Source organism: Erinaceus europaeus, chromosome 7, assembly GCF_950295315.1.
Source record: "Erinaceus europaeus chromosome 7, mEriEur2.1, whole genome shotgun sequence".
Taxonomy (NCBI): domain Eukaryota; kingdom Metazoa; phylum Chordata; class Mammalia; order Eulipotyphla; family Erinaceidae; genus Erinaceus; species Erinaceus europaeus.
This window is the reverse complement of record NC_080168.1, coordinates 108,672,992-108,735,997: the sequence shown is the minus strand read 5'-3', so window position 1 is coordinate 108,735,997 and position 63,006 is coordinate 108,672,992. Positions and strand designations below refer to the sequence as shown.

The 63,006-nt window shown below is 39.0% G+C and overlaps 4 protein-coding genes and 1 pseudogene across 4 annotated transcripts; 3 read left to right on the top strand and 2 right to left on the bottom strand.

The window, feature by feature from the left end:
* The first annotated feature begins 8,819 nt into the window (after window positions 1-8,819).
* LOC103109212 (olfactory receptor 6C4-like) lies at window positions 8,820-9,752 on the top strand. Its single transcript, XM_007518257.1, has one exon. It carries the CDS (start codon window positions 8,820-8,822, stop codon window positions 9,750-9,752), a length of 933 nt encoding a protein of 310 aa, XP_007518319.1.
* Window positions 9,753-23,997: 14,245 nt separating this feature from the next.
* On the bottom strand, window positions 23,998-24,125 carry LOC132539641 (U6 spliceosomal RNA; annotated as a pseudogene).
* A 251-nt stretch (window positions 24,126-24,376) lies between these two features.
* LOC103109081 (olfactory receptor 6C4) lies at window positions 24,377-25,306 on the top strand. The gene has a single exon (XM_007518087.1). The coding sequence runs from the start codon at window positions 24,377-24,379 to the stop codon at window positions 25,304-25,306; it is 930 nt and encodes a 309-aa protein (XP_007518149.1).
* Window positions 25,307-40,141: 14,835 nt separating this feature from the next.
* LOC103109080 (olfactory receptor 6C2-like) lies at window positions 40,142-41,407 on the bottom strand. Its single transcript, XM_007518086.2, has one exon. The coding sequence runs from the start codon at window positions 41,405-41,407 to the stop codon at window positions 40,460-40,462; it is 948 nt and encodes a 315-aa protein (XP_007518148.2). The 3' UTR covers window positions 40,142-40,459.
* Window positions 41,408-61,279: 19,872 nt separating this feature from the next.
* Window positions 61,280-62,209, top strand: LOC103109211 (olfactory receptor 2AP1). The gene has a single exon (XM_007518256.1). It carries the CDS (start codon window positions 61,280-61,282, stop codon window positions 62,207-62,209), a length of 930 nt encoding a protein of 309 aa, XP_007518318.1.
* Window positions 62,210-63,006: the final 797 nt, after the last annotated feature.

The window sequence follows — 63,006 nt, the reverse complement described above, 5'->3', positions numbered from 1 at the left end:
TCTCCCTTCCCTCTCAATTTCTGTCTCTGTCCAATAATAAATTAATTGATTAAGTTTTTAAAGTAAAGATGAATTTACAAAAATATTTGACACATTTTTACAAATAAATTTTCTGTTAATAAAGTAAAAAATAATGTCACATGACAAAAGCATAACAAATGAATGAAACACTCTACCAGAGGTCAATAATTATTCTATAATATCATTAATTAAAATAGTATAGAACTAGTATGGGAATACACCTGTAGACTAATGGCAAATCACTGAACTGACAGACTCATGCATATGTGGATCCTTGATTTATGATAAATGTATCAATAAATAGGGAAAGAACAGTTTTGTGTTAAAAAAGGGGGGAGCTGGGCGGTAGCACAGCGGGTTGAGCGCACATGGCACAAAGCAGAAGGACTGGAGTAAGGATCGCGGTTCGAGGCCCCAGCTCCCCACCTGCAGGGAAGTCCCTTTACAAGCAGTGAAGCAGGTCTGCAGGTGTCTGTCTTTCTCTCTTCCTCTCTGTCTTCCCCTCATCTCTCCATTTCTCTCTGTCCTATCCAACAACAACAACAGCTATGACAACAACAACTACAACAAGGGCAACAACAACGACAACAAAATGAGAAAAATAGCCTCCAGGAGGAACAGTGGATTTGTAGTGCTGGCACTGAGTCCCAGCGATAACCCTGGAGACAAAAAAAAAAAAAAAAAAAAAGACAATGAGAACATTTAGTGCTTATGTGGTAAAAAGGAAAAGAAGTTGGGAAATCTTTTTTAGGTATTTTCCATGCTTGGATTCCCACACCAAGGCAATGGGCCTAGATCTCTGTTGGATCCCTCCCTCCACCATCACAGGTCACTTCCATCTAGGACCTCGCCCTCATGGCAGAGTGGCAATTGTAAGGACTGCCCCACTCTCCTCCGTGGGGAGAATGGGTCAACCTACTATGCCACTTGAGAAGGGCTGGTCCTGAAATGAGTGGAGCTTAGAATTTTCCTGTCTGTGGCTATGGAATGTGAGCCTAGACTGACAGAGGTTACACAGGCTCCTGTGCTAAATATGAATAGACATGGGCCCTGGGTGGGACTGATGGGGTTTAAAGTTAATGGTATTTATATATTCTCATATTTGGGAGCTACTCTCGGCCCTAATCCAGCTTTCCAGTATTATTCTCAACTCAGAACCCATCTTCCCAGAGAATAATACTTTTAGTATACCTTTAATGCTAACTATCAGGCTCGGGCAAAAATTACTGAAGTCATGGGTCACATAAGTACTCTTCTTGGGACCACATGAAACATTCTAAAAACATACCATATGATAGGCTACAAAGACACTATTAATAAATTCAGGAAAATGGAGATCATTCTGAGCTTCTCAGATCACAGAGGAATGAAATTAATAATCAACCATAAAGGAAAATTGGAAAAACTTCAGTTATGTAACTCAACAACATGATTCTTAACAATTTATGGGTCAAGGGAAAAAAAATCAAAAAAGAAACCAAAAAATGTCTGGAGGGTGGGAGAGAGCATAATTGTTATGCAAAGAGACTCATACCCTAGGCTCTAAAATCACAGGTTCAATCCTCTGCACCACCATAAGCCAGAACTGAGCAGTGCTCTGGTAGAAAAAATAAAAAATAAAAAAATAATTTCTAGAAGCAAAATGAGAACACTGACAATCAGAATCTACAGGGTATAGCTAAAAAAATACTAAGAAGGAAATTCACTTTTTTTTGAGAGAGAGAGAGAGAGAGAGAGAGATGCAGAGAGAAAGACACAGAAAGAAACTAACACCACAGCACTGCACAGCTCTGGCTTGTTGTGGTGTGGGGGATTGAACCTGGGACTTTGGAGCCCCAGGCATGAAAGTCTCTTTGCATAACCATTATGCTATCTACCCCCGCCCAAGAGGGAAATTCAGAGCAATACAGATTTACATTAGCAAACGAAATAAAGCCTAAAAAAAAAAGTAATCTAACCTCCTCTTTGAAACTTTGAAAAAAAGAAGCCCAAAGTAAATGAAAGTACAGAAATAATAAAAATAAAACATAAATAAATGACACTGAAATAAAAAGAAAACTACAAAAGACAAATAAAAATAAGAGCTGGTTCTTCAAAAGGGTAAACAGGATTGACAAAGACTTAACCAGACACATACACACAACAAACAACAAACAAAATATAGAGAAAGAAGTACCTTTCAGAGGGACAGTGAAGGAAAAAGAATCACAACTGTACCAGAAAATTTCAACAGATCACTAGAGATTTCCATGAACAACATACACCATTAAAAATCTAGAGCAAGTGAATAAAGTTTTAGAATCATATAGCTCCTAAGGCTAAATCATATGAATTAGACAAAAGAGGGAAAAAAAAGTGACCTAAGGAAATGGATGAGTCATCATGCAGGCACTGAACCCCACCAAAACCCTGCGGGGGGGGGCGGGGGGGGGGGGGAAGACACAAAGAAATGGAAAGACAGGGGGCCGTGTGGTGGCGCATCTGGTTGAGCACTCGTATTACAATTGTGCAAGGACCCCGGTTTGAGCACCCGGTCCCCACCTGCAGGGGGAAAGCTTCATGAGTGGTGAAGCAGGGCTGCAGGTGTCTCTATGTCTCTCTCCCTCTCTATCACCCCCTCTTGATTTCTGGCTGTCTCTATCCAATAAATAAAGATAATTAAAAAAAATTTTTTAATGGAAAGCTATCCCATGCTCATGGGTTGGAAGAATTAGCACTGTCAAATGGCCATTCTACCCAGAAGCATACTTATATTTAATGTGCTCCCTATCATGATCCCACAAATTTCTTGAAGGAAACAAAACAAAAACTACAAAGGTTTAACCGGAGCCAAAAAATACCCAGGATTGGCAAAGCAATCATGAGGGGGGAAAAAATAACAAGAATAAAGGCATAATACTTTCTAATTTCAGGGCTATTATCAAAATAGCCTGATACTGGAAGAAAAAAAAAAAGTCACAGACACTACTTGGATAGCACTGAGAATCAGAAACAAGTCCCTGTTGATGTAGAGCACCAAAATAAAATACTGGGTTGGGGTGGGGGGAAAAGTAAAGGTCCTGGAAAAGGATGACAGAGGACCTAGTAGGAGTTGTACTATTATGTGGAAAACTGAGAAATGTTATGCTTTACAAACTATTGTATTTACTGTCAACTGTAAAACATTAATCCCCCAATAAAGGAAAAAAAATGTTTAAAAATATTACAATGGACAAGAACCCAAGTTCGAGCTCCCAGTCCCCACCTGAATGGGGAAAGCTTTGCAAGCAGTGAAGCAGTGCTGCATTGTCTGTCTGTCTTCCTCTCTGTCACCTCCTTCCCTCTCGATTTCTGGCTGTCTCTGTCCAATAAATAAATAAAGATTAAAAACATTTAAAATAAAATAAGAAATATGTCCCTAAACCTGTGAACAATTATTCAATAATTTTTATAAGGGAACCCAGAACATAACATGGAAAAAAGAGATTCTTTCAACATATAGTGCTGAGGAAATTGGACTGAAATATGCAGACGAATGAAACACGGTCACCATATATCACCATGCACAAAAGTCAACTCTAAATAGATCAAAGAATTAGATGTTACGTCAGAATCCATGAAATATATAGAAGAAAATATTGGCAGAATACTCCACGATGTTTACTTCAGAAATATCTCTGAAGAATTGAGTCTAACAGTAAGGAAAACAAAAATATAGATACACAACGGGACTACCTTAAATTGAAAAGCTTTTTTTTTATCTTTTTTGTTAGTTAAAATAATGATAACAGATAACCACTATAGTTCTCACAGTCTTAAAAACTGGTTTTTTTTTTTTTGCAAGTTCATGCATTTCAGTTCTCTAGAAGCCATATATGAGTGAACCCAACTACTACTACTCAGCTATTGAAAATGATGAAATTATCTCCATTCCCTTAGATGTTACTTGAAGGAAACTTATTGAGATCAACCAGAAGAAGTATTGACACCAGATGATCTCACTTATAGGTGGGACTTAAAAAACAAGAAAGGAAAGGCAAAAATACAGTGTAGAACTTGAACTAAACATGGTCTGTTACAGCAAGACCAAGGACATAGGGTAGGGAGGAAGGGGGCTCAGTGAACACTGAGGACTCTATGCATTGGTGGGAAGTTGTGCAGATGTGGTTGAACATTGGCAGGACCCACAAACCACTATATTTCCATGCAAGTATTATTTACAGATCCCCACCATGTTATCCCTTCAGGGTATTGCTAAGTCAGTTAAAACCATTGCAACAGTTGCTAAGGACGCTTCCACCTTCCCAGCATGCCTTTTGCCTCTTTCCACCCCCTTTCCTAGCCAATTCCGTCCTGACTTGCCACTTCCGGAATTCTCCTATAAAAGTCACTCCTGCTTCTGCTTTCTCTCTCTTTTTCTCTTCCGTATCCCAACCTGGCAAAGGCATGGAGAAGGGCTGGTGTGCATAAGAGGAAGTGGCCATTTTGCTAGCTCCACGTGGCCTAAACCTGCTGTGCTTGCACCCAACTCTGGGACACCCTCGTGAATAAAGTTTTTTTTTCCTGCTCCACCACGAGTTCCTGGTCTCTTCTTTCTCCCATGATGCAACCCGACAATGCATGATTGTGGAGGAGGACCCAAGTAGGTGGTAGATGAGGTGTGCATATACCTATCACAGAAGGAGAAGATTGTACCCATGTGATGGCAGTGTTGCAAATAACTTTCCAGTGGTCATGCAGTGATGCACCCAGTCAAGCACACATATTACCATATGCAAGGACCCTGGTTCCAACTTCCACTCTCCACCTTCAGGGTGGACACTTCACGAGTAATGAAGCAGGTCTGCAAATATCTTCCCTTCCCACTCTCTATCTCCCCTCCCTCTCAATTTTTCTCTGTCCTATCAAATAAAAGTAGAAAGGGAAAAAAAAGAGAAAAAATGGCCACCAGGAGTAGTGGACTCTAGTGCCAGCACCAAGACCCAGTGATAACCCTGTGGCAATAAAAATTAATAATAATAATAATTTCTCTAGTAAAATAAAATGATTAAAAATAAATTAAAAGTTCAACATCAGAAATCACTACAAAATATTGTTCATCAATCCACACTTAAGTGATAAAATGATAAACATAAGCAATTTAATCTTCTGAAAATTAATTTGTAAATGCAAATAAAATATGGTCAGGGTTGAAAGATTTCTGTGGTGATTAAATAATTTAACACATACAAAATTTTGGTCTCACTTTAAAAAATAAAAAAAACATTTTACAAGCATTAATCATTAATGTTTTTGTTAGCTTTTCTACTAATTTTCTTAGTATTAGTATTGCTGTGATTTATTTTTTAAACTTCTGAGAAACTAAATCTCTGACCAAAGTAGGTTCTTTATGTGTTTTCTCTACTTCAGTATCATCTTCGTACTTTTTTTTTCAATCCCAGATAATGAACAAGAAAAAAGTAATGAACTGACTGAAACTGCATAATATGTATTTATATTTGAGGTGGAAAGTGAATGGATGATTTAATCATAATATAAGTGATACTTTGACTCTGATGATTTTGTAAGTACTCTGTCAGACAGCTAATTTGCCTATAAATAAAACTCCCAATTGTGTTCATTTTAGAAAAGTAATTCTGACATTAATTGGATCAGCAATATATTTCAGTAGTAAATTATATTGATAATAAAGTACTCTCAGTTTCACTCTAAGATTCACAGGCTGTAGCTAATTCTCTCACTGAACAATTTAACATAATCTCCATGGACTTTCTGTTCCAGACATATGTTCACAACGTGCTCAAAAGTTGCCAACAATTAACATGCACTGGCAACTTCTGAACATGAGTCCACAGGGCACCTTTACCTTCTTCTCAAAATTGATCCCCATGTGCCTGCTCTCAAAGGAGAAACAAAAATCAGTATCACATGCCTCTCTTGCTAACATAGACTGGATTTTAACGACAGCAACATAGGTAACATAAATCAGAAAACAGGGAGTTATCAATCTGAAGAATCACCTCTTATTCTGTCTCTGCTGCTTTTTAAACTTTTTATTTGCTTTTTATCTCCTTTTTGATAGGACTCTGCCTCTCAGGAACTGAGATTTAACTCCACTTTGAATTATTTGGATTAACAAAAAGAGAAATGCTTCAGTTCTAGGGTTTTTTTTTTTAGATTTTATTTATTTATTTATTTATTTATGAGAAACATAGGAGGAGAGAGAAAGAGCCAGACATCACTCTGGTGCATGTCCTGCCAGGGATTGAACTCAAGACCTCATGTTTGAGAGTCCAGTGCTTTATCCACTGTGCCACCTCCTGGATCACTCAATTCTAGTTTTTCAGTCTTATTATGCTGGGTAATTCCATTCAAAAGCATGTAGAATGTGGTCAGAAAGTAAGTAAAAAAATAAAACTAATTTTATTTATACTTGGAGACTCACATATGACATCTCTCAAATAAACTACACATTCTGACTATGGAGAATACAAGTGCTTTGTGGTTCCAGTTTGAAAATCAATGATATTATCATTCTGTAGACATGGACCAGAAATTTATGCCATCATGAAACTTCAAAGAAAACATAAAGCTACTGGTAAAGAGCACAGGTGAGTCAGAGGGAGATATGCAAAAAAAAAAAAAAATTAACCTTGCTTGGTCCCGTAGAATATCCATTTCTGGCTGTCTGACAAGATTATCAATGACATCTAAGAATACAAATCTTCCTCAACGGGGGTTAAATTTGATAAATCAAATCTAATTTAAATATTTGATAATTCAAACTTGAAGATATTGAGATGAATGAGATAAGACAGAAAGAGCAGAACAAAAACCAAATGACCTTACTCAAAGGCAGAACCTAAGAAGCAAGGACAGTCAAAGAAAATATGACATGAAACTTGAACTGGGTGTGGTGTATTACATCAAAGCAAAGGACTCTGGGAAGGAGGTAGAGGAGTGGGATAAAGGGGCTCTAGGCTACTGGCATATGACGTTGCAAAAGGACCTAAGTTTGGGGAGATAGTGTCTTGAGGAGTTGTAACAATGTGCTAATTATATTGTAAACTATTAATCTTCCCAATAAAGTGTGCGTGGGGGTAGAAAATACTGTAAGTCAAAATGCATTCAAAAAGCTGGGGACACAGCATAATGATTATACAAAAAAAAAAAAAAAAGACTTTCAGGGGTTGGATGGTATTGCAGTCGGTTAAGCACACATGGCACAAAGCACAAGGACCAGCATAAGGATCCCCGTTAGAGCCCCCAGCTCCCCACCTGCAGGAGAGTCGCTTCACAGGCTGTGAAGCAGGTCTGTCGCTTCACAGGTGGTGAAGCAGGTCTGCAGGTGTCTGTCTTTCTCTCCCCCTCTCTATGTCTCTCCCTGGGTATCTTTCACTCTGTATCTCTCTCATGAAAATATAATAATTTAAAAGCCTAATGGTAAAAAAAAAATTCACTTAACACACCTAATTTTCCAGACATTTTAGCTTAGCCTAGCCTACCATGAATATATTCAGATAAGTTTACTAAATGATGAAAATGAAAAAAAAATCAAGTTAGGTCATAAGTCAGTGGCCCTACGTACATAATAATTTTCCATACCAGTTGTATACCTCTTTTGGAAGGTCCATAATATATCTTTTGTCATCACAATCTCCATAATCAGATAAGAAGATTTTAATGATAATATCATTAAAATTTATTATTTTCAAGACATTGCTATATCCTTCCTTATAAACCGTAAGAAGGCAGAAATAAATGAGATAAAAACAAAAGAAATAGTCCTTGGACCACAAAGGCAGGGTAGTGGGGGGTCTGGCTGAGGCACACTGGGTTGAGTGCACACATTACCATGTTCAAAGACCTGAGTTCAAGCTGCTGCTCTTCACATGTAGGGAGGAAGCTTCATGAGAGGTGAAGCAAGTCTGTAGAAGTGTCTCTCTTTCTTACTCCCTATCTCCTCCTCCCCTTTTGATTTCTCTCTTTCCTATCAAATAAAACAGAAAGAAAAAAAATGGGGTGTGAACAGGAGCAGTGAATTCACAGTGCCCAGACCAATCCCCAGCAATAACCCAGGTGGCAACAACAATAACAAAAAAGTTTTATGAAGGTAGAGCAGTGGTAATGTACAGGTTTTGCATTCCTGAGGCCCCAGACAACTCTTTTTCTTTCAAACAAACACACAACAACCAGATGTAAGCCAGATGTACACTAATGTGTAAAATATAGATAAGGAAACAGACAAACTTGCAAAAATATAGTAATTAAACTGTCTAGTAGACTCTAAGAATTATGATGGTTGTCAGAGAGTATGCCATTGTACAAGAACTTTGGGGGGGAGTGTGCTGAAATGTACACATATAAGTTGATGTGAAACGATACTGCTGAAATCTGATCATTCTATAAACTTTATTAATCCACAAATAATAAAAAAATTAATGTAAGCATTTCTACCAAAAAAAAAGATAAGCTAACTCTTAAAAAGAACTTGCAAACATAGCAATATGTATATCTATATATCTATAGCACAATATATGACATGCAAAGAGTCCGTTTTGTGTGGCATATATTTCCACAGAACCCAGGATAGGGTCAGCAACAACTAAGAACAATTTATGAGTAGATTCCCCTAGAATGAAATATTGGAGCTTCTCAAGAGTCAGATGAAGTCCAATAGGTCAAGAAGTTTGGACAGGGAATAAAGGAGGATAATGTGGCCTTAGTAAGCTCAATACCATTAACTTTATGTCTCTTGCATGAGAACTTTTAAGTTTTCATCACTGATCTTCCTTCTTCCTTTAGGTCTACACAGAACAATGAAAAACCAAACAACACTTACTGAGTTTATCCTGCTAGGTCTCACAAATCAACCTGATCTCCAGGTGATGGCATTCATCTTGCTATTCCTCGCCTATCTACTAAGTGTCCTGGGAAACCTGACTATCATCATACTCACTCTAGTAGACCCACAGCTTAAGACCCCCATGTATTTCTTCCTCAGGAATTTTGCATTCACAGAAGTTTCCTTCACATCTATTTTTATTCCCAGACTTCTGACCAGCATGACAACAGGAAATAAAATTATTAGTTTTGCTGGATGCTTCACTCAGTATTTTTTTGCTATACTCCTTGGAGGGACAGAGTTTTACCTCCTGGCTTCTATGTCCTATGACCGCTATGTGGCCATCTGCAAACCCCTGCACTACATGACCATCATGAGCAGCAGGGTCTGTATACAGCTTGTGCTCTGCTCCTGGCTGGGAGGATTCTTGTCTATTGTTCCACCATTCATCCTGATGAGACAGGTGGATTTCTGTGGCACAAATGTGCTGAATCACTATAGCTGTGACTACAGACCGCTGCTGAAGATTGCCTGCTCAGACACAAGCCTATTAGAAATAACAGTCATTTTCCTGGCAGTTCTGACTCTGGTGGTGACTCTGGCACTGGTGACGCTTTCTTACACATACATTATCAAGACCATTCTGAGGATCCCTTCTGCCCAGCAGAGGACAAAGGCCTTTTCCACCTGTTCCTCCCACATGATTGTCATCTCCCTGTCTTATGGCAGCTGCCTCTTCTTATACATTAGTCCCTCACCAAAGAGAGGAGACAATTTTGACAAGGAAATATCCCTGCTCATGACTTCAGTTAGCCCCTTGTTGAACCCCTTTATTTATACTCTAAGGAATCGGCAGGTGAAGCAATCTTTTAAGAACACGGTAAAAAAGATCATAAAGATGACGTGATCTCAGTGTATTTATCAACCAATGTTTAACTAGCAAATATTTTAGCACAACCTTATTGCATTTCTGTTCAAGTAAAATGCGGGGCCTTGATAACAGAATCTGCAAGACATGATTTCTAATTTCTAGGAACCATGCTCAATTTAGCATCAAGAAAGATACAACAATAAATTAATCATAATCAAACTATAAAATGCTATTAGGGGAAGAGGGAGAAAATGAAAGAAGATCACAGCATCAAAGCTTCCTTCAGTGAGATAGGGTTAGGCTCAAACCTGGGTCATACACATGGCAAAGCAGAGTACCATCAAACTGAGCTATTTTGCCAGCCTAAGACTCCATTTTTTAAAAAATTTTATTATCTTTACTTATTGGATAGAGACAACAAGAAATTGAGAGGATATGGGAGACAAAGAGGGAAAGGGAAAGAGAGACACCTGCAGCCCCGCTTCCCCACTTGCAGTGCTTTCCCTCTGCAGGTGGGGACCAGGGGCTCGAAACCAGGTCCTGAGCACTGTACCATGTGCGCTCAACCAGGTGCACCACCACCCAGTCCCAGCCCAAGACTCCATTTATAAATTATTTGTGACTAAAAACTTTACCCTTGATTCCATGGACATTTCATTTGTATGATGAAAACTAGGACACAATGTAATCTGGGGTGAGAAGAGTAATACTATCTTAATTTAGCATGATATTAATGCATAGTAACATAGGTATTTGTTGTACATTAAGGAGTATGGCATTGAAACAAATGATGGTAAAAAAAAAAAAAGCGGGAGTCGGGCTGTAGCGCAGCGGGTTAAGCGCAGGTGACGCAAAGCACAAGGACCGGCATAAGGATCCCGGTTCGAACCCCGGCTCCCCACCTGCAGGGGAGTCGCTTCACAGGTGGTGAAGCAGGTCTGTAGGTGTCTATCTTTCTCTCCTCCTCTTTGTCTTCCCCTCCTCTCTCCATTTCTTTCTGTCCTATCCAACAACGACGACAACAATAATAACTACAACAATAAAACAACAAGGGCAACAAAAGGGAATAAATAAATAAAATAAAATATAAAAAAAGCTTTATGTTCAAGGGCTGAGCAGTGGTGCACCTGGTTAAGCGCACATATTACCAAGCACAAGGACTTGTGTTCAAGCCCCCACTTCCCACATGCAGGGGGTCTGCTTCATCTGGTGAAGCAGATCTGCAAGTACCTTTCTTTATCTCCCTCTCTCTGCCCATCCTTTCTCAATTTCTCTCTATCCTATCTAATAAATAAATTAGGGGGATAAGTTTTATGTTCCGTGAAAGAGTGGATACAACTGAGACACAACCAAATAGCTTATGAAAAAGAAATGAGGAAAAACTCTAACACAGACGCCTACATGATTGAAAGCTGTAATAAAAAAGAGGAATTCTGGAGAAAAATATTTGTAATATTAAGAACCACAAATTATACTAATTATGCTCTGTCTAAAGTTAGAGAAAAAAAGTTTTAAAAAGAGTTGATCTAGCAGCATACAAATGAAGTCAAGCTCTACAACAGCTGTTAAATGTAAGATTAACTTAAAAAATAAATGTTGGAGAGCAATTCAAAGGGCAAAAGCAGGACTTGGACAAAAAAAAGTCAAAATACACTGATGGCCAATGAGTTAAAGCAATAAAAAAAACACTTCAGACATTCATGCATGAGGTTGGGAGGTCCCACACTCAATCCCCCCCCCAGCACCACCATAAGAGAGAGTAGTGCTCTGGTATATATCTGTCTATTCTCTCTCTCTCTCTCTCCCTCCCTCCCTTTCTCCCTCTCTCCCTCTCTCTCTATCTACCTCTATCTCTCCACTTCTCTCAATCTACCTCTCTACCTCTCATTAAAATAAATAATCATTTAAAAAAAGTAACTTCCCCACCTACAGAGGAGTCAAGTGGCAAAGCAGGTCTACAGGTGTCTATCTTTCTTCCCCCCCCCCCCCACTATTTTCCCCTCCTCTCTCAGTTTCTCTCTGTCCTACCTAACAGCAACAAGAACAACAAAATAGAAAAAATGGCCACTAGGAGCAGTGGATTTGTAGTGCAGGGGCACACAGGAGGCAAAAGAGAGAGAGAGAGACTGGGAGTATGGATAGACCTGTCAACACCCATGTTCAGCAGAGAAGCAATTACAGAAGCCTTCTACACCCCACAATGATCCAAGGTCCATACTCCCAGAGGGATAAAGAATAGGGGAGCTATCAAGGGAGGGGATTGGATATGGAGCTCTGGGAGTAGGTATTGTGTGAAAATGTACCTCTCTTATCCGATAGTCTTATCAATATTTCCATTTTGTAAATAATTTTTTAAAAAGAGGAAAAAAAAGGGAGTCGGGCTGTAGCGCAGCGGGTTAAGCGCAGGTGGCGCAAAGCACAAGGACCGGCATAAGGATCCCGGTTCAAACCCCGGCTCCCCACCTGCAGGGGAGTCACTTCACAGGTGGTGAAGCAGGTCTGCAGGTGTCTGTCTTTCTCTCCCCCTCTCTGTCTTCCCCTCCTCTCTCCATTTCTCTCTGTCCTATCCAACGACAACAACATTAATAACTACAACAATAAGACAACAAGGGCAACAAAAGGGAATAAATAAATTAAATATTTTTTTAAAAAGCTAAAAAAAAAAAAAAGAGGAGAAAAAGTAACTTAAGAATATACTTAGGAAACCTTAAAAGTAACTTCAAATCAAAGGAGATGCCCCAATTGTGTTTTAAATTGACACATGAACTGGGACAGGTGTTGACACACCTGGCAAAGCACATATATTACAGTGCACAAGGGCCCAGGTTCAAGCCTATGGTCACCATTTTCAAGGTGAAAGCTTTATGAGAAGTCAAACAGTACTGCAGGTCTCTCTCTCTCTCTCTCTCTCCCAAACAGTACTGCAGGTCTCTCTCTCTCTCTCCCACCCACCCACTTTCTCCATTTCCCTCTATCTTAATTCAAAATAAATAAAATATTTATAAATAATTAACAGGTGGAATACTACATATTTAAATGAGTATAGCCATAAACACAGAAAAAATAGTAACTGTCTTATTGTCTCAACATGCTCCTTTTGTTTGCACATGGTAAAATATGGCTCTGAGTTCAGAGTAAAACATTTTTGCAATAGAAGGATATAGTAGAAGGGAAATGTTACTTAAATGTTTGCAGCAACATCACAATTTCACGGGCCTCAAGAAAAGAAGGACTTGACATGCTACTAAGTGCAAGGACCCGTGCAAAAATCCAGGTTTGAGCCCTGGACTATCCACCTGCGGGGGGGGACACTTCACAAGCAGTGAAGCATGTGTGCAGGTGTCATTCTTTCTCTCTATCTCTGTATCTCCCCCTCCTCTCTCAGTTTCTCTCTGTCCTATCCAATAAAATGGAAAAAAAATGGCCACCAAGAGCAACGGGTCCATAGTGCTGGCACTGAGCCCCTGCAAAAACACTGGAGGCCAAAACTAAATAAATAAATAAAAATAAAGGAGGACTTGAGACCAGGCAGTGGCACACCTGGTAGAAAGCCCATGTTACAGTATACAAGGACCTAGATTCAAGCCCCCATTCCCCACCTGTATGGGAGGAAGCTTCAGGAGTGGTAAAGGTATCTCTCTCCTCCCCCCATTTCCCCTCCACTTTGCAACTTCTCTCTGTCCTACTAAATTCTAATAAATATTAAAAATAAAATAATAAACTTTTAAAAAGAAGTTTAAAAACCAGTGGATTCACAGGAAAAAATTGTCAACAGGAGCAGTGTATTAATAGTTCTGGCACCAAGCCCCAGCAACAACCCTGGAGGCAAGAAAGGAAGAAAGGGCAATAAAATTTTAAAAATTACTCTGGGAGGGCAAAAAATAAGAGGTAAAAGAGACCTAGAAGAGATAATAAAATGCTAAAAATGGAGGGAGAGGAAGATGGCGGACTGAGAAGTCACTAACAGCGAGCGCTCTGATCGCATCGTCGGCAACGGTAGGATTTTCTGCCTTTAGCAGGCCAGTTAATAAGGAGTGACACCAAAAAGTGAGTACAATTTAATTTGGATTAAGAATTAGAGTAAAGGTGACACGGACTAGCGGGGTTCCAGAATTCCCAGGGCGCCGGGCAAGGCGAGTGCGCCAGGCATTGTCCTCCGCCCGCCCAGGAATGCGGCTCCTCCACCGGTTGCAGAGCGCGGCGGGCAGAGGACCCGGAGAGAGCACTTTAGCTCGGGGCTTTCTCTTGGGAGTCTCCAGGGTCCACCGCGACCCTGAGAGCGGATCCAAAGACTTCTTGAGTATAGCTCTCATTGGATCAAAGGATTTGGAGCTAGTTTTCATTTTTGAGAAATCCTTTAAAAAAGTCTGGAGGGGGGGGTTTCCCGGAAGATGGCGGACTGAGAAGCGGCTAGACTTGGAGCTCCGGACACATCTCGTGTAAACAATAGGATTTTCTGCCTTTAGCAGGCCAGCCAATAAGGGACCATAGCGGTGACACCAAGGAGGTGTCTATAACTTAATTTGGGTTAAGAATTAGAATAGGGGGGAAAAAATTCCTTTTTTCTCCCTTTTAATTTTCAAGCATACATCCTTCCCGCCGCCCCCCCCCATAAGCAGTGCCTGGGACCAGCTACTAGCAGGATACCCCATACCACCAAACAGGGTGTTTTTTTTTTTTTTTAAACTCACTGATACACATTTGGGAAGTCCCTCGCACTGCTCCTTAATTACAACCCTTCTTCTTATCTTCTCCCTTTTCTCTCTCTTATCTCTCTCTATCTCTATTTTTTTATTATTTATTTTTTTATCTTGTCATACACTTCTTTCTTCTTTGCCTTTCTGAATTTGTGAATTACTTTGGGGAAGAAATCTGACCCAGAGTGGACTCTCTATGTGTGTATCTCTGCTCTAGTTCCCTTTACACTCTTGTTACCCCTAGAATATACACTGGATAGTAGATTTGCATAACTGTCTATTCTTGCTATCCTCTCTTTCTTTTCTCTTTCTCCACTGGGATTTGGTTACTATTTTTTCACGTACTGGAGAAATTGTTTGGCTAACTGGTAACGATTAAACTCCTTCAATACTTACTTCAGTTGCTACTGTAATTCCGGAAGTTGGTGAGTGCAATTGTCATAAAGGTATTTAGTACAGTGTTACTTGTGCTCAAAACACAACAACTGAGGAACAACAGAGCATTAAAAAAAAAAGAGAGAGAGAGAAACACATAAATAAAAAAAAAATGGGTAGATTAAAAACAAATAAAACTGCTACCCCAATGAATGAAGACAAGAGCCCAGAAGAAACCACAAATCAGTCAGAAGTAACCATAGATAAGAAAAGTATGCAAGCAATAATAAACTTATTCATCACAGAAATGAAAACAACATTGGAGGAAAGGAATGGCAGTATTATGGAATCAACAGTTGAGACCCCCAAGGAAAATACTGATTATCTTGAGACAATTAGAGAACTGAAAGCTGAAATAGCTGTAATGGAGAAAGAAGCTGAGGCAAGGGAAAGCAGACTAACAGAAGCAGAAAACAGAATTAGTCAGACAGAGGATGAGTTAGAGAAAACTAAGAAAGAGGTGAAAGAGCTTAAAAAGAGATTGAGAGACACTGAAAACAACAACAGAGACATATGGGATGATCTCAAAAGAAGTAACATTCGTATAATTGGCCTGCCAGAGGAAGAAAGAGAGGAAGGGGAAGAAAACATTCTAGAGGAAATAATACAAGAAAACTTCCCAGACCTGAATAACAGAAAGGATATCAAGGTTCAAGAGGCCCAGAGAGTACCAAACAGAATCAACCCAGACCTGAAAATACCAAGACACATCATAGTCACAATGAGAAGAAGTAAGGATAAAGAAAGGATCCTAAAGGCTGCAAGAGAGAAACAAAAAGTCACATACAGGGGAAAACCCATAAGACTTTCTGCAGATTTCTCAACTCAAACTCTAAAAGCCAGAAGGGAGTGGCAAGATATCTATCGAGCCCTGAATGAAAAAGGGTTTCAACCAAGGATAATATATCCTGCTAGACTTTCATTCAAGCTAGATGGAGGGATCAAAACCTTCTTAGACAAACAACAGTTAAAGGAGGCAACTATCACCAAGCCGGCCTTGAAAGAGGTACTAAAAGACCTCTTATAAACAAGAACATCACTATAATACTTGTAATATATCAGAGTAAACAAATTGTTTTTTAGAACAATGGCACTACAATACATTAAATCCATAATATCAATAAATGTCAATGGCTTAAACTCACCCATCAAAAGGCACAGGGTGGGGGGATGGATCAGAAAACATAACCCAACCATATGCTGCTTTCAAGAATCCCATCTGTCACAACAAGATAAACACAGACTTAAAGTGAAAGGATGGAAAACTATCATACAGGCTAACGGTCCACAAAAAAGGGCAGGAACAGCCATTCTCATCTCAGACACGATAGATTTTAAATTAAATAAAGTAATAAAAGATAGGCAAGGACATTACATAATGATTAGAGGATCAATCAGCCAAGAAGACTTAACAATTATTAACATCTATGCACCCAACGAGGGACCATCTAAATATATTAAACACCTACTGAAAGAATTTCAAAAATACATCAATAGTAATACAATAATAGTGGGAGACTTCAATACCCCACTCTCACACTTAGACAGATCAACAAAGCAGAGAACCAATAAAGATACAAGAGAATTGAATGAAGAGATTGACAGACTAGACCTCTTGGACATTTTCAGATTCCTCCACCCCAAAAAACTGGAATACACCTTCTTTTCAAATCTACACAACACATACTCAAGGATAGACCACATGTTAGGCCACAAAGACAGCATCAATAAATTCAAGATCATTGAAATCATCCCAAGTATCTTCTCAGACCACAGTGGAGTAAAACTAACTTTTAACAACAAACGGAAAATTATGAAAAGACATAGAATTTGGAAACTAAACAACATGCTCCTTAAGAACCACTGGGTCAGAGACTCACTCAAACAGGAAATTCAAATATTCCTGGAAACTAACGAAAATGAAGACACAACATATCAAAATATTTGGGACACAGCGAAAGCAGTACTGAGAGGGAAACTTATAGCCATACAATCACATATTAAACACCAAGAAGAAGCCCAAATGAACGACCTTACTACACACCTCAAGGACTTCAGGAAGAGGAACAAAGGAACCCTAAAGCAACCAGAAGGACAGAAATCACTAAAGTTAGAGCAGAAATAAACAACATCGAAAATAAAAGAACCATACAAAAGATCAATGAAGCCAAATGTTGCTTCTTTGAAAGATTAAACAAAATTGACAAACCCCTAGCCAGACTCACCAAACAAAAAAGAGAGAAGACTCAAATTAATAGAATTGTAAACGATGCAGGAGATATTACAACTGACACCACAGAAATCCAGAGAATTCTGCAAAACTTCTATAAAGAACTATATGCCACCAAGCTAGAGAATCTGGAAGAAATGGAACAATTCCTAGAAACCTATGCACTTCCAAAACTGAACCAAGAAGAACTACAAAATCTAAATGCACCAATCACAGACAAAGAAATTGAAACCGTTATTAAGAATCTCCCCAACAACAAAAGTCCTGGACCAGATGGCTTCACAAATGAATTCTACAAAACTTTCAGGAAACAGTTAATACCCATACTTCTTAAGCTATTCCATAAGATTGAAGAAACAGGAATACTCCCTTCCACCTTTTATGAAGCCAACATCACCCTGATACCAAAAGCTGATAGGGACAGAACAAAAAAGGAAAACTACAGACCAATATCTCTGATGAACATAGATGCCAAAATATTAAACAAGATCTTGGCCAACCGAATACCGCAACACATCAAAAAGATTGTTCATCATGACCAAGTGGGATTCATCCCAGGAATGCAAGGCTGGTTCAACATCCGTAAATCAATCAATGTCATTCATCACATCAATAAAAGCAAAGCCAAAAACCACATGATTATCTCAATAGATGCAGAGAAAGCCTTTGACAAAATCCAACACCCATTCATGCTCAAAACTCTACAAAAAATGGGAATAGATGGGAAATTCCTCAAGATAGTGGAGTCTATATATAGCAAACCTACAGCCAACATCATACTCAATGGACAGAAGCTGAAAGCATTCCCCCTCAGATCGAGGACTAGACAGGGCTGTCCACTGTCACCGTTACTCTTCAACATAGTATTGGAAGTTCTTGCCATAGCAATCAGGCAAGAGAAAGAAATCAAAGGGATACAGATTGGAAGGGAAGAAGTCAAGCTCTCACTATTTGCAGATGATATGATAGTATACATAGAAAGACCTAAAGAATCCAGTAGAAAATTACTGGAAGTTGTTAGGCAATATAGCAAGGTATCAGGCTACAAAATCAATGTACAAAAATCAGTGGCATTTCTTTATGCAAACACTAAATCTGAAGAAGAAGACATCCACAAATCACTCCCATTTACTGTTTCAGCAAAATCAATCAAATACCTAGGAATAAAGTTGACCAAAGAAGTGAAAGACTTGTATACTGAAAACTATGAGTCGCTACTCAAGGAGATAGAAACTGATACCAAGAAATGGAAAGATATCCCATGCTCATGGATTGGAAGAATAAATATCATCAAAATGAATATTCTCCCCAGAGCCATATACAAATTTAATGCAATACCCATCAAAGTTCCACCAGGCTTCTTTAAGAGAATAGAACAAACACTACAATCATTTATCTGGAACCTGAAAACACCTAGAATTGCCAAAACCATCTTAAGGAAAAGAAACAGAAATGGAGGCATCACACTCCCAGACCTTAAACTATATTATAAAGCCATCATCATCAAAACAGCATGGTACTGGAACAAAAATAGGCATACAGACCAGTGGAACAGAATTGAAAGCCCAGAAGTAAATCCCAACACCTATGGTCATCTAATCTTTGATAAGGGGGCCCAAAGGATTAAATGGAAAAAGGAGGCTCTCTTCAATAAATGGTGCTGGGAAAACTGGGTTGAAACATGCAGAAGAATGAAATTGAACCACTTTATCTCACCAGAAACAAAAATCAACTCCAAATGGATCAAAGACCTAGATGTCAGACCAGAAACAATCAAATACTTAGAGGAAAACATTGGTAAAACACTTTCCCACATACACCTCAAGGACATCTTTCATGAATCAAGCCCAATTGCAAGGAAGACCAAAGCAGAAACAAACCAATGGGACTACATCAAATTGAAAAGCTTCTGCACATCCAAAGAAACTATTAAACAAACAGAGAGACCCCTCACAGAATGGGAGAAGATCTTCACATGCCAGACATCAGACAAGAAACTAATCACCAAAATAGATAAAGAGCTCAGCAAACTTAGCCGCAAAAAAGCAAGTGACCCCATCCAAAAATGGGCAGAGGAAATGAACAAAACATTCACCACAGAGGAGATCCAAAAGGCTAACAAACATATGAAAAACTGCTCTAGGTCACTGATTATCAGAGAAATGCAAATCAAGACAACACTAAGATACCACCTCACTCCTGTAAGAATGGCATACATCAAAAAGGACAGCAGCAACAAATGCTGGAGAGGATGTGGGGACAGAGGAACCCTTTTACATTGCTGGTGGGAATGTAAATTGGTCCAGCCTCTGTGGAGAGCAGTCTGGAAAACTCTCAGAAGGCTAGACATGGACCTTCCATATGACCCAATAATTCCTCTTCTGGGGTTATACCCCAAGGACTCCATAACACCCAACCAAAAAGAGGTGTGTACTCCTATGTTCATAGCAGCACAATTCATAATAGCTAAAACCTGGAAGCAACCCAGGTGCCCAACAACAGATGAGTGGCTGAGAAAGCTGTGGTATATATACACAATGGAATACTATGCAGCTATCAAGAACAATGAACCCACCTTCTCTGACCCATCTTGGACAGAGCTAGAAGGAATTATGTTAAGTGAACTAAGTCAGAAAGATAAAGATGAGTATGGGATGATCCCACTCATCAACAGAAGCTGACTAAGAAGATCTGAAAGGGAAACTAAAAGCAGGACCTGATCAAATTGTAAGTAGGGCACCAAAGTAAAAACCCAGTGGTGAGGGGTAGGCATGTAGCTTCCTGGGCCAGTGGGGGGTGGGAGTGGGTGGGAGGGATGGGTCACAGTCCTTTGGTGGTGGGAATGGTGTTTATGTACACTCCTAGCAAAATGTAGACATATAAATCAGTAGCTAATTAATATGAGAGGGGGAAATCAATTGTATGTCTCAAAGTTTCTCAAAAGACAAACTGAATCTTTTTAATATATAGGCTATGTATTTGATATGCGGACTCTCTCAAAAGCCTAGACCAAGTAGATTGAAGCTTCCAATAGCACAGCTATATACAAGATACTGGGTACTGTACAGCAAACCATAACAAAGGGACTTTTCAAAGTTAACCCAATTAACAAATAATGTGATGATAATATTAACTATTGATTATCTTTTTGAACCCTAAGACAGCAGGAACCTCACATCTTCACTATAGAGCCCCTACTTCCCCCAGTCCTGGAACCCTTGGATAGGGCCCACTTTCCCGTATGCATCTCCCAATCCAAACCAAATAACATTGCATCTGCCGATCACAACCTAACCAAAGCAACGATTGCTACCTCAACATGCTTCACCTCAGAATGTATCCAGAGACTTCACGTGTGGAATGACAACCCTTCAGCTTCATTACTCGGGTGAGACCTTTCCTTTTATAGTACACTCTAATTTCATCTCAGGTAGTTCACTTTCTAACAAAGTCCCTTAACCTAGATATACACCAGTTTCTGTGAGAGAGAGCTTATGTGCACACGTATCCATAAACTACTGCAAAATATAAACCTGAAAGCAGGACTACACTAGAGTTTGCAGTGAGTACCTCCCTAACACTTCCTCTCTACTATTCCAAGCTTGGGATCCATGATTGCTCAATGTTAACTCTCTTTTCAATCACCAGGTTCCAGATGCCACCAGGATGCTGGCTAGGCTTCCCTGGATTGAAGACCCCACCAATGTGTCCTGGAGCTCAGCTTCCCCAGAGTCACACCCTACTAGGGAAAGAGAGAGGCAGACTGGGGGTATGGACCGACCAGTCAACGCCCATGTTCAGCGGGGAAACAATTACAGAAGCCAGACCTTCTACCTTCTGCAACCCTCAACGACCCTGGGTCCATGCTCCCAGAGGGATAGAGAATGGGAAAGCTACCATGGGAGGGGGTGGGTTATGGGGATTGGGTGTTGGGAATTGTGTGGAGTTGTACCCCTCCTACCTTATGCTTTTGTTCACTAATCCTTTCTTAAATAAAAAATTTTTTAAAAAAAAATTTTTTTTTAAATGCTAAAAATAAGGAATCAGATTGAATTTCAAAAACACTGTGTTTATATTAAATATAAATAAGTTAAATACCCATTATAAATTAGACTACAAAAATTTTTTAACAACCTTATAATATATCAAATGAACACATTTAAACAAATGAATGAAAAGAATGAGAAATCGTTAAACTAAAAGATGTAAAAAAGAGATGCCATGCAAATATGAGCCTAAAGAAAGCTCAGAAGTTTTGTCAACATTGCAGAAACTAGATCATAAATCAAAATTTATTACTGGAGCTAAAGAGGAACACCTAAAATATTCAAAAGTGAAACTTATGAGAGATATGAAACTATTTTGATTGTTTTTATCTGCCTAAAAACCAGTCTTCAAAATTAACAAAATGAAAAAACTGTTAGAGTTACATGGAAAAACATACATACATCATAGCAGAATTTTTCAATAGCAAATCAATGGTAGGATATGACACAATGTATACATATTTAAGATTCATGTTTGAGGCACTAGGATAAAATGGTGTGGTTAAGATTTTGGTAGGATAAAATGGATATGATTAAGATTTTGCCTACTGAGTTGTATACACTGACAGGTTGTTAAAATGCCCCATGGGAAGAAGAGCAAAATGTACTATTCCTTCGAAGTTAAAAGCAAATTGCTTCTGAAACCACGCATAATTATTAAAGAATAGAAGATAGTGATATCAGCAAAATAATTTCCAGTTAGTAATTGGATGGAATATTAATTTCAGTTATATTAGATCTTGACAGAGAATACTACTATGTATGAATGTTCATTTACTTAGGTTTAATTACTGGCCACATTGGACAACTAATTGGGCCTTGGAAAATAGAATAGTGACTAGGTCAGATATGCCAATCCACAATGGAGTCATGACTCAAACTCGCAGATCTCATGGTTAGGGTAGATTACCTCATGGAACCTTCTATCATGGCCTCTCTGGGCCTTCTTTCCACGACAGCATGTTTACACCTTGTTTTCAAAGTTGTTAATGACTGAGGTTTATTTTCACCTTTTGATCTTGGGTCCACAGGGCATCTTTACCTTCTTCAGGAAATTGATTCCCCAGCGCCTGCTCTCAGAGAAGCAGATAAACCTGTGTCCTCTCTGGCTAACATAAAAACTGCAAAGAAGCCCACATCCTGCTTTCTAAGCACTTCAAAATATTTTCTCTTGGTAAAGAAACACTAACGAATTTTTCATCAGTCTTCTCTTCCAATTCTGTTGTTGGAGGGGGTATGGTTTTTTTTTTTCTCTATTACACTTAAGAAGAAACATCTTTCAGCAAGTATGATTTGATTCTACTTTGGATTCATAGAATGGAATAGGACTTCCTTCCTAATCGAGCTTCACAAGCTTGAGTACTTCTATTAAGAGAAGGGCAGAATGTGGATGAGAAGTCAATATAAAACACAGTAAGTCTTGTACTATTCAAAGGTTCTCATCCCACCTTTGATTTACTTCTTAGGAACAAGCTAAACAGCGCTGCAGTCATTCAGAAGGTCTGAGCCCTTCATTTTTAAAGGCAGTAGTGTTACCACTCTACAAAGCAGAGATCAATCCACTGTGAAAATCTGGATGAAAATGCAGTACTTGCCAAAATCCATAGGTTAGTATAAACAGGTAAAGAGGGCTGCTGATTATATGAGTAACTTGTTTTCATCACATACTGCTACCCAGAGCTGTATGGAATAATGAGAAAGCTGACAAGAATTATTGTGAGAATATGACCTTTTTCATCCATATACATGTGAATTGGAGGTCTTTATATTGTTGTTGCTTCTAAATCAGAAAAAATATTGTGATTTAAGCAGAAAACTATTGCCAAAGCTTCCCTTACTGGTGATTATCAGTTTACCTTTGAAAGTTCTTGTTTTCCGAAATTAGTATATCACTCTCCCTGGTCTCTGTATGCTAAGAATACAGCACAGGAAAAGTTTGAGGCATAAACAAGCATCCTGTTTGCCACTGAAAACTCTTTTAAACAGAAAAATCCATCTGAGATATTGCCTACATTATTTCTCAAGATACCCATTCTCAGAGATATATCCCAAGTCAGTGTCTGAGAGGCTCTGTAAGAAGCAGAGAAATGTATGCCAAAATGCTAATTATTATAATTCATGTGGATGAAAAAACTTAAAACATGAAAAAGTACTAAGATAAAATATCTTAATTACAAAGACTCATTACAAAATCATTCTACAAAAGAAGTGTAGAAAAAATCAATTATGCATCAAAATCTTCCACATTATCTATGTAGGGAAAACTCTTGTTAGTTTCTTATTCAAAGGGATAACAGATATTTGGATAATAATGAATTTAAGGATCAAAGGCAGATGCCTAGTGGAATATCAAATAAGAACGGGAAAGGAATACAAAGAAAAGGAAAATACAGAACACAATCAGATTAAGATATGTCAAGAATAAATAAGGTGTTGCAGAGACAGCATAATGGTTATGCAAAAAGACCTTCATACCTAAGGTTCAAATGACCAAGGATCAATCCCCAACACCACCATAAATCAGAGCTGAGCAGTGCTCTAGTTAAACAAATAAATCAGAAGTAGGAGAAATTTAAAGAGTCAAAATATATGCTTAAAATGTGAAGACTTCATAAACATTTGGGGTTGAAGACAGAGATTCAAAAATTAATCTCTGGGAACATTTTTAATTTTTTATTAGTGATTTAATATTGATTCACAAAATTCTAAGATAATAGGGGTACAACTCCATATCATTCCCACCACCAAAGTTCTGAATCCCTAGTCCCTCCATTGTAAGCTAAAGAAGTTCTCTTAAGGATGTGATGTGGGTTAACTATTATTTATACAACTTTATGTCTGTAATGTACATATTTGCCCATTTTTCTCTCTAAAAGAATATGGAACACTTCTTCATGAATTTGCATGCCATCCTTGTGCAGGTGCAACACTAACCCTCTCTGCAACACTAACTTCCTCTGTCTCTTTCTAATTTTAGTATATGTGCTGCTGAAGCAAGCACAGGGAACATTTTGTAATTATGTAATACATTCTGTGAAGTGCCTAGGAATAGACTGATATGAGAAATTAGAAGTAGAATACCATTACACAGAAAACACTAAGCTCCCGAGCAGTCAATTTAAAATAATAGAACACTGGCTTTGGCCAATTGGATAAACAGTAATGTATTACCTCATCCTGTTGGATACAATCCACCATGAGAAACTTCTTTATCATCCTCTCCTTTGTCTTTAGATCTACCAAAAGTAAACAATGAAAAACAGGACCAAATTCACTGAGTTTATTTTGATGGGCCTCACAAATCAACCTGAACTCCAGTTGGTAATATTCATCTTTCTGATTCTTGCGTACATGCTAAGTGTCCTGGGAAACCTGACTATCATCATACTCACTCTAGTAGATCCCCACCTCAAGACCCCTATGTATTTCTTCCTCAGGAATTTCTCCTTCTTAGAACTTTCCTTCACATCCATTTTTATTCCCAGACTTCTGACCAGCATGACAACAGGAAATAAAGCCATCAGTTTTTCTGGATGCTTCACTCAGTATTTTTTTGCTATATTCCTCGGGGCAACTGAATTTTACCTCCTGGCTTCTATGTCCTATGACCGCTATGTGGCCATCTGCAAACCCCTGCACTACATGACCATCATGAGCAGCAGGGTCTGCATACAGCTTGTGCTCTGCTCCTGGCTGGGAGGATTACTAGCAATCTTACCCCCAATCATCCTAATGACTCAAGTAGATTTCTGTGTCTCCAATGTGATTAATCACTATTTCTGTGACTATGGGCCTCTCCTGGAGCTTGCCTGCTCAGACACAAGCTTATTAGAACTGATGGTCATGTCTTTGGCAATTTTGACTCTTGTGGTGACTCTGGTGCTGGTAACACTTTCTTACACATACATCATCAAGACCATTCTGAGGATCCCTTCTGCCCAGCAAAGAACAAAAGCCTTTTCCACATGTTCTTCCCATATGATTGTCATCTCCCTGTCTTATGGCAGCTGCATGTTTATGTACATCAATCCCTCTGCAAAAGAAGAAGGTGCTTTCAACAAAGGCATAGCAGTGCTCATTACTTCAGTTACACCCTTGTTAAACCCCTTCATTTACACTCTAAGAAATCAGCAGGTGAAACAAGCTTTTAAGGACACCATCAAAAAGGTTGTGATGTTTTAAAGAAAAACGTAAGATAATGAGTGATACATATCACTTAATAAATGTTCACTGAACATCTGCTATACTTCAAGTGCTGAACTAGCATCTGACCATAAATATGTGAAAAGCATGTATCTTAACTTCAGTCTTTCAGAAATCCAGTTTGATCAAAAGGTGTTTAAACTGAAAACTTATGAAGTAGATTTTACAAAAAATAAAACAATTTTATTAGATATTATTAGAAGTATAGAAATCCATAAGAAGAACAGTTGTAAAAAACTAACTGATTCTTTACCTCCATACCACCTCTACTGACGTCAACCAAACCACTACTTACGCTGCCATCCCACATTATGCCAGTAGTGAATTCTTACTGTGAACTGTAACCAGAGATACAGAGATGTGAGCCTGAGATGTCAACTTCACAACTCTCCAAGCCTGGTGAGATCTTTCCTAACACATGGGACTACCTACATCCATGTTAGACTGGTATCATTTAGCAAAGTTACAGCTACTAGACAAAAACTAGGGTTTAGGGTACTGGGGACAGGTGTACATGTATCCATAAGCAAGGGGGCAATTAGATAATTCAAAGTAACAGCACTCAATAGTCTTCGATGAATAGTCTTAGACCTAATAAATCTGGGATCCTAGTTGAAGTACCTAAATAAGGTATCATAAATTCTCTAATCAATTAGACTTAGACCAAATTAGCTTGATAATCTAGCAGAAAGGCCCAAAAAAGATAGATCTCAATTTGAGTTGGGTTCAACACTCAATGTTTAACTGGGAGACTAAGATCATCAGATAAAGAGTGAACTACAAAAGTTGGATAAGGGCAAGAGACTGGCTCACTTAATAATGGCCCTTTTGGTCAATATCACACCACCTCAACATCTGGGGCATTAGTCAGGGAATCCTTGGATTCCCACACAAATATGATGGACCCAGACCTCTACTGGACAACTGTCTGCACAACCACTGGTCATTTCTATCCAAAGCATCATCATAAGCCCACTTGGGGGCCTTCCCAGGACCTTACCATCATCATAAAGTAGTGATGGTAGGGACTGCTCCAGTCTCTGAAGGGAGGCTGGGGTATCCTGTCCTGCCACTCAAGGAAGACTGGTCTCAAAATGAGTGAAGTCTACAATGTTCCCATCTGTCACCATGAACTGTGAGCTCAGACCAATTGGGACTTAGAGGTTACATCGGCTCTGGTGCTAAATAGATATATACATATATATAGGCCCTGGGTCAGATGGATGAAGGTAAACAGTTAATTTTATCCACATTTAAATTTAAAAAATAGGGAGCTACTCACTGCCCTAATCCAACTTTCTAGCCCTTTTCTCTACTCTGACACCATTTTCTCAGACAATATTTTTATCCAACTTCATGCTAGACATCAAACTCAAGCAAAATTAATACAGACACCTAGAAATGTGCCTAAAATAAGACTTCCTAGCATTCTTCCACCCTAAGATTCCCTAATCTCATCTGCTCTATTTCTACTTTTTGGTCCCTGTTCATTAACCATTTTGTCTCAACTTGTGTCCTGACACCTTCCAGACATCAAGCTGCAGATGCCACCATAATTCCATCCTGACTTCTCTGGGAAGACCTCACCAGTGTATCCTGGAACCTTGCTTCTTCAGAGCTGCAGCCCACTAAGGAGAAATAGAAACAGGCTGGTGGTATGGATCGACCTGCCAATGCCCATGTCCAGTGGAGAAGCAATTACAAAAGCCAGAACTCCTACCTTCTTCACCTCAAAAATAATCTTGATATATACTCACAGCAGGAGAGAAGTGATAGGAGAAAGAGGCTAAGAGGGCCCTGAACTCCAGCTCCATCAGGACCCACAGAAAGAGGAGGAAGGAGGGAGGAGCATTCGGATGTAGTAATAGGGTTTTGAGTGGCTTGGGTTGAAAAAAGGAATGAACCTAGAAGACAAAGGGGGCAATTATGTATAAATCTAGACAGATGTAGAAATGGCAGCCCATGTCTGCAACCTTGGGAGAACCACAGTGGTTTACAATGTAGGAATTGGGGATTCAGAACTCTAATGGTGGAACTGGTATGGGATTATACCCCTGTTGACATGTAACTTTGTAAATCAATACTAAATCTCTAAAATAAAATAACACAATATAAAAGCTAACTATGTTTACAGGACAGATTTGAAATTTAAAGTGCTTATTTATGAAAGCAGGTAGATAAGACCTTAGAGTAACAGATATGCAGAGACTTAATAACAAATTATGGATCTACTGGTGCCAGGTGGTGGCATACCTGGTTATGTGCACATGTTACAATGCGGAAAGACCCAGGTTTGAGTCCTGGATCCCTGCCTGCAGGGGAAAAACTTTGTGAGTGGTAAAGCAGGGCTGCAGGTGTCTCTCTGTCTCTCTTGCTCTCTACCACCTCCTTCTCTCTCAATTTCTGGCTATCTCTATCCAATAAGTAAATAGATAATACCAAAGAAACAAATAAAAATTCAAATTATGGATCTACTTAGGCATTGATGAGTTTAAATTTTTTTAAGAAACGGAGTGATATTAACAGTATTGTTTTTGAAAGAATTGTTTAAAGCACGGGCATTCTTCATCATGGAACCTTGGAAACTACATGGGTATCACTGTATCATTAACATTGACTTTCCTCCTCCTTGCCATTTCTTTTTCAACTGTAAACATTACAGATTTTGCCCATTTGTAAAGGAAAATTAATGAATGAATATTGTATTATTTCATACTATGAGGCAGAGGTTTACAAATTTGGTCAACTTCCATGTCCATTTTCTAGGAATTACAGTTACAATAGGTTTCAGAACCTACTGTTGTTTTTCTCTCTCTCTTTATTTTTCACTACATGAGGGAAATAATTTATAGCACAGTTGTCATGAGTATAGTTTTTCATTTTCCAAGATATGAATATATACACCACTCCCACTACCTGGTTTTCATTGCCTGACATCTTTGTAAATTAATGACAGAGGTCTCCTATTCCCTCTGCTTGGTGGTTTCTGGAGTTTTTTTTTTTTTATGTTGGTTTTATTTTCATCTTTTTGCATTCTTAATATGCCAGAAAGGAAATTTCACGTAATATGGTTCCATTTAAGTTTTCCCAAAACTTTTGCTTTTTTTAGCATGAAAAAGCTGCTTAATAAGACAGAAAATAACACAAAGTATCAGTACAGTTTTAAGTCTATAATGTTACAAAATATGAGTTCTAACTACTGAGAATATATAACCCTATCAGAGCCCAATGCATGAATTCGACAAAACAACAACTTGAATTTGAAGTGGTAGTAGTAGGATCTCAATTTCAATGGAATATGGACATTTTAGAAATCAGAGTATTTTCAAATAGTTTAGTAGTACCCTAAAAGTTGTACAAGGACACAACTGGAACATTAACTAGTATAATCGCATGCTTTATGTGTGGGAATAATGTTGAATAGAATGATGCTCCTAGGCACTTAAAGAGCAAACTTCATGGGCTAGGCAGTGGTGCACCTACCTGGTTGAGCATACATGTTACCGTGTGCAAGGTCCTGGGTTCAAGCCCCCACTCCCCACCTGCATGGGAAAAGATTCATGAGCAGTGAAGCAGTGCTGCAGGTACCTCTGTCTCTCTCTCTCTATCATCTTTTCCTTTTCAATTTCTCTGTCTCTAATGGACAAATTAATTAATAAAAATATTTTAAATAAGAGCAAACTTTATTGGACAGATCATGAAAGAACATTTTCAAAAACCATAGAAAACAGTGAATAGCCTCTCTCCAATATCACTTGTCATTTCCATCAAAACCATCATCAAAGCCCTCTTATGGGTCTCTCCAGCACCTTGCCTTCACTATAAAGCAGCAGTGGGGGGGGGGTTGATAGCATAATGGTTGTGCAAAGAAACTCTCATACCTGAGGCTCCATAGTCCCAGGTTCAATTCCCTGTACCACCATGAACCCAAGCTGAGCAGAGCTCTGGTTTAAAAAAAAAAAAGTAGCAATGGTAGGAACTGCCCCTACCTACAAAGAGAGGCTGGGTCATCCTACCCTCCCACTCAAGGAAGACTGGTCCTGAGATGAGTGCAGCCTAGAATGTTCCCAGAATATGACCATAAACTACAAGCTCTGATTGACAGGGACTTGGCGATTACACAGGCTCCTATGTTAAATGTATCTAAATATGGGCCCTGGATCAGATGGAAGTGCATAAACAGTTAATTTTATTCATTGCTTTTCTTTAATCCAACGTCTCAGCCCTTTTCTCTGCTCTGACACCATCTCCTCACACAATATTTTTGTCCACCTCCATGTTAGCTATCAAACTCAAGCACTACAATAGTCATAGGCCCCTACTAACATACCTAAAATATACTTTCCACATCTTTATACCATAAATTCCCTATTCTCATCTGCTCTATCCCTACTTTTGGGTTCTAATTCATTAATCATTTTGTCCCACTTTATATCTTGCCACCTTTCAGTCACCAAGTTGCAGATGCTATCATGATTCCATTCTGACTTCCCTAAACAGGCAACCTCACCAATGTGTCCCAGAAGCTAACCTCTAGAGAGCCCTACCCCACTAGGAAATGAAAGAATTAGACTGGGGGTATAAATCAACAAGTGAATGTCCATGTCCAGTGAAAAACTTTTAAAAGACAGAACTCCCACCCACTGCACTCCAAAAACAATTTTGGTCCATACTCACAATGACGGAGAAATAATAGGAGGAAGAAGAACAGAAGGCTCTGAGCTCCAACTCCACCAGGACCTGGAAAGAGTATAGGGATGTAGTAATAGGTGTATGTGTGACTTGGAAAGGAAGAGAAGATGGGACCATAGGAAAATACATATAGATATAGACATAGTTGTAGCAGTAATAGTTAACCCATATCTATAACCATATCTAGAACTGCTGTAGCTTACAATGGATGGGAATGGGAATGCAGAACTCTGGTGGTGGGAACAGGGCAGAATTAAATCACTAATCATTTCTTTTTAATTTTTATTTATAAAAAGGAAACACTATTCCTCTTTTTGAACTTCTATTTATGAGTGGGATCATCCCATACTTGTCTTTGTCTTTCTGACTTAGCTCACTTAACATAATTCCTTCTAGCTCTGTCCAAGATGGGTCAGAGAAGGTGGGTTCATTGTTCTTAGTAGCTGTAGTATTCCATTGTGTATATACACCACAGCTTTCTCAGCCATTCATCTGTTGCTGGGCACCTGGGTTGCTTCCAGGTTTTAGCTATTAAGAATTGTGCTGCAGGGAGTCGGGCTGTAGCCGCAGAGGGTTAAGCGCAGGTAGCGCAAAGCACAAGGACCAGCATAAGGATCCCGGTTCGAACCCTGGCTCCCCACCTGCAGGGGAGTTGCTTCACAAGTGGTGAAGCAGGTCTGCAGGTGTCTATCTTTCTCTCCTCCTCTCTGTCTTCCCCTCCTCTCTCCATTTCTCTCTGTCCTATCCAACAACGACAACAACAATAATAACTACAACAATAAAACAACAAGGGCAACAAAAGGGAATGAATAAATAAATAAAATAAATATTAAAAAAAAAGAATTGTGCTGCTATGAACATAGGTGTACATGTATCTTTTTGGTTGGGTGTTATGGAGAACTTGGGGTATATCCCCAGGAAAGGAATTACTGGGTCATATGGAAGGTCTATGTCTAGCCTTGTGAGAGTTCTCCAGACTGCTCTCCAAAGAGGCTGGACCAAATTACATTCCCACAATCAGTGCAGAAGGGTTCCTCTGTCCCCACAGCCTCTCCAGCATTTGTTGCTGCTGTCCTTTTTGATGTATGCCATTCTTACAGGAGTGAGGTGGTATCTCAAGGTTGTCTTTATTTGCATTTCTCTGACAAACAGTGACCTGGAGCAGTGTTTCATATGTTTGTTAGCTTTTTGGATCTCCTCTGAGGTGAATGTTTTGTTCATATCCTCTGCCCATTTTTGGATGGGGTCATTTGCTTTTTTGGTGCTAAATTTGCTGAACTCTTTGTATATTTTGGTGATTTGTTTCTTGTCTGATGTATGACATGTGAAGATCTTCTCCCATTCTGTGAGGGGTCTCTTTGTTTTTGTAATAGTTTCTTTGGCTGTGCAGAAGCTTTTCAATTTAATACAGTCCCACTGATTTGATTTTGTTTTAGTCTTCCTTGCAATTGGGTTTGAATCATCAAAGATGTCCTTGAGGTTTAGGTAGGAAAGTGTTCCATCAATGTTTTCCTCTAAGTACTTGACAGTTTCTTGTCTAACATCCATTTGGAGTTGATTTTTGTTTCTGGTGAGATAAAGTGGTTCAGTTTCATTCTTCTGCATGTTTTTTCTTTCTTCTTTTTTTTTTAATAAAAAAGAAACACTGACAAACCCATAGGATAAGAGGGGTACAACTCCACATAATTCCTGCTGGTGCTTATGTGGGTGGCCTCGCAACAGAGGTAAGCCACTGGCTTTCCCATCACCAATTCTAGGGATCACATGGTACAGAAAGAACAGCCAGGAGAAATTCAGTTATGAATTTCCAATTTATTCAGAGAAAGGACAGGGGTTATATAGCAAAGTGGAACAAAGAACATTTTTCACATATGTCAGTAATCACAGGTTTTCAAAAGGTCAGTACCCCTATGGTGAGGAGAGCTAAAGAATGACCGGAATTGATGAGATACAAAAAGGTCAAAACCAACACAACGATTGCCACCTCAACATGCTTCACTTCAGACTGTGTCCAGAGACTTCACGTGTGGAATGACAACCCTTCAACTTCATTACTCGGGTGAGACCTTTCCTTTCATAGTATACTCTAATTTCATCTCAGGTGGCTCACTTTCTAACAAAGTCCCAAAACCTAGATATACACCAGTTTCTGTGAGAGAGAGCATATGTTCACACGTATCCGTAAACTACTGCAAAATATATACCTGAAAGCAGAAGTACACTAGAGTTTGCAGTGAGTACCCCCCTAACACTTCCTCTCCACTGTTTCAAGCTTTGGGTCAATGATTGCTCAACAATTTGTTTGGCTTTGTATGTTAACTCTCTTTTCAGTCGCCAGGTTCCAGATGTCATCAGGATGCCGGCCAGGCTTCCCTAGAGTGAAGACCCCACCAATGTGTCCTGGAGCTCAGCTTCCCCAGAGACCCACCCTACTAGGGAAAGAGAGAGGCAGACTGGGAGTGTGGACTGACCAGTCAACGCCCATGTTCAGTGGGGAAGCAATTATAGAAGCCAGACCTTCTACCTTCTGCAACCCACAATGACCCTGGGTCCATGCTCCCAGAGGGATAGAGAATGGGAAAGCTATCAGGGGAGGGGGTGGGAAATGGAGATTGGGTGGTGGGAATTGTGTGGGATTGTACCCCTCCTACCCTATGGTTTTGTTAATTAATCCTTTCTTAAATAAAAAATAAAAAAGGTCAAAACAATTAGTTTCTGTGAGACAAGAAACGTTAATTATCTAAAGGTGTTATGAGAAACATGGTTGTTAAACCAGCAGAGTGAGATAAAGCAGAGAATGGCAGAGTATTGATGTAAGTCATAATGACAAAGAACCTAGAAGAGGTGTGTGTGGGTCTCATTGATACGTTACTGGCAAGGCAGTGTGACAGAGTACTGAAGCAGGCAACCATTTGGTTTGTAGCAGGGGAATGAGCTAAGTGTTAGAAGTTGCAGGTCTCTGTGAAGCCTGGGAGACTGACAAAAGGGAATTCAAGTCAGGAAAGAGTTTCCCGCCAAGCTCTATCCCTGAAAGGGAGAGACTGACAGGTGGGGTTTCTTTTCAGACTTCCATCTCAAGGATGGTGGAGTTCCCCTATACTCTACCATGCTTTCACATAATCCTACAAATTCCCACCACCAGACCTCTGTATCCCATCCCCTTCCCTCATAGCTTTCCCATTCTTTAACCCTCTTGGAGTATGGACTCAAGGTCCTTGTGGGATGCAGAAGGTGGAAGGTCTGGCTTCTGTAATTACTTCTCTGCTGAACATGGGCATTGACAGGTTGATCCATACTCCCAGTCTGCCTCTCTCTTTCCCTAGTAGGGGGGGGGCTCTGGGGAAGCAGAGCTCAAGGACACATTGGTGGGGTTGTCTGTCCAGGGATGTCTGGTTGGCATCATGCTAGCATCTAGAACCTGGTGGCTGAAAAAAGAGTTAACATATAAAGCTAAGCTAGTTTTTTACTAATCATGAACCTAAAGGCTGTAATAGTGCAAATGAAGAGTTGGGAGTCTCCTTTTAGTAGATAGCTAGTAGGCATAGTTATATTCCAAAAGGCCTGTGGCTATACTAGTTTTTTTTTTTCCCTGAGCCTGAAATCTGATATGCAGGTGGATCCAAGTTATTGTCTGGGGAGATCATGTCATGGCTGGAAAAAGGACCAGAAAGCTGGATCAGGGAAGAGAGTGGCTCCCAAATATTGGAAAGGTGTATAAATACTGTTGACTGTAAACCCCATTAATTCGATGTGATCTGGGGCCCATATTTAGTTTAGGAGCCTATGTGACCTCTGCATCCCTATAGAACTGAGCTCGCATTCTGTGGTCATAAGTAGGAACATTTCAAGATGCCCCAATATCAAGACCCATTTTCCTCAGGTGTAGCATAGAGTATGTTGTCCAGCCTACCTTCGGAGGATGGAACATTCTCTATTGTTGTTGATCCAAGTTGAGGGCAAGGTCTTATGGGGGCCCACAAAGGGGTCTACTTTGTTGTTCCTGATAGAGATGCCCGGTTACAATGGAGAGAGGGATTTATTTGAAGTCTAGGCCCATCATGTCTGTTTGGGAGTCTCACGACTCCCCATATAGGACTCTAGCTGATGGGGTGGCTTCTGCATGTTTCAACCCAGTTTTCCCAGCACCATTTACTGAAGAGAGTGTTCTTTCTCCATTTAATACTTTGGGCCCCTGTATCAAAAATTAGATTCCATAGGTGAGGGGGTTTAGTTCTGGGCTTTTAATTCTGTTCCACTGGTCTCTGTGCCTATTTTTGTTCCAGTACCAAGCTGTTTTGATGATGTTGGCCTTATAATAAACTTTTGAGATCTGAGAGTGTGATGCCTCCATTTCTGTTTCTTTTCCTCAAGATTGTTTTGGCAATTCTAGGTGTTTTCTGGTTCCAGATAAATGAGTGTAAATTTTGTTCTATTCTCTTGAAGAAGCTTAGTGGAACTTTGATAAGTATCACATTAAATTTGTATACTGCTCTGGGGGGAATATTCATTTTGATAATATTAATTCTTCCAATCCATGAGAATAAATTTCCTTTCCATTTCTTGGTATCATTTTCTATTTCCTTGAATACTGACTCATAGTTTACAGTATACAAGTCTTTCAGTTCTTCGGCCAGGTTTATTCCTAGGTATTTTATTAATTTTTACTGGTTTTAAAGGAAAAGACAAAAGAAAAAAAAACAGTGGGTACTATATAATATTTTGAATGGCAGGTCTTTTATGTAAAAGATCAGTGATGACTTTCTATTTATTCTAAGTCCAATGAGTCATTAATTAAAAGCAAAACTAATAGCAGGAGAAACACATCTGAATCATTAAGATCCTGAAAATTTATGTTTTTGCCAGAATTTAGATGAAGTAGAAGAGAATGCTATAGACAGTGGTTAAAAGTTGGCCATTCTATTTGATATAAATAAGGCCAGCTTATTCCTATTCCTCTCATTGTCCAGTAGTATTCCTGGGTAACCAGATCAGCACTGATTTTACAAATAGAGCCTATCAGAATACAAGGCAGCTGACTGTTAGAACTGAACTGCCATCAATCCCATTGTTCCCTATCTCTGAGTATTCTGAGACAGGAAAGTAAAGTGCTTGGTGTAAGTTAAAATTTAGGATCACCTGGAACCTGGTGGCTAAAAAGAGAGTTAACATATAAAGCCAAATTATTCACTAATCATGAACTTAAAGGCTGAAATAGTGCATATAAAGTGTTGGGGGTCCTCCATTTTGTAGATAGTTAGTAGGCATATTTTAGTTATATTTCAAAGGGCCCATTTCCCCAGAGCCCAGCCCCACTAGGGAAAGAGAGACGCAGGTTAGGAGTATGGATCGACCTGTGAACGCCCATGTTCAGCAGGGAAGCAATTACAGAAGCCAGACCTTCCACCTTCTGCATCCCACAATGATCTTGGGTCCATATTCCCAGAGGAATAAAGAATAGGAAAGCTATCAGGGGAGATGATGGCATATGGAGTTCTGGTGGTGAGAACTGTGTGGAATTGTTCCCCTCTTATCCTATGGTTTTGTCAGTGTCTCCTTTTTATAAATAAAATTAAAAAATAAAGTAAAATTTAGGATCACTAGCCAGGGTTTCACCCAGTCTTCATAATATAAGCATTCAAAAGTGTTTTGATGGAATGTGAGAAATAATTCAAGCAGTAGGTCTCAGGCCTTCTATTGAGCTCTAGTCTCAAATTTCAACACCACACTGGAGCAACATATCAATTCTATGAATGTTGGAACAATGCTATGCTGTCTTTCCTCTCTGTGTTCTCTCTCTCTCTCTCTCTCTCTCTCTCTCTCTCTCTCTCTCTCTCTCTCCCTCCCTCCCTCCCTCCCTTCTCCCCTCCTTCCCTATCCCTCCCTCTCCCTTTCCCTGTCCCTCTCTCTTCCTGCAAAGGGAAAACTTTACAAATGGCGAAGCAGTTTTGCAGGTGTCTCTCTGTCTCTCTTCCTCTCTGTATCCCCTTTCCCCCTCCATTTCTGATTCACTCCATCCCATAAATAAATAAAGAGAATAAAAATTAAGATAAAAGAAATATTCAAACAGAAGAATAAATCAACTCAGAAAGTTGAAGTAAACAATAAGGAATTTTAAAATAATAGTACAGAGGACTAGAATAAAATTCAGTCCTTACATGTGTGAAGCTCAGTTTCAGTCCCCACCACTATATAAGACAGAAAAATGTGCTGGTGTCTCTTTCTCTCTCATAACATAGATCTTTTTAAAATGTCCATGGTTTGGGTTTTCCCCCTTTATATTCTGATTGGGAGGTTAATCGTTTACAGTACAGTTGCTGGCACTATATATAATATCTCACCTCACCAAGAGGTGTCTATAAAACACTCCCAGCCCCAAATTAAGTCCTTCATCTCATATTAGGACCTGAAAGTCCTCTTCCCCCATCCCTCTCCCTGTCATACATCCCCAGAGTCCTTTGCTTTCGTACAATACACCATATAAGTTCAATTTTTACTTTATGTCTCACTTTCTTAACTTCTTCCCATGAGTGAGGTCATCCCGATTCATCTTTCTCTTTCTGGGTTAGCTCACATGATTCCTTCAAGCTCCATCCAAGATGGAATGAAGAAGGTGAATTCATTATTATTTTTATTATCTTCCAAACTATCAAGGACACAGAAATACTCTCTTCCATTGTCTATGAAGTCAACATCACTGTGATACCTAAAGCCAACAGAGCACACACACAAATACAGATGGATATCTTTGATGAATATTAATTCTAAGATATTGCACAAAATTCTAACCAACTAGATATATTAGAACATTAAAAAAAAAACTTTTCATCACAGCCAAAGTGATTTATCCAAGAAATGTAAAGCCAGTTCAATATACATAAATCAAGAAGTGTAATCTTCCATATCAATAAAAGAAAATCCAAAACCACATGATTATTTCAATAGATACAGAGAAAGTCTTTGATAAGATTCAATACACTTTCATGATCAGAACACTACAAAGAAAATGGGAATAAATGGAAAATTCCTAAATCTAGTTGAACCTATATACAGCAAACCTACAGCCAGCATCATACTCAATGGTGAGAAACTGAAAGTATTTCCACTTAGAGCAGGTACTAGACAGGACTGTCCATTATTGCAGTTACCATTCAACAGTAAGTCCTGGCCATAGCAATTAGGCAAGAGAAAGGAATTAATGACACGCAGGTTGGACAAGAAATCAAACTGTCACTATTTGCAAACAATACGACAGTATACAGAGAAAATCCTAAAGAATCCAGCAGGAAACTCCTGGAAATTATTAACTAATATAGTAAGGTAACAAGTTAGAAAATCAATACAATAAAATTAATGACATTTCTCTATTCAAACACGAAGTAAGAAGAAGACACTCAGAAACAGATTCCACTTACTATAGCAGCAAAAGCAATGGGACACTGTCCATTGAAGTTTCACCTGTGTTACCCCTTGCTTTGCTTTCCAGATGCCCCCCCATGAGTGCTTTTGTGTCATATAAAAAGGGGTTTGATTTAGGCATCAACTGCTTATAAAAGTCCTTAATCTCCACAAGCCTTGTTTGATCTGCCTGGGGTCATAAAAGCACTATGTAAATTGTTGTTTTTAAGAGTCATAACAATATAAAACATCAAACACCTAACAATCTGACCAAAAATTATAATTTTGTAACAATGTTAGAATTTCTCATCACAGCTATTTCCTCTAGGATTCTACTGTTTTTATTACATATTTGAAAATACAATTTTTGTTGTTGTCCCCAGGGTTTCACTGCTCCGGATCATTTTTATTTTTCAGATAGAAATACAGACACATCCTGGAGCTCAGCTTCCCCAGAGACCCACCCTACTAGGGAAAGAGAGAGGCAGATCGGGAGTATGGACCGACCAGTCAACGCCCATGTTCAGCGGGGAAGCAATTACAGAAGCCAGACCTTCTACCTTCTGCAACCCACAATGACCTTGGGTCCATGCTCCCAGAGGGATGGAGAATGGGAAAGCTATCAGGGGAGGGGGTGGGAAATGGAGATTGGGTGGTGGGAATTGTGTGGAGTTGTACCCCTCCTACCCTATGGTTTTGTTAATTAATCCTTTCTTAAATTAAAAAAAAAAGAGAGAGAGAGAGAGAGAAAAGAAATACAGACACAGTGGGGGTAGATAGCATAATGATTATGCAAACAAACTGCCATGCCTGAGGCTCTGAAGCCCCAGGTTCAATCCCCCACACCACCATAAGCCACAGCTGAGCAGTGTTCTCATTAATTTAAAAAAAAAAAGAAAGAAAGAAATACAGAGCCACCTTAGCACTGGTTTCCTTCACTGCCACAGTATTGCCATATGGTATACAGGAGGCTCAAACCTGGATAGCAAAAACATAGCAAAGCAGGTGTCCTCCTAGGTAAGCTATCTCACTGGTCCCAAAGAATAAATTTAGTTTCAGTAAACCTGGTTTTCATTTCTATATCTAAGTGTGAGAGATTTTCTAAGTTTTTATTTAATATTTCTGAAATATAGAGAGCAAAAGTCAAATTTTTAAAGAATTCACCTTTGTTTAAAAACCCCTACAGCATCCAGAAAAGGTTTTCTATTCCTAAAAACCACCAAAACTTTTACCTTCAGAGTCCTTCCCCTATACTTGTTTCTGTTGTTAACTGCTTTGTAACAAATTATCCTGGATCTAAGCACCTTAAAACAATTCATTATGGTTAATGGTTCCAGAAGTAAATGGGATTAAGTGGCTACTTCCATCTTGGCCTCTCTCTTTTGTTATAGTCGAACAGCAACTGGAGTTGGAATGATAACAAAGCTGGACTGGGCTTTTTAACCTAGGTGGCTTTTCCAGTCTGGCACCACATTTTAAAATGCCTAGTGAGATGAGACTACAAACATCTGTTGATAGCTGCACCATGGGACAAACTTGGGCTTCCTCACTACACAGTATTTTCAGGACACTCAGACAGTTCACATGACACCTGCATTTTTCTAGAGCATGTGCTCCAAAAAAGGAAGTAAAACCGTATGCCTTCAGTCATGTAACTTCACTTCTAATGCATTATCTCTGGTTTTTTTTTTTTCTTTTTACTTACTCATTATTGGATAGAGACAGAGAGAGATTGAGAGGGGAGGCAAGGTAGGAGTGAGAGGGACAGAGAGACATCTGCAGCCCTGCTTCACCACTTGTGAAGCTTTCCCCCTGCTGGTGGGAACCAGGGCCTGGAACCTGGGTCCTTGCACATGGTAATGTGTCCACTTAGCCAGATGTGCCACCACCTGGCCCCCTAATGCAGTCTCAAGATCAAAAAAGAGTCTTGGACATAGTCAAGTTAAAAGGGAGAGAAAAACTACACTTCATGATGGAGGAAGTGGTGTTCAAAGAATTTGAAACAATTGTTAGTCCATAGCTACCAACCAAAAAATAATAATAATAAAATAACTACATCCATTCACCACACCCTTTAACAGCTCTACTCTTTTGCAAAAAAGTGAACTCTGATGTTCAATGTTTCACCAACAATGTGATACATTATACCAATGATTTCTGTACTGTCTCTTGACTTTCTAGGTATTCTTACAACTAATATTAGAGAAAGAGGAAATCTATTAATAAACTTTAAAGGCTATATATTTATATTTTTGGTAGCAAGGATCTTGCCATTTGTCTTTGTCATTACTTTATTTTCGTATGGTTTGTTAGGGAAATAACGGTTTACACAGCAGTTGTTGTCACAGAGGTGCAATTTCTCATCTTTCCATAGGTGTCTTGCACACCAATCCCAGCACCAACTTGGGTCCTCCTCCACCACAGTGCATAATGTATTCATTGAAAGAGACAAGAAATATTATAATAATGTAATTTTGTACAACTTATGTATTTTTATTGTGAGGCAGCATTGACAAACCTGAAATCAAGACAAAGGTGGCATTTTATTTCCTAAAAATGTATTAGTTGTCCTATTGTAAAGAGAATTTTCAGGCCACAATTGACTGGGTTAAATGCATAAACAGTGAGAATATGGATGAAAGAAGACTACTCTCTCACTCACATGGCTTCAATTTCCATCCATAGTCCCATGGTAATTTCTTATTTATTTTTTTATTTTATTTTCCCTTTTGTTGCCCTTTTTTTATTGTTGTTGTAGTTATTATTGTTGTTGTTATTGATGTCATCGTTGTTGGATAGGACAGAGAGAAATGGAGAGAGGAAGACAGAGGGGAGGAAGACGGGGGGGGAGAGAAAGATAGACACCTACAGACCTGCTTCACCGCTTGTGAAACAAGTCCCCAGTTGGTGGGGACCCAGGGGCTCGAACCGGGATCCTTACGCTGGTCCTTGCTCTTCGCACCACGTGCACTTAACCCACTGCACTACCGCCCAACTCAAGGTAATCTCTTTTATGTTCATTTGAGTTCCCAATATACTGTCCTGTTACTTCTTTGACTGAAACACAAATCTCCTAAGAGTGTCATGTAAAGATTGCTTTACTTGTTTATTTCTTAGAGTATAAATGAAGGGATTTAACAAAGGGGCAACTGATGTAGTAAGCAGAGAAACTGCCTTATTAAGAGTCACTTCATCCTTAGCTGAAGGCTTGACATACATAAAAATGCAGCTGCCATAAGTGATGGAAACCACAATCATGTGGGAAGAGCAGGTAGAAAAGGCTTTTTTCCTTTGATGGGCAGAAGATAATCTTAGAATCATCCTAATGATGTAGACATAGGACAGAACTACACAAACCAGGGTCACTATGAAGGTCAGCACAGCACAGGCTATAACCATCTGTTCAATGAACCATGTGTCTGAACATGAATTCTTTAGTAGTGGAGAAGCATCACAGACAAAATGGTCAATAACAGAGTCACAGAATTCCAGGTGGACACTCAAGCTGAGAGGGGGGAGAATAATCAAGAAGCCAGATACCCAACAACATAAGATGAGATTCCTGCAGACTCTACTGTTCATGATGGTCACATAGTGCAGGGGTTTGCAGATGGCTACATAACGGTCATAGGACATCACAGCCAAAAGGAAAAACTCAGTAGCTCCAAAGAGGACAATAAAAAATATTTGACAGAAGCAGGCATTGATGGTGATAGTTCTGTCCCCACTTGATATGATGTATAGGTATGTGGGGACACAGGCAGTGGTGAATGAGATTTCTAAGAAGGAGAAATTTTGAAGAAAAAAATACATAGCTGTTTTTAAGTGGGAGTCCACCAAGACAAGAATGATTATAGTCAGATTCCCCATTACACTTAACATATATGTGATCATCAGAAAGATGAAAACGAGAATCTCCAGTTGTGGGTCATCTGTCAATCCCAGTATGATGAATGATGTTACAGTTGAGTGGTTTCTCATGACTAATGTCATGCTCAGTCTTCCCATGAAACTCACAGAAATCAGATCTGAGGAGCAATATCAAAATATGAAAGAATTAAAAAGTGGAAGTTCCTGATAGTCACTGTAAGAAGACTCTTGCTTTCTCTTTCTTTTTTCACTATCTTTATTTATTTGTTGAATAGAGACAGCCATAAAAGGAAGGGAGATATAGAGAGACAGAGACAGATACCTGCAGCCTTGTTTCACCACTTGTGAAGCTGTCCCCCTGCAGGTAGAGAATCTGGGCCCTTGTGCATTGTAATATGTGTTTCCAACCACCCCTCAGTCCCAAATCTTCCTTTCTCTAACACACCATTAATCCATTGATGGCTTATGTGGGCTTATGAATTCCAAATTTCCAATGACTATAATTCACTACTGTACCTCCTAATACTATGATGTTCAAATTTCCCACATCACAAGGGTTTCCTTCGATCTGGCTTAACTTTGTAACTCATCTTACTATTTGAGGGCTTTCTTACTTTCTGGCCTAAAAAGATGTTTCATGCTCACATTGTACCTACTCTGCCTCGGTTCTGGATCAGTCAACATAGAAGAATATCTAATTTATTTTAGTGCATAATGGATATCCAAAATTTGAACTCTAGGTAAGCTCACTGCTATTTATTATCTATTTATTGGATAGAGACAGCCAAAAGAGGAAGTTAAAGTGAAAATGGCCTCTAGATGGAGGGGAGTTTGTGACAGCAACTGAGGTAAAATGAAGGGCACCCAACTTAGATAAAAGTTACACAGAATATCCCAGTCTGTTATAAGCTGTTGACAGTGTCTACTCAGTATCACCTCAGTCAAATCAGTGAATTATAATCAATGTATTAGAATTAGATCCTGAACATGTTTGAGTCACAATGAGAACAGAGGGACTAGAAAGAAGAAAACTCATACAAACTGAAAGATCTGTAGACTTTGGTGCAGTCTCTCTCTCCCAGCCTGCCTGTCCTTGACCCCTGAAGAGGCATATTTTTGTTTGGTTTCACTCACTACCACCTGAGTTTTTTCCCTCCTGTACACAAGTCTCACTGGTCGAATAGAGTCATTCAGACTTTAATGAAGAAGCAATGCACACAAGGAAATGGGATGTGTATCTCTATCTTTGCAGAAACTGGAGGTAATAAAGCACTGACAGCAACAGTGGAATCTTCAGTAGTCTCCCAACAGCAATGCAGTGAAGTTCCTGGTGCTGAGGAGCAGTAATAGAAGAAAGGTCTCATAGTAGAACAGAAAAGTGTCTCTTCACTGGGATACCTACCTCTGTTTTCCACTTTAAATTTTTCTGTTTTTTAAAATATATATTATTACTGATTTACCAAGGATGAGCAAAATTATAAGGCATCAGGAGTGTAAGTGTGTGTGTGTGTGTGTGTGTGTGTGTGTCCCCAGATCCACCATAAAATTCATGTGCCCCTCCACCTGTCTACCACTGCCACTTCACCTCACTTCCAGTCACTCTGATAACCACCACAGTTTGTGGTTGAGGTTTGACACTTCCTTCCATGAAGTTTGGCCTTACACCTGGATTTACAGCCCTTCCAAGATGCCTCTGCTCTATTTCACAGCCATTTTACTAAGTTCCTTTTTAACATATATTTGAGGTTTAAAATTAATCACAACTAAATGCAGAATCTAACATCCAAGGGTGGGTGCTACAAAGAAGTGGTGAAGAATTCAATTAAGACAAATATTATTGGATCAGTAACAAAACTGAAATATAAATTATATATTAGGTAAGATAGCTGCATCAAAGTTAAATTTATTAAAGATGATAACAGCATTGTGACTTTATAATTAAATATCCTTTTTCTTAGAAAAAAAACTCAGAGAACTATCTAGGGATATAAAGTATCACGATAGATGTTTTATCCTCAAATGTGTTATGAAAAACTTATTAGAAAGGTAAATATGAAATGATAAAGTGAATAGGATAAAATATTAACAGTAGATACATCTGGGCATCCATATGTTTGGTACAACTGTTAATTGTGAAAATATTCTGTGAATTTGAAATTATTTACAAATAAAAAACATTTTAAGGGAGTCGGGCTGTAGCACAGCGGGTTAAGCGCAGGTGGTGCAAAGCACAAGGACCAGCATAAGGATCCCGGTTCGAACCCCGGCTCCCCACCTGCAGGGGAGTCGCTTCACAGGCGGTGAAGCAGGTCTGCAGGTGTCTATCTTTCTCTCCTCCTCTCTGTCTTCCCCTCCTCTCTCCATTTCTCTCTGTCCTATCCAACAATGACAACAACAATAATAACTATAACAATAAAACAGCAAGGGCAACAAAAGGGAATAAATAAATTAAATAAATATAAAAAAAACATTTTAAAATAAAGTAAAATAATACCTCATCCATAGTCTATCACCTCATTTTTCTGCTATATTTAACAACAAATTTCCTTCAAAGAATTACTTTTAACTATGATGAACTTTTCCTTGATGTCCACTCTTTTTTTCTCTCCTGTAAAGATTTTTATTATTATTGGAACACTAATACTTTGTTTTTAAATTAGATTTGGAAATCTCAGTAATGTAAAATATTAACAGTTTATAAGTGCTAAATATTGAAATGTTATTATGGATAATTGAAACAGAAAATATGTTATTAGGGTTCATTTCATTTCTCTTTCTTTAATAGCACTAGTGTAATTTTTTAATTTAATTTTAATTTTTTTTACCAGAGCACTGCTCAGCTCTGGCTTATGATGGTGTGGGGGATTGAACCTGGGGCTTTGGAGCCTCAGAAATGAGAGTCTCATTGCATAACCACTATGCTATCTACTGTCTTGGAAGTTTTTTATAGCCAATGAGGTTTATATTATATTCCTCTTCACTAGAGTTGGTATAGTTTTTTTTTCCTTTATTGGTTTATAGTAGACAGTAAAATACAGTAGTTTATACATGTGTAACATTTCTCAGTTTTCCACATAACAATTCAAACCCCTCTAGGTCCTTCTCTGTCATCATGGTATAAAGTTTCATGTCTTCTCCCATTAGAGAATTTAAAAGAATCCCCATAGGACCCAATTAGTCTGGTATCTAAGTAGCTTTCTCTTTTATTAATATATTTATTTATTTCCCATAGTATGTATTCCATACATGAAGGAAATAAAGCATTCTTCTATCTTTGTAACATGAGTGAACAGTATTAACACCCAATAAGTAGAGTTCCCAGTACAATGCCAAATTTGCAAATATTACTACCTGTACTTCTGAGAAAACTTGATGGCAGATAGATGATACTGGTGGCAAATTATGGCAGTATTTTTTATTTAATTCTTACTATTGATAATTAAGATAAGTGAATTTAACAGATATATTAACAATTCCACAAATAAATAAAATAAAAATTTTTAATTAAAAAAATAAATAAAAATTCCTCAAATTATGCTATTTCATTGAATTTTTTAAAATTTTTTATTATCTTTATTTATTGGATAGAGACAGCCAGAAACTGAGAGGGAATGGGGAGATAGAGAGGGAGAGAGTCTGCGAGACACAGACACCTGCTGCACTGCTTCACCACTTGAGAAGCTTTCCCCCTGCAGGTGGGAACCAGGGGCTCGAACCCAAGTCCTTGTGCACTTGTAACCAGTGCGCTCAATCAGGTGCACCACCACCCGTCCCCCATTCAATGTTTTTTTTTTTTAATTAGAGTATTAATGAGAAAAAAAGCAATCCCGGTCAACAGTAGAGAAAGCAGATAGAATTGGAGACCCTGGTTTTGTTATATATTAATTTTTTAACATTTTTATTTATTTACTTATTTTGAATACAGACAGTGGAGAGGGAAGGGTGAAGTATGGGGAGGGGAGAGGGAGAGAGAGAGATATTTATTCCTAGGGCTGTATCAACCTATCAACCTCCACGCCCAGCGGAGAAAAAGTTACAGAAGATAGAACTCCCACCTCCTGCACCCCAACAACAGTTTTGGTTCATACTTCCAGAGAGGAAGAAATGATAGTGGGAAGAAGAACAGAGGGCTCTGAATTCCAGCTCCCCATCAGGACCCAGAAAGAGAAGAGGAAAAGGAGAGGGACATTTGGAAGTACTAATAGGTATAGGTGTGACTTGTAAAGGGAGAAAAGATGAGACCATGGGGGAAAAAATGGACTAATATATAAAAATGTAGACAGCTGTAGAAATAATAGCTAACCCTTAACTGTAACCTTGGGAGAACTGCTATAGCTTCCAGTGGAGGGAATGAGGATACAGACCTCTGGAGGTGGGAACAGTGCAGAATTATACCGTGTTATCTTATAATTTCATGAATCAATATTAAGTTACTAATAAGAAATTTTTTAAAAGAAACATGGTGTAAAAAACTTTTATATAGTATAACATAAATATGTATCTTCTCCATCAGTTACAAATGGAAAGACATTTTACAAATTAAATGTCCCGTACTTACCTTTGACATTCTTTTTATTTTATTCAGATATTGAACCGTAAATGACTTAATAGAACCTTCCACTGATCAGATATCAGTAGGTGCAAATAATTGCATTTCTAAGTCCTTGTCCTTAGGAACCCATAATCACTATGAGTAAATATAAGCTTTCTGAATCACAAGGTATACCATACAATTTTTAAATGATGATGCATTCCTGAGCATTATAGGTAACTAAAGGGAAGAGAGCAAGGCTCAAGTACCAAAAGAAATAAAATTCCCCTCCAACTCTGCACAAGTGGGGTGTTCTGATTTTCTGTGAGCAAACAGATTCTTACATTAAAGATTCTCTTTATTTCCTTCATTTGCATTAGCCTGGGGGGGGGGACAAAAATGTCCTAGGAGGCACCAAATCAAAAGTCTCCAATGAATTTAAAATGTAACTTATTTTTGAAAAAAAAATCTAACTCAAGCACTAATTGGGCTAGTGTCCTTAGAGAGAAAAATGTAATAATAGCAACAAAGTTAATCCAAGTGTAGAAAATTAAGGTTCTCATAAGTGAGAACTATTCTTCATATTTATTCACACAAATTTAAGGAATGCAATGAGTTAGAAGACAGTCTTATCTAAAATTACATACACAATTTATATATTTATATATATTTATATTTATATTTATGAGGGCTGGGCGGTAGTACACCTGATTAAGAAGAAACAGGTGACGTTCTCGTTAAGGTACAAGCAGGCGCAAGTTTGCTAGTACGGGGTTGGAGCCCCTGCTCCTCACCTGCAGAGGGAGAAACTTCACAAGTGGCGAAGCAGGTCTGCAGGTGTCTATCTTTCTCTCTACCTCTCTATCTCCCCTCCCCTCTCAATTTCTCTCTGTCCTGACAAACAAAACAGAAAGAAGAAAAAAAAATGAGTGCCAGGAACAGTGGATTCATAGTGCTGGCACCAAGCCCCAGCGATGACCCTAGTGACTATTAAAATATATATATGTAATGAAGAAAAATAACAAAGTAGAAAAGAAACACTCAGAAGCTAAATAATCCATAAATAAATGTTACATTTCTAGCATTTGCCCTTCCAAGTGTCATCCGCATTTTATACACACATATATTTTAAGTGTAATATTGCAAACGTATTTTACCTACTATTTTACATAAGATTTATATTGAACATCTTTCAATATAAACTATTTCAATACTATTTCACTATGGAAAACTATCTACATTTCTCAAAATAAATAAATAATGATAAGTGACGTAGAAAACATGGAGGGAAATATTAGACAAGCAATCTCTGACTCTGTGAGAAATATGGTGGTTATGGGGGATGAGCACCAGACGTTGGTGGAGGACACAGTAACTTGCATATATCACAGATGGATGTGAAACAAAACCCCCAGAATCTTGTAACACTGCAAAACTGTCAGATCACTGATAATTTTTAATTAACAATACAACTACCACATCATTCAGAAAAATACCTGTAACCCATGTTCATAACAGTATCATTTACAATAGTTATAATGTGGCCCAGGGAGATAATCCATTAGAGCACAAGATCTGTATGACTGAGGGCCTAACAGAAAATTAAAAACTAAAATCTCTAGTTGTGGGTGATGTGTCAATCCCAGTATGATAAAGGAGTTATAGCTGAGTGGTTTCTCATGACTAACGTCATACTACTGCTCAGTCTTCACATGAAAGTCACAGAAATTGGATCTGAGGAGCAATGTCAAAATATGAAAGAATAAGGAAGTACAAACCCAGTCAACTGTACTTTCTTCTCTAGCTAGATAACTAGATTTTGATGAAGGAATTCCCTCAGCACCAATGAAGCATATCACAGAGAAGCTAAACTCATGTAAAATTCCTCTTTACAATTACTCCTGCTGACATTGTTTTAAATATCCCAGGATAGCATCACAGGAAAAACAAAGTTCTGGGATAGGGTGTGCAATCCACATGTTGAGAGCTGCTGTGTAAGAAGCCTGTGCTTTCCAAAATCCACAAAAAAACGCTTAGAAACACCCTGGACTGGTGGAGCCTACTTTCCTGCATGCTTCTCTCAATCCAAATCAAATATTATTGCATCCACTGATTGCAACCCAATCAACGCAACGAGTGTCACCCCAGAGCATGCTTCACTTCAGACTGTGTCCAGAGACTTCAGGTGTGGAATGACAACCCTTCAGCTTCATCACTCGGGTGAGACCTTTCTTTTCATAGTATTCTCTAATTCCATTCCAGGTGGTCCACTCCCCAGTAAAGTCCCCAAACCTAGATATAGTCCAGGTCTCCTGAGATAGAGCATATGTTCACATGTGCCCATAAGCTAGGGAAAAATATATACCTGAAAGCAGAAGTACACAAGAGCATGCAGGGAATACCCCCCAACACTTCATCTGCACTATTCCAGTCTTTAGGTCCATGATTGTTCAACAATTTGTTTGGCTTTGTATGTTAACTCTCTTTTCAGCCACCAGGTTCCGGATGCCAGCACAATGCCGACCAGACTTCTCTGGACAGACGACCACACCAATGTGTCCTGGAGCTCCACTTCCCCAGAGACCCACCCTACTAGGGAAAGAGAGAGGCAGACTGGGAGTATGGACCGACCAGTCAACGCCCATGTTCAGCGGGGAAGCAATTAAAGAAGCCAGACCTTCCACCTTCTGCAACCCACAACGACCCTGGGTCCATACTCCAAGAGGGATAGAGAATGGAAAAGCTATCAGGGGAGGAGATGGGATATGGAGATCGGGTGGTAGGAATTGTGTGGAATTGTACCCCTCTTATCCTATGGTTTTGTTAATGTCTCTAATGTCTCCTTTCTTAAATAAAAAAAATAATGATGATGAAAAAAATATCCCAGGATAGTCTGATTCACAGCATTATTTCCAATTCATTTTTTCAAATTCATACTTGAGTTGAGATTTCCCTACTGTATTCATAGCTGACCATTCTTGAGATATATGTTTTGAGGACTGGAGAGATATCATAGAGGTTATACAAAAAACTCATAGCATTAACTTCCACTAAGTACAAATTTGCTAAAGAACTTTGTCAAGCTAGATACCATAACAAAAAAAAAAAAAAAAGGAGCAATCACTTAAGTTTGTCAGACAGTTTGCAAGTGATTGTAGGCTCTGAAAAAAGGGTGATACAGTAAATGGGATGTTTCTCAATGGTAAATAAGATAAACAAGATATAAATAAATAGCTACTTAGCAAATAAAAGACAGGAATATACAAAGAAAAAGAAAAACTGAGAGATTAAGAAGGTTTTATCTTTATGTCAATCAAACTATGTACATGAAACAACACCAATTTAATTATTCATAAAATGATTCTTGTCCACATTTTCATTCTATAGATTTGCATGATCAATAAAGAATCTGAGAAGCAACTGTGCCTCTTCATAAAATATCAAAAGCAAATAAACATTATGAACAACAATTTGTTTTTCTAGAGCAAATCATGATAGCAAATACCATCTCTGTAAATTACCAGTGGAAATGTACCTAACTTGAAAACATTCCAAAACTTACCTTTGATGTTCTTCACTGGAAGCTATACCATAAAATGCACTAGAGGAGTTCACAGTAAACAAAAACAAACTAGCAGGGTCATCTAAACACATCCCTACCCCCTTGACCCAAGACCTATACTCAGATATATATTCACAGACTTATAAGAAATATCATAATAATTTAAAATAAGGAAAATTTTATGTGTATTCTGGACAGGTTAATTCAAAGCATAAAAGAGAGTTAAAAAAAATCTCTGGTCCTGCAAAAGCAATTGCCCTGATTTTCTCTGGATAGATTTTATACTTATAGCCTGTTTACTTCTTCCCTCTGCAGTAGGTATGCAGAAAACAATGAACACAAAAGTTCCTGAAAATTCTGATTCAAATAACTAAGGGGGAGTCGGGCAGTAGTGCAGCAGGTTAAGCGCACATGGTACGTAACCGAGCGTTAAGGATCCCGGTTCGAGCCCCCAGATCCCCACTTGTAGCAGAATCGTTTCACAGGCAGTGAAGCAGGTCTGTAGGTTTCTATCTTTCTCTCCCCCTCTCTGTCTACCCCTCCTCTCTCCATTCCTCTCTGTCCTAGCCAACAACAATGACATCAATAACAACAACAGTAATAACTACAACAATAAAGCAACAAGGGCAACAAAAGGGAATGAATAAATAAATATTTTTTTTAAATAACTAAGAAATTTTCATTTTACTTTGGGAAGAAGTCCAGACCCAAGCACCAATAGGAGAAATGTCCTTAGAGAGAAAATGATATGATAGCAACAAATTCAGTACAAATGTAGAAAATAAGAACCCAAAGACACCTCAGAAGCCTGTTATTATTTGTATGCATATATTTACATAATAAAATGGTCAAGTAGATAACTTCCTAATCCAAAATCACACACAGAATAATTCAATAATAGGAAAAGAAAAAAACATTAAAAAATTTAACATCCAGAAACAAATAATATTGCTTAGGTGTCTGTCTCTCCAAATACTGATAGTGACCATGAATACTGTATCTGCAACTAACAGTTTATTATAATGGATCCAACTCAGGAACAGTGAAAGAGATTCATCACAGCATGTTATGGTACATTGAGAGGCATGAAATTTCTTTGCTTTCTCGTGGCACATCACTCCCACCACTATTATGTGTTCCCCAAGTCAGAAGCTCCTCAAATCTCCTTATTCAAAAGTTCTTACAGTACTTAATTGCCTTCCCTTCTCAGTCTTCCCCAAAGATCACTTTCCCAGGCTGCAAGTCCCACTTTGAATCATTGGTCTGTCTGACGGCCAGTCCCATGCAGAAGCTATCCAAGAACACTTCTCTAAGTCATCTCAGTAACATCAACTCATCAACTCAAGACAACAAAAGATACTTCCATCAAATAGGTAATTCCAAGAGCTTTTAGAGTCCTATTCCAGGAACAAAAGCCAAGTATTTCTCTCTCTTTTTTTCCAAGTATTTCTTTTAAAAGGCTCTGTGCCCAATACAAAATAGCCACATTCAACAACAAAGCAAGATTTCTACTATCTCTCCTCCATAATTAATTAATTAATTACTAAGAGACATCTCTTAAGACAACAACCAGAAAAAGGAAATATGCAAGATGAACATTTGATCAATTAAAGATCTCACTAAAAAAAAAAAAAACTAGAGAATAAATTTATGCAGAAATCACCCAAAACTGCAAAACACATTCTTTTTCATTAAAACAACAGAAATCTGTTTTCTTACTGTTGTAGAGTCTAGAAGTCCTCGATCAAGATGCAGGTAAGACAATTTTGTTCTGAAGGTCCCCACCTGCAGAAGGAAAGCTTTGCAAGTGGTGAAGCACTATTGCAGATGTTGCTCTGTCTCACTCCCCTCATCATCATTCCCTTCCCTCTCGATTTCTGGCTGTCTCTATCCAATAAGTAAATAAAGATAACAATTTAAAAAAAATAAATAAAGGAAAATACATCGTGATTTTTCCAACAACCCAATATAACACAGGATGTATATTGCTGATTAGCTTAAGAAACTAAGTATTTCCAACACAATGGAAATCTCTTGTGTAACCTTCCCAGTCATGATCTCTCACCTCCAGAAATATTATCTCTAAGATTCGGCATTTCCAGTTTTCCTGTATCCCTTTACTTGTACCACATACCTATACATCTTCAAATACATAATATGACCTTATTGTGTGTGTGTGTTTTAAACTTTATGTAAATTGTTTTATTTTATTTATTGTTTTAGATATAGAGTAAGAGAAGTCACAGAGTTAAGAATGAAAGAGATCACAGCACTGAAGTTTCCTTCAATGTGTTTGCAGCCAGGCCTGGGTTGCACACCTGACGAAGAAGTGCACTATCCAAGTGAGCTACTGGGTTGTCAGAAAGGTCATGGTGTGCTGTTTCATGATTTTTCTATGCAAAAAACTGTCATGATTTTTCCGACAGCCCAGTATTTCACTGGTATGATAAATGGTTTCATATTCTGCTTTTTTTTTTCAAGTTGATTTAACTGTGGCAAAATCTCACTGAACAAAATTTACCATCAGGACCTCCAGCCCTGCCACTCGAGGAAGACTGGTCTTGAAATGAGTGCAGCCTACAAAGTTCCCAGATGTGACCATGAGCTACAAGCTCAGACTTAGAGGTTACACAGGCTCTGGTGCTAAATATAAATATATATGCGGGCCCTGGGTCAGGTGGATGGAGGTAAATAATCAATTTTATTCAAAGATTTTTTTTTCAAGAATGGGAGCCACTCACTGGCCTAATCCAACTTTCTAGCCATTTTCTCTACTCTGATACCATTCTCTCAAACAATATTCTTACCCAACTTCAGGCTACCTATCAAACCCCAGCAAAGCTACCTTAGTTGTGGGCCCCCAGGAACATGCCTAGAGTGGACTTCCTAGCTTTCTTCTACCCTAAAATCCCTAATCTCATCTGTTCTGCTTCTACTTTTTGGTTCCTGTTCATTAATCATTTTGTCTCAACTTTAGTCCTGTCACCTTCCAGACACCAAGTTACAGATGCTACCATGACTCCATCCTGACTTCTCTGGGCAGACGACCTCACCAATGTGTCCTGGAATCTCATCTCTCTAGAACTCTGGCCCCCTAGGGAAAGATAGAAACAGGCTGGGGGTATGGATCCACCTGTCAACACCCATGTCCAGCAGAGAAGCAATTACAGAAGCCAGAACTCTGCACCCCAAAAACAAGCTTGATGTATACTCCCTGCAGGGGAGAAGTGATAGGATAAAGATAAGAGGGCTCTGCACTCCAGCTCCATCAGTACCCGGAGAGAGAGACATGTGGAGATAGTAATGTTGTCATGAGTGGCTTAGAGGAGAAGAGAGGACTGGATCAGGAAAAAAAAGGGGGGGAGCAATTACATGTAAATGTAGAGAGAGATTTGTATAGATGATTGTTAGCCCATGTCTACAACCCCTTGGAGGAACTGTGGTGGCTTGCAGTGGGGAGACTGAAGATTCAGAACTCTGCTGGGGGGAATGGTGTGGATTTAAACCCCTGTTGACATATAATTTATGAAATTTTTAAAAAGTTACCATCATAGCTATTTTAAATGTATCCTTCAGCTGCATTAGTTACATTAATTTTTTGTTGTTGTTTTCTTTCAGGGTTATCACTGGGGCTCGGTGCTGGCACTAATCCACCGCTCCTGGCGGCCTTTTTCTTTTTCTTTTCTTTTCTTTCGTTTTTTTGTTTCATTTCATAATTCAGAGAGAGGAGAGAGTAGGGAGAAGAAGAGAGGGAGAGAAAGATACACACATGCAGACCTGCTTCACCATTTGTGAAGCATGTCCCCTACAGGTGGGGAGCAGAGGCTCTAACCCTGGCCCTTGTGCAAATCCTTGCATTTAGTACTATGTGCGCTTAACCAGCTGCGCCACTGCCTGGTCTCCTTAATACATCCATTATACCATTGTGTAACTTTCAAGTATGTCACTAAAAATAATTTTTTTCTTTTTTTTGAGGGGATTAACGTTTACAGTGCAATTACAGTCATTGATACATGGTCATTATCTATTTATACTACATTAACATCATTAAAGCACAATTTAGGAGATAGCATGCTTACTTTGTCACATGTAAAACTGGGATTCAAGCCCAACCCCCAACATACTGAAGGAAACTGTGGTTATGTGGTATTGCTCTGTCTCCCTCAGTCTCTCTTTCCTTTTTTTTTTTTACTTATAAAATTGAAATATTGACAAGACTATTGGATAATAAAACTGATTTATAATTACACAAGCAGAACCTCAAGTGGAATTAGCTTATTGCACCAAAGTAAAAGACTCTGGGGTCGGTGGGAGGGGAGAATACAGGTCCAAGAAGGATGACAGAGGACCTAGTGGGAGTTGTACTGTTATATGGAAAACTGAGAAATGTTATGCATGTACAAACTATTGTATTTACTATTGAATGTAAAACATTAATTCCCCAGTAAATAATTTTTTTAAAAAAAGACTACATTACTCGGGTGAGACCTTTCCTTTTATAGTACACTCTAATTTCATCTCAGGTAGTTCACTTTCTAACTAAGTCCCATAACCTAGATATACACCAGTTTCTGTGAGAGAGAGCTTATGTGCACACGTATCCATAAACTACTGCAAAATATATACCTGAAAGCAGGCCTACACTAGAGTTTGCAGTGAGTACCTCCCTAACACTTCCTCTCCACTATTCCAAGCTTGGGATCCATGATTGCTCAACAAATTGTTTGGCTTCGTATGTTAACTCTCTTTTCAATCACCAGGTTCCAGATGCCACCAGGATGCTGGCCAGGCTTCCCTGGATTGAAGACCCCACCAATGTGTCCTCGAGCTCAGCTTCCCCAGAGACACACCTTACTAGGGAAAGAGAGAGGCAGACTGGGAGTATGGACCGACCAGTCAATGCCCATGTTCAGCGGGGAAGCAATTACAGAAGCCAGACCTTCTACCTTCTGCAACCCTCAACGACCCTGGGTCCATGCTCCCAGAGGGCTAGAGAATGGGAAAGCTATCATGGGAGGGGGTGGGTTATGGAGATTGGGTGGTGGGAATTGTGTGGAGTTGTACCCCTCCTACCTTATGTTTTTGTTCATTAATACTTTCTTAAATAAAAAATTTAAAAAAAAAAAAGACTATAGGATAAGAGGTTTCCCGCGGCTTAGTAAAACCTGGGGGTCGGAGACTGAATCAGAATAACTCCTCAGCAACAGTCTGGTTTCTTTAATTGTTTCTCTGCTGAACATGGGTGTTGACAGGTCAATTCATACTCCCAACCTGTCTCTCTCTTTCCCTAGTGGGGTAGGGATTTGGGGAGACGGGGCTCCAGGACACATGGTAGGGTCAGCTGCCCAGGGAAGTCTCTTTTTAACTGAAAAAGTCAGCCTGAAACAATGACGTGATGAAAAAAAAGGTACAATTCCATCATTTGCCATTACAATTGAGCCCCTTTACTGGATTTGCATATTCTTCCCACCCACTTTTGATGATGGTGACCATTAATTTATTATACTATTGCTTTATTAGGTTTGTCCTTGCTTAGCTTCTCTGTGTACTACATATGAATGAAATCAACAAGTGTTTCTCTTTGTATGACTTATTTACTAAACACAGTATCTGCTAGGTCTATCCATTTTATTACAGTTGACAATATTTCATCATCATATTTATAGCACTATTATTACTGGCATGGTATTTCATTGCATGCTTATACCATGTTTTCTTTATCCAAACATTTGTCAAACTTAGGTTGTTTCCAGTTCTTGTCTACTGTAACTAATGCTACAATAAAAAATGAGGATGCATATATATCTTCAAACTAATAAATTTCGGCATTCTGGTGCATGCTAATGGGAATAAAAACTAGTGCAGCCTTTATGTATGAAGTATGAAGAATCCTGGGAGAGGAAGATAGCATGATGGTTATGCTAACAGACCCTCATGCCTGAGGCTCCAAAGTCCCAGGTTCAATCCCCCTACATGAGCAGTGCTCTGGACTGACTCTCTCTCTCTCCCTCTCTCTCTCTCTCCATCTCAAAAAATAAGTAAATAAGTAGATTATAGGCCAGGAGGTGGCGTCCCTGGTTAAGCACTCACGTCACAATGCACAAAGACCCAGGTTCCAGCCCCTGGTCCCCGCCTACATGGGGAAAAACTTCACGAGTGGTGAAGCAGGGCTGCAGGTGTCTCTCTGCCTCTCACCCTCTCTATCTTCCCTGCCCTCTCAATTTCTCTCTGTCTCTAATAATAAATAAAAATATTTTTAAAAAAGTAATAATCCTTAAATAAAAATGGAAATGCCTGCAAGGACCGGCATAAAGATCCTGGTTTGAACCTCCAGCTCCTCACCTGGAGGGGGACCGCTTCACAAGCAAAGAAGCAGGTCTGCAGGAGTCTATCTTTCCTCCTCTCTGTCTTTCCCTCCACTCTCCATTTCTCTCTGTCCTAGCCAATAACAATGATATCAATAACAATAACCACAACAACGTTAAACAAGGGCAACAAAAGGGGAAAAAATAGCCTCCAGGAGCAGTGGATTCATGGTGCAGGCACTGAGTCCCAGCAATAACCCTGACCCCCCCCCAAAAAAAAAAAGTCATTCAAGTCATTCACTTCTATAGATACCTCTTCACCTACCTCCTATTAAACATCCCTCAGTCACTCCAAAGCTAAGGACTACAAAAGTAAGGACAAAGTAAGGACTACAAAAGCTGAATAAGGGCAAGAGATTGGCATACTTTAATGATGACTTGTCACTACCAGGCCACCCCATCACCTAGGGCCCTAGTCAGGGAGGCCTGGGATTCCCACAGAGACATAATGGGCCTAGACCTCTAACAGATCTCTCTCATCACTGTCACTGTTCATCTCCATCAGGAACAACATTATGGACCCCTCTGTGGGCCCCTATAAGACTTTGCCCTTGACCTGCAGCGGAGTCACTTCACAGGCGGTGAAGCAGGTCTGCAGGTGTCTATCTTTCTCTCCCCCTCTCTGTCTTCCCCTCCTCTCTCCATTTCTCTCTGTCCTATCCAACAACGATGACAACAACAATAAAAAAAAAAAAAAGACTTTGCCCTCAATGGTAGGGATGACTGTACCATTCTCCGAAGGGAGCTTGGATAACATACTCTACCTACCACCCAAGGAAGATGGGTCCTGAAATTTGTGCAGCCTGAAATGTTCCTAGCCGTGACCAAACAATGCAAGCTCAGACCTACAGTGATGCTGAGGTTACATAGGCTCCTGTGCTGAATATAGGCCCAGAACAAATTGATGGGGTATACATTTAACAATACTTATATATTTTCCCATATTTGAGAGCTACTCTCTTCCCTAATGTAGCTTTCTAGTCCTTTTTCCAACTATGACACCATCTCCCCAGACAATAACTTGGGTCCACCTGCATACTAGCTGTCAGGCTTAGGCATAAACTAATATAGCCATGGGCCCCTTGGAATATACCTAAAATAGACCTACTAGCTTTTTTTTCCAAAACAGAGACCCCAAATCTTCATCTGAAATATTCTTGCCTTTAGGTTCATGATTAGTCAGCAATTTGTTCTGCTTTATATTTTAACTCTTTTTCAGCCACCAGGTTCCAGATGCCATGATGCCAACCTGACTTCCCTGGGCAGAGAACCCCACCAATGTGTTCTGGAACCCTGCCTCAATTTCTATCTGTCCTATCAAATAAAATAGGTAAAAGAAAGATACAAAGACAAACAGAAAGAGAGAGATCGAGGCAAGCAGACAGACATGGCCACCAGGAGTAATAAAAAAAAAGAAAAAGAGAGATTTTTGTGTTGAAACTTTTGTCCTTTTTCTGGTATTTTGTCCCCATGGTTGACAATGCTCTTTCTGGTACTTTTTTTTTAAGAATTTATTTATTTATTCATGAGAAAGATAGGAGAAGAGAAAGAACCAGCTATCACTCTGGTACATGTGTTGCCGGGGATTGAACTCAGGACCTCATGCTTAAGAGTCTAGTGCCTTAGCCACTGCACCACCTCCCGGACCACTTTTTTTTTTTAACTCTACTGATAAATCGGTGATTAATCTGATAAATTCACTGATGTAAAAATGTCTTTGGATAGTAAAAGGTTAGCCATTCCCATGTAACATATACATATCTTAACCAGTTCTTCATGACTTAAACTAACAATATGCAAATGTTTTCTCAGAAGCCACTCATAGGCCATTGTAGGACCTTTCTGCCCCAAGCCTCAATGTTCATCTCTTATTGGTTTTACATATCATATCTGTATCTACACTCTATAGTAGCCTATAAATGGATTAACTGCAACCAGACTAGTTGTTCAGGAAATACAGTTTTTCAAAACCTTCAAGACTTGAAAAAAGTTCTGCTTAAGCTGGCAGGTCATAGCCAACAACACCTCTGACCACCAGGGGAAAGGCAAAGATCTTGTCTCCACACTCCTCTTCTCTATAGTTGATGGTCTCTTGTTACTCCTATCCAATTCCACACTCAAGACTAATCTCACTGGACTTTCATTCCACAGCCATGTGTTTAAAGCTTGTTTCCAAAGATGTCAACAAAGGACATTCATTAGATTATTCCAAACAACAATCCCCAGGGCAACTGGTACTTCTTTATTCAGTTGATTCCCTATGGCAAGGTCCCCATAGAGCAAGTATAACCTTCAGGGTGTAGTATAACCTGGAGCAAGAGGGAGAGTTCATATTCTGTCTTCTGGGGTTAACAGCCTCAGGACAGTGAAGAACTATACTTACTCCTCAAAGTCCTTCATTGAAGTCTCCTGTTTACTGCCACCACTTTTAAAACTACAGTTTACATCTATTCTTAAGTGGTGGGAGAACAGAAATAAGCAAAACCCCAGTAGGTTGTTAAGGGACAGACCATTTCTTAACAGATTAAGAAGCTTTCATTATTTTTATGGAAAGCAAGATAAGACCTGGTAGTAGGTAATGCAGAAAATGCAATACTTTTGATATTATTTTTGTAACTATGTGACCTTACATGTCTAGGTATATTTGACATTAAAATCCCTTGATAGCCATTTGGGTATTCAAGTAAGAAAACAAGATTCCTGTTTGCAGCATCACTGATTTTACTTCTTTCTGACTATGAAACCCAAAATCGGTGCAGATGTAAATATTCAGCCACACCCCGAAGACTACAGGTTGGTAACCAGAAAAGTAAGGGCATACAGAACAGTGTGTAACTTTTTTTTTTGTTATCCTTATTGGGTAGGGACAGCCAGAAATTGAGAAGTGGATGAGAGAGAGGGAGAGAGGGAGAAAGACACCTGCAGCCCTGCTTCACCACTTATAAAGCTTTCCCCCTGCAAGTAGGGACCAGGGGCTTGAACCTGGGTCTTTGCACACTATAACATGTGCACTCAAACAGGTGAGCCACCACCCAGCCCCTGTGTGTAACTTTCTTAATCAATCATTCCAGTTGTGGACTGCAACAACTTACTAGGCTCTAAAATCAACTTAGTGGATCACAACCAGAATTTGAAAATATTATTTAAATACAATGAACCAGTTAAAAATATATCAGATTGCATGTAATCGTTAGAGTACTTTGCAAAATTTTTACTTCAGACATATATATATATACTTGCTTGCAAACAGAGGATATAAAATGTATTCTATGTTATGGATCAAATATCTGAAAACTCTTTGTGAATGTTTAGAAAACTGTATAGAAAAATACTGAATAATTTTATCACATTATGGGGAATTAATGGTTTATAATTGTTGGCTCACGAGTCTAATTTGTCATCTCCCTGTCTTCAGATACTCTCAGTCCCAACTTGGGTCCCTTTCCACCATCATGCACCAGAGATGCTCTTTTATAATGTGACTCTCTAATCATAAGTGTTCACAAATCAGTAGACTTCAAATTCTTCAGAAGCACTTAAATATATAGATGCCTAGACAAGTCTAGGTCATAGTTGCATGTATTTTTTAACCAGGTGTGTTACCACCTAGCCCCTTGATGAATTCTTATACATAGTAAGTCTAATCTAAAAATTAATTTTTCCCAGCTAAGAACTCCTGCTAAATTTTCAGTATCTTCATGCTGTTATATTTTCCTTGGGATGTAATAATATCTCTCAATCTTTATGGTAAAACAAAGCTTTAAAACTAATGATTCTGAATGTGCTTTTACAAATTGATACAGATTTTGGGAGTCAAGCAGTAGCGCAGCGGGTTAAGCACAGGTGGTGTAAAGCGCAAGGACCCGCATAAGGATCCCAGTTCGAGCCCCCAGCTCCCCACCTGCAGGGGACTCGCTTCACGGGTAGTAAAGCAGGTCTGCAGGTGTCTATCTTTCTCTCCTCTTCTCTGTCTTCCCCTCCTCTCTCCATTTCTCTCTGTCCTATCTAACAATGACGACATCAGTAACAACAACAATAATAACTATAACAACAATGAAAATCGACAAGGGCAACAAAAAGGAAAATAAATAAATAAGTAAGAATAAAAAAAGAAAAATTCAAATTGATACAGATTTTTACTTTAATCTAATATTTACTGAACCATATATGTATGTAGAATGGTTTAAAGAGCAGAGCAACATAATGTTAACACACAGACCTTAGTAGACAGACAATGGCAGAAAGTTAGAGATTCTGCTGGGAAAAAGGGAAAATTCTGGCTGTTTTTGGTATCAAGAGATTTGAGTGAGTTGAACCAGAAGGAAAAGGAGACAATACTATAATTATGTGGAGAAAAATAAAAGGAATAGCAGAGGAAAGTAGCATCAAAGGCAATTCTGACAAGAAGTCAGGCAGACTGCGATGGAGAGAGATGGTAACATTTTGGCTGTGGGTCAGGGGTGCTAACAAACATTTGGGGGAAGATAAAATTATACCAGACACAAGTTCTGTGTTGTAAAACAGCATTTCTTCAATAATAAAAATAAAATGAAATTTCTTTAAAAGGCAGACAAATGGACTGGGGAAATAGCATAATGGTTATGCAAAAGATATTCATGCCTGAGGCTCCAAGGTCCTACGTTCAATCCCCAGCACCACCATAAGCCAAAGCTGAGCAGCATTCTGATAAAAAATACATACATACATGATATACAAGTTAGGCAATGTATAGAATCAATGAGCAGTAAGGAAAGTACATGAAGGATGAGAAAATTAGCAGCTATTCGGAAAGCAGATGCAGGCTTTCCTTTTCTTAACATTTTTTTTTATTTTTTATTATCTTTATTTATTGGATAGAGATAGCCAGAACTTGAGAGGGGACTGGGAGATAGAGAGGGGAAGAGACAGACACCTGCAGCATTGCATCACCACTCGCAAAGCTTTCCCCCTGCAGGTGGGGACCGGGGGCTCAAACCCAGGTCCTTGAGCACTGTAACTCAAGTACTCAACCAGGTGCACCACCAACTGGCCAGACTCATTGCAGAGACTTTCTGAATATCATCTATGAGGCAAACCAGTGTCACACTGGAACTGTGAAGAGTACAGGTTTCCCCCACTCCCCACTATTCAGAAGTAGAGCATTCCTATTTGGCATGTTTTGGTAGGGTTTTCTTTTTTGTTTGTTTGTTTGTTTTGTTATCCAGGAAGGCACAATTTTCATCCATATAAATTAATGTTAATAGATTTCCAGAGGAAAAAAAAAAACACTACCAAATAGGAATAATGTACTTCCAGAGAGGAGAGTGAACCTGTACTATATGAAGAAAAATGACAAAAGCTTTTCTACACAGGGCAAACAGGAATGGAAAGAACTCAACACTGAGCAAGCTGGTAAGTGGTCATATCATCCAGAAAACTTTCATGGTCCATTCCTTTTGCTCTCTTTAGATTTCACCTGTTCACTTCATTGCACCTCTTCCTTTCACACATTTCATTACTACCTCTTATGTACCTTGAGAATTAAACTTTTTTCAGCAATGAAAAATAAAACCATGTTGACTGAGTTTATCCTGCTGGGCCTAACAGATGTCCCAGAACTCCAGGTGGTGGTTTTCACCTTCCTGTTCCTAGCCTATTTCTTCAGTATCATCGGAAATCTGACTATTCTTATCCTCACTTGGCTGGACTCCCACCTTCAGACTCCCATGTACTTCTTTCTCCGGAACTTCTCCTTTTTAGAAATCTCCTTCACAAACATCTTTATTCCCAGGGTCCTCATCAGCATCACAACAGGGAACAAAAGTATCAGCTTTGCTGGATGTTTCACTCAGTATTTCTTTGCCATATTCCTTGGGTCAACAGAGTTTTACCTTCTGGCTGCCATGTCATATGACCGCTATGTGGCCATATGTAAGCCCCTCCATTACACAAACATCATGAGCAGTAAGGTCTGCACCCAGCTAGTCCTCTGTTCTTGGCTGGCTGGGTTAATGGTTATTATACCACCATTCACTCTGATGAGTCAGCAGGACTTCTGTGCATCCAACAGACTGAATCATTATTTCTGCGACTATGAGCCCCTTCGTGAACTTTCCTGTTCAGACACAAGCCACTTAGAGAAGGTTGTCTATCTTGTGGCCTCTGTGACCTTGGTGGTCACCCTAGTGCTAGTGATTCTCTCCTATATGTTCATTATCAGGACCATTCTGAAGATCCCCTCAGCCCAGCAAAGGACAAAGGCCTTTTCCACTTGCTCTTCCCACATGATTGTCATCTCTCTCTCTTATGGAAGCTGCATCTTCATTTACATTAAGCCCTCGGCAAAAGAAGCAGACACATTCAACAAGGGAGTAGCTCTACTCATTACTTCAGTTGCACCTCTGTTGAACCCCTTCATTTACACGCTAAGGAATCAGCAGGTGAAACAAGCCTTCAAGGATACACTCAAAAAGCTTATGAATTTCTAGCATGAATTTCAGAAATAAAAGTCTTAACAAGGGGGGCGGGTGGTGGCGCACCTGGTTGAGCGCACATGTTACAATGTACAAGGACCTGGGTCAGAGCCCCCAGTCCCCACCTGCAGGGGGAAAGCTTCACAAGTGGTGAAGCAGGGCTGCAGGTGTCTGTCTCTCACCCTCTCTATCCCTCCCTTCCCTCTCGATTTCTGACTGTCTCTATCCAATCAATAAATGAAGATAATAAAAAAAAAAATTTAAGTCTTAACAAATGAGCAATCTCTGAACGAGAAACTAAAGAGTTAAACTTCCAGCTGCTGAGAGAAGTTTGGAGATAAATAAACTACATCCCACTAAATAAGAGCTCATAGAAATAAGTTATTAAGGTTGTAGATGAAAAACAGCAACTCAATCTGAGTTCAAATATTTTCAGAAGGAATGCCATTTAAATTGATGATTAACAAATAGGGACAAGTCAAGAAAACAAAAGAAAAAAATTTGGGTGGAAATAATACTGTCTGTAGAAGCACAAAATTTCAATACACCAAAATTTAATAAATGTCATTACTATCAATTAGGGAAAAAAGCAGATGAAAACAAGATTTGGCATTAATCACTTTCATTTTAAACAAAGTTAAATCCCATTTTTTATATTTACTTATTTTCCCTTTTTGTTGCCCCTGTTTTTTTTTTATTGTTGTTGTAGTTATTATTGTTGTTGCTATTAATGTTGTCGTTGTTAGGACAGAAAGAAATGGAGAGGTGGGGAGTCCCATTTTAAATAAGTGAAATGCCCATAATACCAAGGC

Excerpts from the sequence above, each read along its gene's own strand:
- LOC103109081 (XM_007518087.1), top strand. The coding sequence starts at position 24,377 with ATGAAAAACAGGACCAAATTCACTGAGTTTATTTTGATGGGCCTCACA.
- LOC103109211 (XM_007518256.1), top strand. The coding sequence starts at position 61,280 with ATGAAAAATAAAACCATGTTGACTGAGTTTATCCTGCTGGGCCTAACA.
- LOC103109080 (XM_007518086.2), bottom strand. The coding sequence starts at position 41,407 with ATGACATTAGTCATGAGAAACCACTCAACTGTAACATCATTCATCATA.
- LOC103109212 (XM_007518257.1), top strand. The coding sequence starts at position 8,820 with ATGAAAAACCAAACAACACTTACTGAGTTTATCCTGCTAGGTCTCACA.